Here is a 72,089-nt window from a genome sequence, read left to right on the forward strand (position 1 = left end):
GAGTTTGCTTCACTCTTAAATGTGTATGCGTACACACACAAGTTTTTTGCATTGACAACTAATTGGATGTTGGATGCAAAACTGCAAATACTTACAATTTTACAAAGTATTAAATAAGGTGTAACTAAGTGTTTTTATTGAATTATGATTGACATATAGTATTATGTTAGTTTTAGGTATTCAATGTTGTGATTTGATATTTTCATGCATTATGAAATGATCATCTCAATAGATCTAGTTACCTGTTGCCATTATACAAAGCTGGGGGTCTTGGGGGGTTTTTGGTTTCTCTGTTTTATCAGAGAGAGGGAGAGAGAGAAAGGAAGTTAGAGGGAGAAGCAGGCTCCCCACTGAGCAAGGAGCCCAATGCAGGACTTAATCTCAAGGTCCTGGGATCATGACCCGAGCCAAAGGCAGATACTTAACTGATTGAGCCACCCAGGCACCCCTATACAAAGTTATTATAATATTATTTACTATATTCCTTAGGCTATACCTTATATCCAAGTGACTTACTTATCTTACAAGTACAAGTTTGGACTTCTTGATGGCTTTCACCAATTTTGCTTTTTTTCTCTACCATCACGCCCCTCTGGCAACCACCCATTGGTTCTCTGTGTCTAGGAGTCTGTTTCTGTTTTGTTGTTTGTCTTGTCTTGTTTGTTCATTTGTTTTATTTTTCAGATTCCACATGTAAGTAAAGTTATATAGTGTTTGTTTTCTCTCTTCGACATATTTCACTTGGCATAATACCCTCGAGGTCCATTCTTGTTGTTGCAGATGGCAAGATCTCGTTCTTCTTCAGAGCTGAGTAGTATTCCATTGTCTATCTCTACCACATCTTCTTTATTCATTCATCTATCAATGGGCAGTTAGGTTGCTTCCATATCTTGGCTATTGTAAATAATGCTGCAATTGAATATTAGTATCAAAAATGTTCAATAGTACAATAGGGATGTAATCACCAAACTTAGACTGGACAAAACTCTGTAGAACAAACAAGGCAGTTCTCTCAATAATTAAAATGAAAAGGAGAGAGAGAGAGAGAGAGAGAGAGAGATAGCAATAGAGACAGAGAGAAGAGAAACAAAGAGACAGAAAGGAAAAGAAAACCAAAACATTGAGACTAAATAGATATTTCAGCAAATCACAATGTGTGAGGTTTATTTCTGTTTTGATCCCAACTATAAAATATGTATGTGACATTTGACACACTGAAATATTGAACAATTGCTAGTTATTTGTTGATAGTAAGGCATTATTGTTATCTTTAAGACATGATGATGATAATGTGATTGTGTTAAAAATCTCATCTTTTAGGCATGTTGCTGACTATTTACAGGTCAGATTACATGACATGTGGGATTTTCTTCAAAATAATGGGAGGACGGTGGGGATAGGAAGATGGAATAAGATTGGCCAGGACTGAGCAATTCATGGAAGCTAGGTAATAAGACTGTGGGAGTTTATTATATTATTCTGCCTATTTTAGTATGTTTGAATTTCTCCATAATAAAAAGTTTCCAAGAAAACAAAGAAAAGGATTTTCAAATAAAATTTTGTGATTCAGTATAACAATTTTGTTAAGAATGTTGATACTTTTTAATAACACATTTCCCTTTTAACTTTGTAGATAATTTCGAATAATTTAGAGAAAAATTTACAGCTTTGAAAAGTTTAAGTAATAATTTCCAATGTCAAAAATGTTACTTTTACTTGAATTTACATCACTGATGAAAATATTTTCAAGTTTTGTAAGCAGTAAGTATACACAGACATGTTCTTTTTCAGATATTTTAGGTATATACTTAACATACATGTTCTTTTTTAATCCTTTAGATTCTTCAGAATGAGTACAAACTGAGAACATGATAGAAATGAAAAATATAAAAGGAAGGCTCAGAAAGAAAGCTTAGAAAAGAACAAATGGTTAAGAAGAAAAACAGAAATGGCAATTTTCCAAAGAGGTGGTTGGCTTACATTTTTGAAAACTGGAAACAATGAAAAAGAGGAGGCTTGTGTTAAACATAATGCACATAAAATTCAGAAGAAGGATATTACACATTTGATGTAATTACTCATCCAAACAATGAAAACGTGCAAAACTGCTACTGGCATCAAGCCTCTGTTTGTACAGCTCAAATAAAATCCCTGTGCTTTTACATCTTTTCCTGCATGAAGACTGAACTACAATGCAAGATATTTAGAGTGTGTGAGGACCCGGGTTTGACTCCTGCCCCAGGCCTTGTGTTGGGAAGCGTTGGGGAAGAGGGCTGCCAAGAGATATGCAGTGCCCCTGAGTGGTAGGTAGTCCCTTTCAGAAAATAATTCCCAACAAAGGAATAATAATAAGTTTTAAACATTGTATTTTTTATTATAGGATTTCCAAGAAGAAAGAAGAGTTGTGAAGCTCTGATCATTTCCAACGCTGGGGAAGGCTCATGAGAGGCCGTGGGAATTGTCTGAGCTCTGATGGAAGAAAGAATAGCATTAAATGGATTGGAGAAAGATCATTCCAGACATAAGACTGTACAAAAGTACCGAGGCCAGAATACGGGGTCCCATCTTGAGGATGCTGATGAATGGAGACAGGCCTCAATCAATTTTACACCATGAGTGCAAATTTAAGCTGGATTAGTCTGGCCCTGCTAAGTAAATGCTCAGGAACTGAAATATTATAGCTGCAACATGGCTAGCAGAGGAAATGAAATGGAAGCCTATAAACCCTGAAGGCTAGAGCAGGAACGCAGATTCAGAGAACTCAACATAGTTTTATTTGGGGGCCGAACCATAAAGGTGACTTAGGGAGACCCAAGGGCCAGGGTTCTGTGTGCATGTGTGCGGGCCCTTAGTGATCATTAACTCTGGAGGAAAAAAAAAAAAGTTACATGGCCTTGCAAGTAAAAATGATTAAGGTATTTCTTGTAGCTATTTCTGTATGTCATAAAAACAGCAGGATTTTTTAGAATGGGCTGATATTCTTTATCCCAGCCCTCCCTAAAGGGAATTAAAGAGCTGAGACCTGTAGGAATTTATTGGTCTGACGGGAAGAAAACACAGCACCAAAAGGAGCTCACACATTCCCCGTGACTCACTTGAGTGTCTATCTAAATGCAAAGCCTGGTCTTATTTTTTTGAAACCAGCTTTCTGGGAGACTGTTTAAGAGTTAAGGGATTACAAGAATAAGTCATTGATCTCCCATTTCTAAGGCTAACAAAGAATTTCATATTACTGAAACCAGACTTCGCCTTTAAACTGAACGAATTTCACCAGAGGGGAGGTGGGAGGCTGTTTTTGTTTGCTTTGCGATGATTTGAAAGTTGCGTGACATTCTTGGGCAGAAAAGAAAGAGAAAATTCTCAACCTGATGAGAGCGTTTTTCCATGCTCGCCTTGAAAAAGGCAAATTAGAAATTATCTTGGACAGAGTGTGCAAAATGGAATGACCCCAAGCTCTTTGAAGGGTGGCCTATCTTTTGAAATCAAGCCGTTGACTTACTGCGTACTTAGAAGACACATTGTTTTCAGTCAGGACAATTCCAGGTGAAAGATGAGACACTTAATACAGAGATCGTTCCATTGCTCTATGGATGAAACCAAGCCAAATAAATGTTTTACAGCCCTTTTGACAAAATACTTTGATTAAAGGAATTACAGATAGAGGCGACCTGCCACTAATGAACATTTCTCAACAACATAAAGCAACTGAGTTTTAAAACAAATACACCAAACTCCCTACTTCTCAATAAATAGGGCGTATCCCACCCCCCCACCCCCCTACACCCTCGTGGAGGGAAAGGGGTTACCTTAGGAAGCTATAAGCTTTAAATAAGGCTGCAGCAATTTCTTGAAAGTGTTTCTGACTTTTCTGGTGAAGCCTTCAGGGAGCGCACTCTATCGTTTTGACTATCTTCCAAAATAAAGGAACTTCAACACATGAAAATGGATTTTCATTTCTGAAAAGTAATCAAAAGTCCATTGAAAGGAAGTCTGGAAATGGAGAGGTGGTTAGGCTGAGTAATACTGGTTTTATTTAAAAATAAGTTGTAAGTTGAACAGAAAGGGGTGGCTCTTAAACCCCTTCAAAATTAGATCTGGAGACGATTTCCAAGAACAGTTATGAAAATGATTTGTTCAAATCGGTGTAATGACTCCCAACTATGGGGAAAGGGAAAAAGATGGATCTTTGCATAGTTAGACATTTCATACTTAAATATTTGAATATATGTACAACCATTCCCAAGTGGCAACATGTATCAAAACGGGAAATGTGCATCCCCTCTGTCCTAGCAATTCCACTTCAAAGACATCACCAGATACTGGGACTCACCCAGAGTCCTTGTTGGGTATGCGGGGAGGGGGAGGGCGGGGGCGCTATTTCTCCTGTAGAGGGCAATTCCTGATGTTTTTCTCTTCTTCTGAAACCCCTGCTGGTGTTTGTTTAGGAAGACCAGGGCAGTAGGGACATGGGATGAGGGCCACATCTCAACCAGCCTTCCACCTCTCATGCCCTTTCCTTCTGTTACCTGCATTGCGTTTCAGTTCACCTTAATTTTGTTTGAATTCAGGAGACTTACAGACATCCTGACTTCCCATTAGCTGGTGCATACTCAGTAGGAAAAGAGAATAGGACTTCAATTTTTTTAAAACTGCCTAATTAGTACCATACAGAAGAGATGACTTACATATCATCAGTTGCTCTTTTTTTTTTTAAAAAAAGGAAAGCTACAAATGTCTTCCTGCTGAATAAATGACTATTTAAAAAGTTAACTTAGACATAAAGCTACTCCATTTAAGAGATAATTTCTCAAGATGCTGTGCTTGAAGTCGGTCACTCTCAGTCTTTAAAGTGATTGAATTTTTGTGCAAATAGTTGACATGCCACATTTTTATAATGCTTCAAAACCCACTTGAGGGACACTCTCCTTTTCTCTTTCTTTAAAAAAAAAAAAAAAAAAAAAAAGCCCTGAGAAATGTTGCCTTGATAGGAAGCGAATGTGGTTCTATGGTAAATATTGTTAAAGCAATCTTAAAAAATGAATGACTTGTTTTGACTGTTTTTCTTTCCTAGCAAAGAAGCTGAGGACCTAGGGAAGAAAACCCTTCAAAGTTCTCTGCGTATTAATCCACCCAGTGGAAACTTCTGCAATTCAGGGAGGAAGTTCTTCCGAATCACGATCAGACAGTGGAGTGCTGCTTCGGCTAATTTTCTATGGTGGTTTCCAGAAATGCAATCCTAATCTATGTTTACTCATTCTTCTCATACAGAATCATTAACCCTGCTCTCCCCCTGTTTGTTAATGCACATGTGAGTCCCACCGGGTATCACCCAGCTTTTTCCTTAATCACCATGAGCCACGTATAAACCTGCCTCCCTCTCTGAAGAGCTCTGTTTACCCACCCTTATCACCTCCCACAGTCTGCTCAGCTACCGGACTCTGTGACAAGGGGCCATAAACGTGACACTGTCCTTGAAAGATATCAGTAAAATTTTACATTATTATCCTGACTGTGGTGGGGGGCGGGCGGGGGGTGGGGGGAGGTTGGAAAGACGCTTCAAAGGGAGTCAGATTATTTTCTTTTGTCAGAGGTTAAATGGATAATTAATTTGCATCTGTGCCTTTCCACAGCCATTTTACACCTGTCTGATAGAATAAATTATAAACCATGAAAAAGAAACAGTTCCCTTATTTGAACAGTGCTGAATAAAATCTTTGAAAGTGTTCATCGTTTTAAATGATTTCTAAGTAATAAGCACCAGGTTCTTGTTTCCATCATTGTCAAGCTTCAGCTGCGTTTAGAGCCATGAAGAGGTGAGTGCCTCCTCCAGGTGCCAGGTCCTTGGAGAGGTCAAGATAAACATAGACTCTTGAGTTACTCCCCTGACAGCAATGCAAGGCAGAGAAAAGGGCTATGGAAGACTCCGCAGAAGAAGCTAGAAGGAATAAGCTTCTATTAATAGGATGTCCAGGGAAGGTTTGTCCGATGGTCTTTTGAGTCTTGGACTAATCATTGAAATACGGGTACAACATCAACAAATCAAAATGGCAGAGGAAGCAGACTGATCATAGGATGAGTAAAAGAAAAAAAAAGGGAGGGGGGAAGGTAGAAGGGAAAAGAGAATGGGTCCAGGGAGAAGACTTGAAATTATATAAAACGTGTTTTGAATTCAACTCTTTAGGCAGAAGAGTGTAGAACATTCTTAAACATGGAGACTCGGTGTGATAACAGGTGGGTTTGAGAAGGAAAGCTCTAAGAGCAGTGTGGGGGACAGAGTGCTGGAGAGATACGGGTAGTGAGGAGAACTCAGGTGGTATAGGTGAGAGAAGGGGAGGGTCTGGATGAAGGTGGCAGGAATAGGAAACAAAGAAGTGGGAATAGACTGGGGACAGGATGGAAGGAGTTTCTTCAGAGCATACTGATCAATTTAGGTAGCAAGAGAAAGGAGGAGAAAATGAAGAGAACTCCAAGATTTCAATGATGATTTTGTGATGGCATTATTAACAGAATTAGGAAAGATAAGAAAAGGGGTTTTGAAGAGGAGGTAACTGGGCAGAATTTTTTTTTTTTTTTAAATGAGGCAGAGTATTAAAGGACACATAAGTGGAAGTTACCTATGGAGTTCAGAGCAGGAAGTTGGAGCTCTGGAGAGAGGAAGGGCAGGGACTTAGGTTTGCAGATGACTGTCATAAGGAAACTTGGGAAAATAAAATGAGACAAAAATAAAAGGAGACAAACCATAAGAAACTCTTAACTATAGGAAGCAAATTGCAGGTTGCAGGGATTGGCGAATGAGATAACTGGGTGATGGGCATTAAGGAGGACACTTGATATAATGAGCACTGGGTGTTAAATGCAACTGACGAATCACTAAACTCTACTTCTGAAACTATCAATATACTATATGTTAATTAATGATTAAAAATAATGGTAATGTAAGTAATAAAATATTAATGACTATGATAGCAAGCAAAAAATTTGGAAATAAATTAAATATTAAATATGGAATGGGAAAATGGAAGAAAAATGAGGAGAATGAGAAGGATCCACCAGAAAGGAAAAAAAAAAAAAAAACAGGAAAATGCAGTAACCCAGAGACCAAAGTAACATCTTTTTTTCTTTCTTTTTTTGCCAGTGTTTAAGGGCTTGAGATGGGAGTAGGAGGAAAGAAAGCAGAAGCAATGGTGTAAAAATTCCTTTTTCAGAAATTTAGTAAAAGAAAGGAGAGAGATGGTCAGTAGCCAAAGGGCATATCAAGTTTAAAAGAAGGTGTTTTTGAAATAGGAGAATCCCATAAATAAGAGCCACCGACAGGACAAGAGAGGGAAACAAGGACCCAGAATATACTCTTGCATGAGGCTAGGTCAGGCACTACCGTGGGGGTCCTTAAAATCAGTGGTCCCACTTGCAAGAAGTCTAGGAAGCACAATAAACCAAGAACTTTGGCTGGGTTCAAAGCCTGTAAAGAGAAGCAAAGGGAGAGCAAGAACGTTGCAAAGCTCTGAAACAGTCTGGGCTGGAGGACTTGGACAGTGAGATTTTAGATCCCAGACACCAAAAGAATGGAAGGGGATAAAATCAAGGTTGCACATGAAGGGTCTTGCTTGGGAGAAGGGGAAAATACAGGGAGCCTCTGGAAAAGGAACCATGAGCTAGAGTGTGTTGGGGAGCAGAGCCGGTCAGTTACACAAGGCTTGTGCTGGCCCCGAAGGAGAATATGATAAGAAATCAGATGAATAACGGGGTTTCTAAGCATCATTGAGGGTGCAGCTGAGATTAGAGAACATTGATTTGTAGCGTATCCATTTATATATAAAAATGGTACCATGTGCATGAGTCTTGGCTAGCCAGCCAAGAGCTAATGCACACATACAATATTTTATCTCCAGTAATGGTACTTAAATTTTTTTAGTAAACTCCAACAGTCAAACACAATTTTAACCTGACCTCCTTCCTGATGTGGGTGCATTTACTGAACGCTGCCTCATTGCCTTTTACTCACTCAGCATTTCTTGTTAGTTTTTAAAAACCAAAAAGAATTGATTTGTTTTCCTCGGCAGTTCTCAAATCACCCCAATCATTAAGTTGTATTTAGGAGAAAAGGAAAAAAAAAAAAAAACACAGTTTCTATCTTGAACACGCTTATATTTTTGGCAAGCAAAATAGTCTTTTAGAGATACATTCTTGGGTGCCCCAGGTTAAAGGTGACCAGTGTTCCCTTTGCTAGTGATGCACAATGAATCAGGGGAATGCATTGGCTCTGGGCATTGGAGAACACTTTATTGTCCTGGTTCTGTGACACTTGTCAGACACCTACCTACCTCTGAGCCCTCTGTCTTCCTGTGGGGTTTGGCCAAAATCACACTGAACAGAGGCAAGCACAGAGATGCCCACGAGCAGATGGCAATTTCAAAAGCTTTTTTCTCTGGGGGCAGAAAAGTGACAAAGAATGGGTTCTTCTCTTACCTAAGTTAATTGAATGATCTACTGTGCTTAAAACAAATGAGTTGGGGGGGCAGGGACCATTATTTGAGAGCAAGAAGACGTTTTATGAATATTTTCCAATTCTAGAACTCTCCTATAGAGTACTAACAAACATTTTTCAGTGAACCTTCACTGAAGACCCCAAATGACAAGCATTTCTTTGTATTGATGGCCCATTAGAGAAGGACCATTGGTTCCAGGCATGTCTGTCTCTAGGCCACTGAAATGAAACATTGACGCTCTCTAGCTGAAGAGGTCATGGAAGTCAATGGTAAGACTACTGTCTTTGATTCCCATCCCCCAGAAGGATCTGATTTTTAGCCTTCATAATGCCAGCAACCACAATTTGTATTGCTAGACCCCGGCTGTGACCTCTCTGTACATATCTCATTCAAAAGATCCTCCTGGCATTTAGTGGGAGGAGATATTGTTCTGGTTTTCATGTGAGGCCATGAAACCACACAAGCATTAGCAGTGGCAGTCAAGGAGAGAACCCACACCTCAGACCTAATATGGGCCAGAATGCCAAGTAGACAATGCAAGCCTCCTTCTTCTCTATCTTCGATAGTGCATTTTCCTAGCTGTGCCCTATGGGTCTCAATATCTGAACAATAATTATTATTGCCATGCCTTAACTGTTATCATCATTGTAAAGAAGAAGCAGTTGTCCAGCACTGAATGCAATATGTAGTGCCTTAGAGGTAATGTCTCATTTAATTGTCACGCATCCTGTGGATGTATGTAGTGGTCTACTAATGCATTTTAAATGTATTTCAAGTGCATACATGTCCATCCACGCAAAAACTAGATCTGTGTCATTAATTTCTTGCCCTTCAGCTTTATAGGTTGGTGTTTAAAACTGGAAAGTATTTTGGATTTCATCCAAGGGATAAGGAATGCCTTAGAAAGTGACAAAGAAGAAGACGTATCATTCTTCTAAACCCAATTTGTCCTTGTGGACACATTCTAACTTCCCCCTTTCTTTTTCTCCCATGATGCCAATCAATATTGCACATGGAGTGGCCAATTCCAGACCTTCCCTTCTGTCTACACTTCTCTCTTGTGATTTGCTAGCAATAGGAGGAACAAGAGGATCATCTGCTTAGAATGACCAATCAATAATCCCCCTGTCATTTAGAATGGGAGAGTTTTAATTATGCAGTACACATAAAAATGACACAAGACATTGAAAATGTTTAGAGTCTTTCTAATCTGTAGATGTCAATTCAACCCATCATAGTCCCAGTCCTCGAGCGCCCTTGTAACTCATTCTGGAGATCAGATTCTGGACTATTCTTAACTGAGACACAAATAATCATGGCTGAAGAGGGGGCCAGGCCCCCACACTGACAATTTATCATTTCTGATATTAATGTATTCCAGATGTTAAGGAGATAAGGATGTTTGCTTATGACAAGTGGTGATAACTTTTGCTTTGAAAAACTTATGAAGGCAAAATCCATCTCGTTGGAAAGTGAGGGGGCATATCAAGTAATAGGACCAGAAGTTAATTCCCTTGCAATTGAGTAGGACACAAGAAAGGGAGCCCATTCTAGAGAGGCAGTTCCTTCTTAAAGAAGTAGTTGTGTATCAAAGGACACAGGTGGGTAATATTATCTATTATCCTAATATTAGTAGGTCAGCAAGATGTTGAATTTTATCTCACTCCAGAGCCCATATTTTTAATAACTATTTTACACTGCATGTTTCTTCTGCATCTCCCCTCCTCCATGAAAGAATGATTACTGGTGAAGACATAATTGTGTTGTTTCTTGAAAAGTTCCAATTATTAAGAACAGCCAACTGGGTTCCCCGGTGACTTCTAAACCTATGTGGTGTCGTTGGACATAAACTTCACAGACAGGCCTGGCCCTGCACTATGCCAGTCTTGTAAGGTATGCCCTCAGCCTCACATCACTGGATTCCACAATGGTAACCAAAGGATAATAGAGCTCATGTCAGATTATTGTTTCAAGATACCCTAAAATCAGTACTCAGTATACTGTGTATTTCTGTACAAATACTAGGTACTTTTTATTATCACAATTATCCCTCCAGTACTAAGACTATTCTCTCCCAATGGTTTGTTTCAAATGCCCACTTTATCATCAAGAATGTGTCATCCCAGTATCCCAAAATAATGTTGGAAGCACTTGATAAATCATGGTTTATATTGCCCTGCTGTGAGATTATGGAGGAAGCACGGTGTAATGCAAAGCAAACTGAATTAAGAAATGGAAGACAGGGACATTGATCTGGTTCTACCCCTCATAACCCAACGTCAATTTTCCCATCTATCAAACAGAAAAGATAACACTTTATTTTTGGAGGGTCAAACAAGAGGTTTTTTTAATGCAAGTGTCTTATAAACTTGGACACTACATAAATGCAAATTATTACTATCGATCATCTTAGGATACTAGGATCTGTACTTTCTGGTACAAAAAAGCACTAACAGTTTCCTTTTTATCAGTGTCATTAGCATCTAATTGAAAAAAGCCACCTATTTTCTACTATAGTGACAAGTGAAAGTTATAAATTGTCCATGATCCTTTTGTCCTGCCAAAGTGGATGAAAGTATTTGAAAACAATAGTTTGGAAGGTCAGTTTCCCACTCTTGGCTGGAAAAAAAATTTCCTCTATAAAGAATATGAGAAAGGGTATCAGTGAGACTTTCTCTTACATTTTTATCTGTGAATCCTGTCATAGCCTACCAGAACCAGAACACACCAAATCATGCTTAATCAAAAAGAAGCAGCAGCAGCAGCAGCAGCAGCAAAGAAACAAAATCCCAAAGCCAACTACAGCTATGAGAAATTAAATCCTATATTCAAGGTTATGGTCACAGCTTTGTCATAGCATGTTCAACACCAGAACTCTCCCATCTCCTAACTCTCTATCCAGTATGTTTCTCATCATACCTCATCACTCCTGAACCCACGAGCAAGCCAATTTAGGTGCTTATTATAGCAGGTTTTTTTTTTTTTCTTGAAAAATAGTGGAAACCATGTGATACAAAACCCTTGCTGGTAAAGAAAGTCATTTATTCTAGCCATGAAGCAGGCTATTTTTTTTTTTTTTTTTTTTACTGTAAAGCATGGAGAACGTAAGCAAATTTCATTTCAGATGATTTTATTTTTTAGTATCAAGACTCCCTCATCAAAAGCAAATGCTGGGAAGGGGTTGGAAACCAAATTTATTTATACAATAGACACTTATCCAGGGAAATGGGTTGCAGAAAAATTAGCATGCCTTGAATGATGTTATTCTTGAAATGTCAATCAGTCATTACAGTATTTGCTTTTCTCATGATATTCTTAAAATGGATTATTGTCCCTGAATTTTTAATAACAATTTAGTGGTTCAAAATACTGACAGTGATGTATGACGACAGCTTAGAAAAAGTGCTCTGGCTTTCTATATTGCATAAACAGAACACAATTGTATCTCTCTAGCCAGTGTCAGAATCATTCTCAACAAAGATAATGTTGAAGTCATCTGCCAAGAGAAGGTCAAAAACATATATAGAAAATAAATCATGACAAACATGGAATTGGCTAAAGGTTAAGGATCTAAAGACAAACATATATTTGAAAGCACACATCACCCCTCATAGAATAATAATTCAGACAACCCCACCTCCAGGCTTTTAAATAGCTGGCTTAGTAGCTACATATACTCCCAGAAATATTGCAATATTGAATAGAGCAACAACAGAAAATGTAACTGGTAGGGATGTTAGAAACTTTTAGCTCCATTAGAGCCTTCTTTATTTTGTACAGTGGCTCAAGACTAGCTATTAACCTGCTTCTTCACACAATAAGAAATCCAATAAATAAATGAGTTGATCCCGCTGACATTCTAAAAATTATTGGATAACTTGGTCATAGCCTTGTGGGTAAGTGGGCAGGACAAGAAAATTTAGCTAATAAGCAGTGGTTTCAGACCATGAGTTCTGCAGGCAGTGCAGGAACCTCAAAGCTCAGTGAGCTGTTGCATTGGTTTGTCGTCCTAGCATTCATCCAGAGGGTCTCCGAAGCCTACAGGCACTGGCTCATGCAAAACCAACCCTGTGATAAGTAAACTCCATTTGTATGTTCAAAGACAAAAGGAGATTTCAGGAATTCTATTCACAGGGAAGTATTATATGAGAACAACGGAGCTATATCTCCATCAACACCAAACCTAAAGCCAAAGTGTCCTTTCCATTGCTTTCTACAGCTCTTTTCTGATGGAATTAATATTTACAAAACCAATGTTTCCCAGAGGAAAGCTCTACAAAAATAAAATACAAAGAAGGGATTAAAAGAACGTTACACATTCTGGTCCTTGACCTATAACTTTAATAGAGCCCTAATCAAACACAGCTTGGACTGATGATTAATGTTAATATCCAACTTCACCATTAAACCGTGAATTCATTGAAGACAGTTGCTATGCATCTACACACCCAGGACATCTCATTGCTTTGCCTGTGAGATGTGCTCAATTCACATTTAGAAATATGTTGATTGTAAGCTACATGAGAGTAGGAACTCTGTCTTGTTCTCGGTTAGAAGCCATTGTCAACACAGGAACAAGCACAAATTAGATCTCCTATAAATGTTTACTGAATGAATAAATGAATGAATGCCAAATTGATTCCCAAGTCACTTTGCTTCAGTCCACCTCAAATAATTCCTCTTTACTACATTCAAGAGACTCACTAAATTTAACCTATTTTCATGAGGCCAGGCCTCAGAGATCCACTCTAATGATCTTCTCCTCCACATATAGAGCTTCTCTATCATGGGCAAAGAAAAGCTCTCATTTGGGCAGTGGGACTAATTTTTCTCCATTTCTTAATTCTAAAATCTTAGCCCAAGCTAATGCTTGATTAATTTAAATAAATGAAGACAGAGGTGTTTAACATAAAAGGGAGGGAGTTTTCTTCAACCACACCATATCCTATTCTTTGGAGCTACTTTTATATGCACAAAATGAAGAACCAAAATAAGATTCCATTTGAGCATAATTCAATGACTTGCCTGAAATAAAAGACATAGTTATTTGGGGAGCAGAGGGGAGGGGTGTATTAAATATTTGCTCCTTCATTTAAAGTTCCACCCAGAAAACAAGTAGTCTATGCCCTGTTGGACAGTCAAATATTCCTGCTGGTCAATTCTCTGACCAAAATATTCTACAAGAGTTTTAAACTAAGATAAAGCACAATCAACAACTGAATGGTACACGTTAATTACCCATAATGCCATGGTCTCTCAAAAGACCCACAAAGGTGCAAAATGGCATAAGAGCGACGGAAGGCTCTCTCTTTCCTGGATTCCTTGCACTTCTGACCATCAGCTTGGCTCACTGAGTCCTACAGGTGTGGAAGATCTGCAGATGGAGCTCTCTCCAGATAGCTGGCATGGTCTTCTCAGCAGTCCACTCCAAATGAGACACCAAATTAGGATTTCTTCCAAGCTTTTGGTATCAACTCCCAGAACCCAAGACTCTGCAATGCCCCCATGGGAACCGTAAGTATCTATAGGGAGAAGAAAGAGTAGTGTTCCCTTTCTCTGATGTGGCTGGCAACTTTTGCTCTTATCCCTGAGTCTCTCAATGATCATAATCATGTCTAGATAAAATCATCTGAGCAGAGAGCAAGGTTTCAATGTGTTCTCCATGCAGGGCTCACCACTTTTTCTTTCAGAGCTCTTTAATTCTGAAAGAATTAAAAGAAAGAATTAAAGTTACCTAACTTTAAGCCACCAGATCCCTATATAAACAGCATCTCTCTCCTCCCCAGTGGTTATGCTTATATGAGGCTATGCGTGTAGATTAAGAACAGGTGCTAAGAAACACTGACTCCCCTAAATCACCTTTGGTTTTCCTGAACTATGATTATGAATTTGGAACTTGGTCGTTGCTTTTTAAGGGGTATGTGTGAAAGACAATCACTTTCAGGGAACAGAAGCCATGACTCTTATATGTTTGCATAATGCTGATCACACTGACTATTAACTGGGTGCCCATAATCAATCAAATTCTAAAATACATGAATTCTCTTCTAGTCAGCAATACTATCTTCTTAAGATTTCAGGCTATGACAGACACAGCGTCTGGAGATGATAAACTCTATGTGAGTCTGTCTCTGGAATATAACTATTTCAGAGTCTGCTAACAATACTTGCCAAGTTAGATGGGGTAGGGTGGAGAATGGAAGCAAGTTGTACATTATCCTAATAGATTAAGAAAATATAATTCCATTTGGATCATTTCCTGGGCCTCCATCCAAACCATGAGATAGCTTTGCTAATCATTAAAATGTACAGGGAGAGGGTGGGCTTCCCCCCCCCATAACTATATTGCATTTCTAAAGGGCACTGCATTCATTTCCTTATGAGTATAATCTAATCAGAAAAAATAATTGATTCAAAAGATGATTGTTCTATAAACAAACTTGCCATTATTTTAGACTGTAATAGCACCCCTCGTGCCATTTTATATTTCTAGTTTATACATGTACAGTAATGAATAATTATTTTCAGGAAATATCTTTAAATATTTTCAATTGCTTCTTCAGTACTTTAGCAAATATTGTTCGCCCTATAGTTAAGGTCAGGTTCATAAAGACAAGGGCAACTAAAGTTTTGAAAAGAGTAACTAATGTTTGGAAAAACTAGAAATGTAACTAAAAGTCAAGTGAATGTGTTATACATGCCCTGACCCAGCAGAAGATAAACGGATCATCCATTAGCATAATATTAATTTATCGTGTGTGCTCATTAAACAATAATAAGAATAGAGGGTGGTTCACAGGGATGCCCTTTGGGTTATTACATTACTTTCATTTCTTATTCATGCGTCAACAAGTCCTGGGGTCAATGACAATTGGATGTATTGGTTACATTACCAATGTCATATAGAGATTGTTACAATTACAACTCAGAATCTGAAAACCCATGACTTTCAGGCAAAATAATTCTTAATAAGTACCTTTTGGTTGTTGTTTAATTTCTAGTAATCCTCTTCATTCTGTATGAGGGATAGTTATATTTGGGGAATATCAGTCTCTGCATGCTAACTTTCCTAAACTCTGCCAACACCTGGGTAAACCATTAAATTATGTTGTTTAAATGTGTTTGTGAATTCATTATCCCAAATAAACGCTTACTATTTTAAGAAGTATATGAATAACTATTTTATATGACTGCTTCAAAAAATAAGCTTTCTCTTATTTAAAGATATTTTTTAAAGAACAATTCTGACAGTTTGATTTTTCAAGACTGGAGAGCGTTCTGGACAGAGAAGGGGAGTAAAGTTATGAAGATGTATTAGGTATTGGGAACTGTGTTATCTGAATTGTTTTATTTCATCTTCAAGACAGCCCATGAGCTAAATAATATTATCCCTACTTTGTGAATGACAAAAAGAAAATGAGGCTGTGAGCATTAGAAAACTTGTCAAAAATAAATAAATAAATAAATGATTAAAAGCAACACAGCAAAGAAGGGTGGTGGAGAAAAAGAAAACATGTCCAAAGTTATGTAGCTAATATGTGGTAGAGCACTCAGGGCCATCAGATGCTAAAACTATGTGGGACTATGTGCCATTAAATGGTAATCACTGAAATGGCACATTAGTTAAAATACTGATCAGTAAAGTGGACAGCCGAAGCAACTTTCCTCAGATAGAAAAGGTTGATTGTTCAGCTGGCTTTCCTATTTCTGCCTCTGGGCCATTCAACTAGCCTGTAAACTCCCTGAGAATATGGACATATATTTCTTTGTTTACTCCAAAATATCCAGGATAGACAATAAATGTTTGCATAGCTATAAGTCAGACACTTTCTGATTTATAGAAGTGACTGAAATTCAACTTAAAATGAGTTACACTCACACATGAAAGAAAGAACAGAAAAACGTAGAGGTTGATCTGACTGCAGGCCCAGATGGATCAAGGACCTCAAACGGCACAATCTCTCCCATCATTTCTATTTTGCATGTGGAGGGCATGAAAGCCACCAGTAGCACAGGAGACATATTCCTTTAGCTAGCAGTCACAGCTGCAGACGGCATCCTCTTTGATAGCTTGAGCTCAGAGGTCCCAGGAAAGACTCCAATTTCCCTAGCTTGCACCATAGATCTATGCCTGAACTGATCACTTTTCCAGGAAGAAGTATTTAGTTAGGTCCACTCCCGGAATGAGGGTTATTGACACTCCCGGAATGAGGGTTATTGACTCTGAGATTCCCAAAAGAATCAGTTGCCAGAAATGAGGAATAATTCCCAAAAGGAAGGGATAAGAATTAGGGTGTAAAAATAAAGCAGACATCTATTACTGCCTTGTGTTGAATTTCAAAACTAAAAGCTCTGAGAGGGTTTAATCCAACATTCCAGTAAGACACTGAACACATCTTATTCAGTATACAGGTAAAATACCCGAGGTCCAGAGAGGAAAGTGACTTTTCCTTGGCCACACAACCTGATGGGCTCAGAGCTGCACTTTATATGATGCTGAACTACCTGTGATTTTATTAGATTTGGAAAGGAAGCTGCCAGGGAAAAAGTTCAATGCTGAAAAATAATCACAGCCTTCTTACAAGTCAACAAATTTGGCTACTTTGTGGAGTTTCTTTTCTGTGCTGCTGCAAAATGGGAGAAGTCTCACAGGAAAGTAAATAACCAGATAAAAAGGAATGCTAAGAAGTCCTCCAAAGACCACTCTTTCCAAATCAAATTTAACCTGGCACTGGGAAGGCTATAAGAAACATGAAAATTATAAGAAGTGGTGAGGATGTAAATGTCTTTGCACCTTCATGCTTTGCTGATGGAAATATAAAATGATACAGCTGCTTGTGCATGAATGTTCTTAGCAGCATTATTCATAATAACCAAAAAGTAGAAGCAACCCAAATGTCCATTAACTGACTAATGGATAAACAAACGTGGTATATATATGCAAGGGACTACTATTCAGCTATAAAAAGGAATGAAGTATTAATCTACACTACATCTTGAACAAATCCTGAAGCCAAACACAAAAGGCCACATATTTTATGATTCCATTTATAATAAATGGCCACAATAAGGAAATCCATTGAGACAGAAAGTAAATCAGTGGTTGCCAGAGTATTAGGGAAGGGAAGAATTTGGTGGTACAGGGTTTTGGGAGGGTGACGGAAATGTTCTATAATTAGGCAATGACTACACAACTTTATGAATATAATAAAACCTATTGAATTTTACAAAAAATAAATAAATCCATAACACCTATATACATAAGTTTCCACATGAAGCATACTTATTAAGGGCTCACCATGTGCTAAGTCTTTTGTTACTTGCTGGAAATACAAACACAAACAAAATAGCTATGGCTCCTGCCCCCAATAGCAGTCTTTTTTTTTTTTTTGTCCAAATTTTTATTTAAATTCTAGTTAATTAACATTAGTAATGGTGTAGTAATTACTACACCAATAGTGTAGTATTGGTTTCAGGAATAGACTTTAGTGATTCAGCACTTAACATACCACACACAGTGCTCATCATAACAAGTGTCCTCCTTAATGCCCATCACCCATCTAGCCCATCCTCCATCCTCCTCCTCACCATCAGCCCTCAGTTTTTTTCTCTTTTGTTAAGAATTTGCCTCTTAATAGGCAATGGTTTGCCTCTCCCTCTCTCTTTCTCTCTCTTTTTTCCCCTTCTCACATGTTCAGCTGATTTGTTTCCTAAATTCCACGTATGAGTAAAAAAACATGGTATTTGTCTTTCTCTGACTTAATTCTCTTAGTATAACATACTATAATTCCATCCACATCCCTGCAAATGGCAACATTTCATTCTTTTTGATGGCTGAGTAATATTCCATTGCATATATACATATATGCATATATTTATATGAATATATATATATATATATATGTATATCTCACACCTTCTTTATCCATCCAAGGGCAGTCTTAAAGGGAAGCTGTATTTAGTCTACCAAAGAAGAATACAAAGAGTAATGGCAGCAAAGAACAAAATCGTCACATTGGTTAAGACATTGACAAAATTCCCTTTAGAGACAGAACAAAGATCAAATCAGGCATGTGTTATCTCTATTTCTTTATCTAATCTTCAAGAGAGAAAATCTAATTAAGGGTATATTACTGAGTGTGTTACAACTGCAGGAAACTGAGGCTTAGTGCTCTAGGACCTGAGCTACCTTGAATTTCACATTGCAGAATTCTCCCACTGAAGAACATCGACCCCCCTACCCCACACCATAGGTGGCATTGCCTGCATGAGAAATGAGCATCTCCTGTCACACTGGAGAGCCTCCAACAGAAAACAGTGTGTACAGAAACTGCCCACCACGGCCACCAACGAACTTAGAAGTAGACCAAGAGGATATGGATAGACACTTAACAACTGTTAGAGAAAACATTCATCAGAAATCTATGTATATGCTAAGGAAATAAGTCAGACAAAGACAAATACCATATGATTTCACTTATATGTAGAATCTAGAAAACAAAACAAATGAACAAACAAAGGGAAAAAATATCAGCTCTTAAATACAGAGTCTAACCTGGTGACTGCCAGAGGGAAGGTCAGGCAATGGGAGAGATGAGTGAAATAGGTGATGGGGATTAAGAGGTACAAACTTTCAGGTATAAAATAAATAAGTCACAGAGATGAAATGAACAGCATAGGGAATATAGTCAATAAAAAAAATCTGTGTACAATCTCTTCTACTCTTTAGTTTAACCAATAAAATACCCACTGTTTGCACTGGGAACTTGAATCCACAACGGGAGTCTACTAAAATGACAGACCCAATATCTAAGAGATAAAGTTTGTTCAAATATTTGCCTCATAAACACTAAATCTATAAGGTGATAGCAAATAATCATTGTGACATTAATATTCTAGACTGCACTCCAATCTGTAATAGTGGATAATTTTCCTTTCCATCCGCATGATCAAGCTTCCATAAAAATGAATATGGACCATCTTTAAATTTTCTTGACATAGTAAACCTCCCATTTTTGAGATCGCTTTGCATACTTCTGGCATATCTTTCAAAGACTCACTTCTCTTACCAGAATCAAGTCATGGGCATATTTACTTAAAAGCCTAATGAATAAAAGAAATACATGCATTTGACCTTTAAAAATGAAAAATTTCAGCAAGGTAATGCCTTTGGGACACTTATTCTGGCTCAGAGTGAAGAAATAAAGAGTAAGGGTCATTTAGAAGGTACTGGCTGATAAAAGAGGGGTAAAAACATGATGTCAAAAGAAATCTTTGTGAATACATATTTTTCAAAATTGAAATTTATTTTATTATAATTGTCAATAAGTTTGTGAAATTTTGATGCTCCATAGAAATAGGACATACAAGACACTTTGTTTTCCAAGGGCCTCAGGGACAAAAATTGCTTGTTTCTTACTTGCAGAATGCCTACAGAAATCCAGGAAATCTTCAGAATAGAGTAGGAAGTGTTGGCATGACTGGGCTGAGCTACAGGCCAGAGAGTGGGACTTGAAGAGCAAGAAGCAGTAACCAAGGCAGTCTCTGGATCTCTCCAGTAGACCTGATGTTGTGAGCGGTCAGATTACTAGGATTCAATCAGCATCTATTGAGCACTTGCTTTTTCTCAACATTGCTTTCAGCTAAGGACAATCCTGAAGAAGTCCAAATCAAATCCTAGCTCTAGGTCTTAAAGAGCTCATTAGCTAGTTGAAGATACAAAACAAATGTGAGTAAAGTAGAATAGAGGGCAGACTGCTTTTGTTAATTATAAGCTTACGCTTGATTTTCGCAGTTTTGGAAACTCATTTGAGAAGACAGAGATCTCAGATGTTCCAAGATGAATTATGCCAGCTTTTAGTCTATAATTTTCATTTCCTGTGCTTTCCTGCTAACCAACTACTCTTCTGATAGCCACACTCTTTCCTTAACTATTAAAGGCATCCTTTGAGTGGCAGTGTGAACAAGATTAAGCCCTTGACGTTGGGGATTAGACAGCCCAGGCTTGAATCCCTTCCTCTCTGAGTGACTTTGAGTGTGACCTAATCACTCTAAGACTCTATGACTATATTTAAAAGGTGCAAATCAAAAAAGAGACTTATTAATAGAAGTTTGGAATGATTAAATGATTGAACACTTGTGAAGTGCCATGCTCGTGTCTGCCATCTAATAGGTGTTAAGTAAATAGAATAACTGTGTCACTGACATTATTGACACTGTTTCATCTGGTGTTGGTGGCCTTGAAGCCACAGGCACAGTCTTGTTTCTATCATCCCTAAGTTCTTGAGGACACCTCACTTTTGTTTGCAAGTATTGACAACAGCAGACTGTGGTAGTCAGCTTGGACCGCCTTCACAAAATTCCAAACTAGGGGGCTGAAACAACAGAAATGTATTTTCTTGCCATTCCGGAAGCTAGAAAGTCCAAGACCAGTTTCCAGCAGGGTTCAGGTTTTGGTGAGGCTCTCCTCCTGATTTTTAGATTGTCTCCTTCTCACTCTGTCTCCACACGGCCTTTCCTCTCTGCACAAAGGAGACGGACAGAAAGCTCTCTGGTGTCTCTCCTTACAGGGACACTCGTTCTCTTGGATCATGACTCTACTCTTATGGTCTCAATTAACCCTTAGAGGCCACATCCCCAAATACAGCTATAATGGGGATTAGGGCATCGACATATGAATTTTGAGGGGACACAAATATTCACTCTATAACTCAGATTCTCAACAAACCTGAGTTCCCTTACCCTCTCAGACTCTGAATTCATTTCCATTCAACTGCAAAAGTCAGCTGAAGGGAAACAGGAGGCATTGGTCGATTTTTTGATTGGTTTTATTGAGCCACCTAAACTAACCATTTCCTAAAATGGTGGTCCCTTCACAAGCAGGAGATATCTTGACTTTCCAAAAATGAAGACACAGTGTTTAGCAATTGTGAGGAAATATTATATTATACAGTTTTATAAGAAATAGTACTTTTCTTTTGTCTGTCAGTGTTATCTAAGGTTATTATTTTTTAAGCCACTTTCTTCCTTCTTCAGTATAATCATTAACACATCATCATCATCACTGTGTATCTCACAGCTCTGCCTTCAGAAGATCTAAAAGCATTTTAGAAACACTGTCTCCTTTATCTTTATAACTTCCCTGCCAGTTACGTGGAGGACAGAAGAACTGAATCATGTAAATCTGAAGGAGAATGCAGTTGGCTGACTCAGTGGGGTGGGCCTTCCATTATGTCGAATCCTTGGGATAAAAGGACATTTTTTTTAGGTTGGAAAATGGTCATGCTGAGCCCTAGGAGATAAACTGAAGGTTGCTGAAGGGGTGGTGGGTGGGGAGAAGGGATAATTGGGTGATGGGCATTAAGGAGGGCATGTGATATAATGAGCACTGCGTGTTATATGCAACTGATGAGTCATTAAATTCTACCTCTGAAACTAATAAGAATGGTCAAAATGACAATATGAAAGCAGCTAATGAACAAATTTATGAATAAGCAAAAATAAAACCAAAAAGATATATGATGTGCATATTGCAAATGTGATATGCCTATCATATCTGAGGAGTTGAAAGCTATAGGGCTGGAAGCATTTCCTGCGACCATTTTATTCTGTGCCACATAGAAAATTGTTTTAAATGAAGAGCTAGACTTCTGTATCCAGGATATAAAGATATTTCTATGGCATTACTGAGAATCCATCAGCAAATCTTTAAAACATATATCAGTCACATTTACTTCACTTTTCTTCTTGAGAACAAAAATTAAGGAAGACCTTGGAGAGTATTTCTATGTATTTGTTGCTTTGATATTAGGGGCAGAAAAGGAGGAAAAGATGGTAGAGTGACAGAATAAATAAATGTCATCAGGTTTAAAATGGTTTTTGTTTTGTTTTGTTTTCTCTCAGAAGAGATTCTCTCTCTCTCTCTCTTTAACAAATCTAATGGTTTTGGAAAAGTCTTTGCAAGGTCGGTCCGTCACAATGAGGGAATTCAGTGAGTACTAAAGAATAAAAATAAATGAATATCTGAATTCAAAGCACACAAGTGGCGTTAAGTAATTATAGGCAGTTGATCAGGTGTTTTAAAAATAAACACACCTTCGTAGATACAAGAAAACTGGATCATTTCTGTCACGATCTCTAACATCTTTACCCAGTGGGGTTGTTCTTGGAATGAAAGCACTATGGTGAAATACAAAAAACAGACGGAAATGAGAAAACAAGACGCCTGGGTCTAACTGTCGAGTCTATTTCATAGCTATGTGACTTGAGGTACATTGACCCTTTCTGGGCCTGTTTCATTAGCCACCAAATAGGGATAATGCCACAACACAGTGTTTGTGAACAAAAATGAAAGTAGTCGAAGGCAAGCCAGTCCAAAGTAAGCTTCCAGCCTCTTTTGGCTAATAATTCCATGACAATTTTTTCCTTATCTTTGGCAACATCTGATGGCACCATGGTTTTTTCTCTCACCTGTTGACCTGGGTTTATATCCCAAAGCTGTATCCATCACAAAGCCACAGTAGATCCATCCTGTAAATCACATATATAGCTACCGTCCTTTTTTGAGGAAACCAGGCAATCCTACCAAGAGGTCTTCCTTGACAGGACCAAGGAGAGGAGTCTAAGTCAGGGACAGCCCAATACAGCAGTGTCACATCGAGTGGTGGCTGAGTGAACTAGTCAGAGTCCTCCTCGTTTGAGGATACTGGAGACAGGGTGTAGAGACCATGCAGGACACCTGGAGGGGTGCAGAGAGAACCCAGACTCTCAAGTGACACTGCACACCTAGCTCATTCTGCCAAGCCACAGGACCTAGTAGCAGTTTCATCAGCCTAGACAGAGACACCTCCAAAAATTCACCCATTTAGTGACAGAGTTTTTCTAATTTGTACCAAGACTCCTTCTATGCCAGCTATGGCCTAGGAGAGATTACAGAATGACTGAGAACTAGAACAGAAGACCTGAGATTTTTCTCCATAAACTCCCCTACCTGAGACTTCTCTGACTACTTTATGTACATCTTAGGGGATATCAAGCAAAGCACACCTGGGGTATGGATGCCACATTACTCATATGTTCAATAAATGTGTATTAAACTTCTGATCTGTATTAAACTTCTGATAAACAAATTTTAAAAAGGCTCCTTGTTCTTCCAGACTTTGCATTCTACCTAAGGAGACAGTCAATAAATAACTAGGTAAAAAAAAAAAATAATAATAATAATAATAAATTTTAAAGCTGGAAAGGGGGCTAATCCTTTCCACCCAAGGATGGGAAATTTTCTTAGCGTTGGTTTTACCATAAATGCTGTGTGCGGGGGTGGGGGACTTTTCATATGAAAACTAAAGGAAGTATGATAGAGCATTATACAAATATCTAATGACTGTTCAGGATAAAACATGAGCCTTCAAAGGCTTGGGGGGGAGAAGGGACTGCAATTGTCTGCAGGAGGCTGAGTTCCAGATCCCTGAGAGAGGACATTTCCTCTCTGTTGTAATTAACAGCAATTAAATGAAGATTTTGGAAAACACTGACTTATGATTACTGGGGTACACCTCTGCTCCATTCAACCAAATGAAACACACAAAATGCACACCCCAGTCACTGCTTCACACCACCTATTTTGTCCTATTATGCTCATGAGATTTCGCATTTCTTTTAATGAGTGCTCCTGAATTATTCCTTCTAAGTGACAAAAACTCAGTCTTTGCTAACTGTAAACAAGGTATCGTGGGGTCACCCTGCCATTTAAAATCTTTAAGATGATTTTCAACCACTGTCTCACATGCTGTAGGAAATCCAAAGTTCTCACAGGGAATACTTAAATATTACAGGAGTTCCATTAGTTCTTAGTCACCTCTGATTCCAATGTTCAGCTTCTGCTCAATTTTCTCTCTGTGTTTTGTGCCTGGGACCGTGACTTTTTCCTTTTCATGGGGGCCTCTCTTTACTTCACTCCCATCCTCTCAATTCGAATACATACCCCATCCTACTCATACGAGATGGCTCCAGAGATAGACACTTGCTGAGGAAGAAGGAATTACGCTATGGAAATATTCAGCAGACAATTTACAATTGGGCATTTCTCTTTTCTATTCGTTAACCAATTCTTTAATACTTGTTGCCAACTTGAGGGGCTCCTAGGTGGCTCAGTTGGTTAGGCGTCTGACTCTTGACTTTGGCTCAGGTCATGGTCTCGGGGTTGTTAGATCAAACCCTGTGTCAGGTTCCATGATCAGCAGAAAGTCTGCTTCTCTCTCTGTCTCTAATGAATAAATACATCTTTAAAAAATAAAATAATTGTTGTCTACTTGGGATCCAAATTTTCACAAATTGATCCAGTAACCCCTTGTTTCCCTTCCTACACCACTATAGCTCATCAGCTCTCCATGAACTCTCTCCCCATCAATTCATTTCTTTGGAAGGAAGTTTAGTTGTGGGGTCATCTGGTGGGCTCAGTCAGTTAAGCATCTGCCTTTGGCTCAGGTCATGATCCCGGGATCCTGGGATCGAGCCTTGCTCAGCAGAAAGCCTGCTTCTCCCTGTGTCTCTGTTCCTTCCCCTGCTGTGCTCTCTCTCTTTCTTTCTCTCTCTCTCATTCTCAGATAAATAAATAAATAAATAAATAAATAAAATCTTTAAAAAAAAATTAAGAAGTGTAACTGTGTTTCTATTGCCTCCCTCCAATCTGTTACTAAAAGCCTAACTTTCCACTCCCAATCAGTTTATCAAGGCATTTCTCCAAATAAATACAATCTTTTCCTTGGGGGGAAGAAATTTCCAGTCAGTAAAATGTGTTTGTAACTTCCTTATATAAAGACACTCTGAAAAACTAAGCTCTTTCAGATAAAACTGAGAGCTTCTCAATGTAGTCCCTTGTTTTTCTGTGCAGGTAGAAAAACATGATGAGTCTCCCCCAATACCCATGCCATTATGGCATTTTAGTAAGAGACAGTCATATATTTTTCTATCATATTTCTTCCACTAACCAGAGGAAATGGAACGGCAATGCATTTTTTAAAAATTTGATTTGGCCTAGCTTAAAACCAGGGGTAATTTCAAAACTGGGCTTTTTGTGCTAAGAAGCATTCTCAATAGGCAAATGACTCGGTTATGGCCACAATCTTTTAGCCAGTCCCAAGGCTCAGGAAGCACAAGGGCAGGGGGTGAAATAGAAAATAAAGAGTAACTGTGTCTGTTCTGCAAAATATGGAAAAAAAAAGTTGGCATCATTTCTTAGCAAAGCTTTAGTATGAAATAGCTAGAAAAATGTCATTTCCATGTATATTTAGATTTCACTATCTGTGAGAATTAAGTTGGTCCTTGATACGAGTGCGAGTGAGTGTGTGCTCACATGCCTGCCAACAGTTACCCACTTGATGCCAGAAGAATTAGGAAACGTATTTGCAACTCACATGGGTGGAAACTTTAGAAGAGACGAAACTTAAACATCCACACGCACCTGTACCATGGCGCGAGACCCAGAGTATCAAAGATCCTCGATCCAGTCCTAGCGGAGCCTCCAGGACATTATTTTAGACTCATTAGCTCTAACTTGAGGAAAAGACTGATGAGGAAGGAAATCCTTGAGTGAGATCAATCGTTGGTGAAGAGAGGCATTTCCAAAAGATGGATGAAGCTCAAGAAAGCTCTCTTTCCTCTCTTCCAGAGGAAAACTAAGCACGGGGGGAGACAGGAATGCTGGGAACTCTGGTGGACCTACACGCTGGCTTTGTTTTGGTAGGGACTCAGTTTCCCTCACCATTTTCCCCACCCGTGTCTTCATTCCTTTTGACTTTCCCCTGCCAAACAGCATAAAAGAGAGCCATGTAACCGTCTGTGCATAGTGCAGCATGAGGAACGAAGAGGAAGGCAGTAAAGGGAAGTGGGTTCTACCCCCCTATTCCCCTCTCTGATAGACCCTAGAAGGAAGCAGCGCTCCCCAAGAGTCACTGGCAGGACCCAGATGGCCCTTCTGAGCCAAGAAGTAGCCAGAACCGGGCAGCATCCCCCCTGCAGAGCTGAGAGCCATGAGTTAGTGAATGAAGTGTGGATAAGCAGCTACCCAGGAGAGACGAGAATCCACTACTAGATTCTCCAACACATACGAGGGGGGGTGACCATTGTACAAAGTGGGCAGTCAACGCTTGACTAACTCCAGCAGAAGAACAGAACAGCATTTGGCACTTCTAGGCACACCAGCAAAGCAACTTGAGGGTAAGGATGTTTTATCCTAGTGATGTTAAATAAAAGAACTATTCTTTCTCTGCTTATCTTTAGACACATCCAATTCAGGGAAGGGGAAATGTGAGCTCTTTGGGAGATGCAATTTGGGAGGTGAACTCTTGAAGGTATTTTGGAGGCAAGTGTCAGTAACGACTTTAATAATATTAATTTCTCACAGAAGTCAAGTGCTTTCTGATTTAAAAAGGGCTAACATTGGATTACCTGGCTATCAGTAAAGCATGTGACTTGATCTTGGGGTCAAGAGTTCATGCCCCATGTTGAGTAGAGATTACTAAATAAATAAATACATAAATATTAAAAAAAATTTTAAGGGTGCCTGCGTGGCTCAGTCGGCTGCCTTCGGCTCACGTCATGATCCCAGGGTCCTGGGGTTGAGCCCCACATCAGGGTCCCTGCTTAGCAGAGAGACTGCTTCTCCCTCTCCCTCTGCCTGCTGCTCTGTCTACTTGTGCTCACTCTCTCTGTCAAATAAATAAATAAATAAAACATTTTTCAAAAATTTTAAAAAATAAAAAGGGCTAACATTTACAAAAATGTATTGTTTGGGAAATGTGTAGATCTAGTCAAAGTAGAAATGATAACTTTCTTCACAGGAACATTTTTAGGGGCAACTTCCACTGGATTGATGCCCTTTTCTTGGTACCACACCAGCATTTTAACCCATATCATGCTTTTTGACTCTTTGGACAGAACTTGATTAACAATTCAGTTTTAGGCAGTGAGTTCATGCCTTCAGTAACCAGAGCTTATTCCTGGCTTCTCCGCAAAGGAAATAGCTCCAGTGCTTTTGTTGAAAGTGACATCACGGAACTATAATTATTTCTAGCACACACAGTGCATGAGGAAGCATTTTGTAAAATATGTACAGTAGAGTAGTAATTCATCAAGTAGTCCAAGACCTTGTTAGCATATTGTAATGGTTCATTTTATGTGTCAACTTGGCTAGACTACTGTACCCAGATAGTTGGTCAAATATTATTCTAGATGTTTCTGTGAAGATATATATTTTTGGATGAGATTAATATTTAAATCAGTAGACTTTGAGTAAAGCAGATTACCCTCCAAAATGTGGGTGAGCTTCAACCACTAGGGCAAAAGCCTTAATATAAAAAAGACTGATATATCTATATATATACCAATATAAATATAGATATCTTCTATTGGTCCTGTTTTTTAGAGACCTAATAGACCTAAGAGACCTAATAGTCTAATACAACTATTAAGAATATCCTGAACCATGCTTATTTTATTGATAAAATTCTATTCTCACTTTTTATTTAATGGAGAAAAAAATCATTTTATAAATCAAAGGTTGTGCCAGTTTATAACTGCAATGGTTTTTCCATACCCCTACTCTTTCTTGTTTATGGGTACTTTTAAAATAAAATAGATATCTCAACCCTCCCTCCCATGAGCCACACATTCAGCAGATAATCCCTTGATCAAAACCAAATGTTGGGGCACCTGGGTGACTCAGTCAGTTGGGAGTCTGCCTTCGGCTCAGGTCATGATCCCAGAGCCCTGGGATCGAACCCTCCATCAGGCTCCCTGCTCAGTGGGGAGTCTGCTTCTCCCTCTCCTTCTCCCTGCTGTTCCTGCTGCTTGTGCTCTCTCTCTGTCAAATAAATAAATAAAATCTTTTAAAAAATGTCATATTGGTGCTCAAGAAATGTCACATAATTAGGTGGAAAATCAACAAGAGTAATCCACCTGCAGAACGAGGCAGGGCATCTGACAGAATAAGGAGACAAAGCTGGTGACACAGTGACCACAGTCTACATGGCGGGCGGGGGAGGGACCCAGAAGTCAGAGAGGACTCCACTGCGTTCCTACCAGTACAATGACAAGGAAGTGTCAATCACCTTAGCCTACCACAGTTACTTTACTGCCAGTAAATCACAGAAGCCCTGAAAGCTTTGCCTTCAAACCATAAGAACAAAAGACAAGCCTCTTACCTTGGGAACTCTTTACCCACATGAAAATCCCTAATGGCTGAGCTCAAAAGCCAGAGGAGTATCTGAGAGGAGTGAAAGCTATCTATTAATACTGATCTTTCTACCAACTTGCTCAAACTGAACATTTTCACTGGTACGTAAGAAATCCAGAAGAAACACTAGATTTGCTTTTCATAAGTTTCCTTGTAAAAGAAAACTATAATTTACAATACAAACTGAATTAGTTTTTCTGTTTTCTCAAAAGCATTGATTTCTAGATTTGGTGGACTAATATATTCCTATAAACATCATATGAACTATTCACCAAAATGTACAAAATGACTGAGTTAAAGTAGAATTTAACAAATAGGTACTTCAAGAAGTAAAATGTCTAACTAAGCAGCCCCAACCATGAATATTTATTTATAAATTACCTTCTTGGCAATACTTACCTGGTATGTTACACTATCACAAAATAAATACAAAGGTAGAGTATTTTAAAGAATAAAATTAAAAAGGAACTTATAAAGTATTTTCAGTTCTTTATTCCAACAGATGGTCCTGTGCCGACCCCACTTGAGGACTCCTGCCATGGAGAGCACCTCTTCAATTTCTATCTGTCTGAGTTCCTATCTAATACTAATCCACTGGAAATATAAAAGTGATAACCTTACTTTAGCTTGGTAAGTACAAATCCGTCCACTGTGGCCCAAGATATCTTTACAAAAAAATTGTCACAGAAATCCCTTTATAATAGTGATATAATAAAAAAATCTCTGACTTTTCTCTCTTATACGTTTCTAGGTAAAGTGCTATCAAGCTCTCAAGAGGCCACTTCAGGACTTCCTTGAAGTATAGTTCCTTATCTCTTTGTTCAGAACACTTATCTTTGGTGCTTTTTTTTTTTTTTTCTTAACAGCACATTGTGTTCTACTTTGTGGATTTATTTTGTTTTCCTTCTGTCTCCCTCAGTACAAATTTAAACTTCCAAGGGCAGGCACAATGGCTCCTGTGCCTCTCACTCCCCTGTACACAGCGGATGATCCTTGGAGTCATGTTTACTTGGGTCTTCGGAGAAGGAGAATAATTCATGATCTCACTGTGGTCAGAAAGAACAAAGTAACTTTAATGGTGTCAAACAAATTGTGGTGGCCTTTTTTCAGAATGCATTCTCTCCAAAGGCCGGCTCACTGCACATACATGCTGTGGACCGGATGAACAATAAAATCAACAAGGGTTCATGACACAATGTTCCACAAAAATCTGCCTACCACAGCCCTCTGTTGGGGAGAGAAAAGGCTGGAAGCCTGAAAGGCAAGCAACCCAAAAGATTTCCAGGGAGAGCAGTGTACCCTCGAAACCTGTCACTTCACACATGGGGTGCTCTTGGCCACCATTTTCTAAATGGAAGGTCAGCCCTCAACTATTCTTACGTGAAGACCATGAAGGTCTGAAGATCTTCCTGATCCCCGGATTGACACTCAGCTTATTCAGAGCAGAAAATCAGGACTAAAGAGAGTATTATGAAATCCTTGTTGGCCATTTCTCCAATAAGTAACAGGCTATTTGCAGTCAAAGATGAAGCTTCTGGAACAAAAGTATGATACCACAAAAGACCATGAAATTCATTTCAACAGAAACACCATATCTCAGACCTGCTCAACCCCTTCATTTATTTCAAATATTTTTTGTTTTATTGATGAGGAAGCTGAGGATGAACCAGCTTTTCTGAGATTCATAGAAATCTAATGGAAGAGTTAAGATTAGATTTGGGGCAGGAAAACACAGACCCAATGTCAGCAACTAATTCATTTCACATACGGACCTCGGGTTGTTTTTTGTTTTTTTGTTTTTTTTTAAGATTTCATTTATTTATTTGACAGACAAAGATCACAAGTAGGCAGAGAGGCAGGCAGAGAGAGAGAAGGGAGCAGGGTCCCAGCTGAGCAGAGAGCCTGATGTGGGGCTCGATCCCAGGATCCTGGGATCATGACCTGAGCTGAAGGCAGAGGCTTTAACCCACTGAGCCACCCAGGTGCCCCCGGACCTCGGGTTTTTAAAGCATATTGCTGTTAAGTTGCTGGGGAAGAAAAGGTCAGAAGGAATATGTTGATTTTTCAAGTTATTTTAATACTTAGACTCATATTTAAATTTAGTTTTTAATTGTGTAAGTATTACGTTTGTGGTGGCATGTTACACCACAACAGAATTATATTTAAAAAAAAAAAAATTTTAACCCAGGGGTAGACACTGTAAACAGTTACACACATACCGAGAATTTTTCTCTGTTAGCTTAATACAAACACATATACACATTTGTATAATACATATATGTATTTCTTGTTTCAAAATGGGTACATACTAAGCATATTGCCCAGTAATTTGCTCTTTTCACCCAACAATAAATTGTAGGTATCTTCTCATAGCTAAATGCATAGATCTGCTTCATCCTTTTTAAAACAATATCATATTTCATGGTATGTATGAACTATTATTTATTCCCCCATGGAGAGAAAAGTAGGGCATTTCCAATTAGTTACTCTTAGAGAAAATGCTGCCGTAACCGTGTAAACTCCACTCCTTGTATTATAATGGTATTTCTTCAGGCCAAATATCTAAAAGTAGGATTACTGGGTCTTATATTTGAGAATTAACAGGACTTAAAACAGGTTTGTTTGTTTTTTTTCAGGTCGAGATTTTTCCCATGAATTCAAGTAAAAGTTTGAAGAATCTGCTATTGCTAGTTCTGATTGCACTCCTGCTGGACGAAAGCTCTTGTCTTCTGAAGCCACTTTTAAGATCACTTGATTATAACGTTGCTTCTTTTTAACCATTAATTTTGAAAATCACTATAATGCAAGAAAAAAATGAGTACATGTCAATGCATATTTATTGCCCAAATACATATTTACTGTGTAAGTCTTTGGAGATACTTCCATTTTAAACTGACCCAGTTATGACCTTTGAAATTAAAATATTACATTTGATATACAACAGTTTTGTATCACAGGCCATAAGACGAAAGGTTTGGAAAGTATCAAAATTATTATATTTAGTGATTTCAACTGACCTTGTCCTTCTTCACCATCTACTCCTCTCTTGACATTTCCCAGGCATCCCAACCACTAAATTTTAAATCTCTCACATGTGCTATGGGTAGGATATACCAAGACACCAGCAGTGACAAACCGAACCCCAATTCTATTCAAATACACTGCAGAAAGGACTTTATCTTATTCAATTAATACTCTGCAGAATTTAAAATTGGAGAAGAACTTGAGCATGAGGAGAGAGAAAAAAGTGACAGAGCTCTCCCTGTCTCATATCATCGTTTTTCTCAAGCAACTATACAAGAGGGGAGCCATTCGTGTCTCCTAAATGGAAACCTAGATTATTCGGGAAGTCACCACAACTAGTGAGTGACGGATAGGGAATGTGATCCTCCGTCTTCTGATCCTAAAAGCTATGCTCATTCTGTTCCATTCTGGTCTCATCACCCCACACAGCTGAGAGAAGGGTCCAGCGCATAGAAGTGACTTTCTGAAGGCCCCATAGCTAACTATACTTCTGACCTCTGATTCAACATTTCTTCCCACAGCCCTGCTGGGTTTAGTGAGCTTTTGCAACTGGCACTAAATCTGACTAATTCTGAATATTAAAAATGGATCTCTATCCTCTCATGCTGCTCCAGAGGGACTGTGTTTCTGTTCACCTTGAGGGGTTGGGCTTCCCACGCGGGTGTGAGCAAATTCAATCTACTTCCTTCCTTCTCTCCACTGGGCAAGCACAGGTCAGAATGGCATTTTGCACGCCTCTTAACATGTTTATGGCAAAATTGAAAATCTGGCAATATCTAATACCAATGTTAAATCCACACAGGGCTAAAGAAAAAGGACACAGCAAAGAGCCATGGAATGTCTGCAATTGTCCGGATACACCAAGGAGCTGGAATTGTATTTTAATAATCGAGATGGAAATACGGCTCTCATTTCCATTGGTGAGGAGAGGGGTCCCAGCAGTGGCTTCTTGGACAAGCACTGCGAACCCCACTGTTGTTGAAAATATTCTCAAACTCTTTGGCAATGAAGGCAGTGACCAATAGAGTTTGGAACTTTCTAAAGGGGCTTTCTCACTGAAAATCCACATTTCACAAAGATTTTATAAGTAACCACTGAATGAATGGCATCTTCCTCGAGGTTCCCCTCAATTTCATTTTATTTCCAGGTAGCTACAAGATTTGAATTGCAGCACTTTCTATGTTAGATACACATCCTTCATAGTTTCTTTCTTTACATGGAATTCATGGACTATGAGAGGGCTCTATTTTACTTACACTGTTCATCAAAATGCACAAAACTAAGTGGATTTAAGTAGAATTGACGATACACACTTAGAGGAACTAAATAACTAGCTCTCTCCCTCCAGTTAAAGGCACTGCTTTGAAAATTGTGTACTACTTTCCCAGTACGCCACAGATGATAACTGAAGCACACATCTTTTGTCTACATATTCAAGGAGGTCAAATAAAAATAAATCCATTTTTCATTGTCTTTTGAAATTTTTCTTCTACAAATACTTTCTAGAACTCTTCCATGTGACAAAATCTGTTCTGAGTTTTCTCCTTCAACAAAAAGAGCTATTTATCTGATTTTTTTTAAAAAGGAAAGCAACAACTAATGTGGGAATAAGTAAGTCAGGCCGTGTACCTGGTAATGTTTTTTATTAGAGTTTTTGGAAGAATTACAGAGAACTTCGCCTTTCAGGACTCTGTTCTCATTGTCTTTCTTCCCACATAGAACAAGCTAAAAGATACTCATGGAAGACTGACTAGGGCCAATTTTCTATGAGTTAAAACAACAACAGCATCAATATTTCAGAGTCTGCAAAAACACGGCATTCTCTTGTCTTGAAAAGATTGTTAGAAATCATTGCATTTAATGAAGTTAAAATAACACAAGAGATTGAGGGATGCTTCACTTCTGAATGTGCAACAATAAATCAGATTCTTCATAACTTATATCTGAGTAAAATAGATCTGATACTGCCCCCTCTGTAGACCCGGGTCTGGGGATGAGGCTCAAGGTAACTGTCGATCTTTTCATCATGGTCCTGGTGGACTCGGTTTCCAAACAGTTTCAGCTGTCATAGTTGCTTAGAGTTTACTGAGCTGTTTTTAGTTACTCATTCAAATATTCATAAGAAGCGAGGACTGTAGTTTGCTGTCTGGTAACAACTTCATTTTCAGCTCACACTAAGGCTGTCCTTGTGGGTTGCCTCTTTCGACTCTCATTGGGCTTTGTGCAGTCACATGGCCTTTCAAGGATGATGGAATTTCCTTGGGAGTAGGCAAAAAGAGAGCGTTCCATCTTTTATCTTTGCCTGGCTGGATGATGAAAATAATTGCAGTAGACAGTTATGGATTATCAAAGAGACAAGTGAAATCATCAAACCTATATCAAGCACTGCTTTGTGCTACCCAAGAAGGCAGATCCTTTAATTATTTACCTTTTGAGACTCCGAACACCTCAGGAAACCCTAAAATGGCAACATATTAGTGCAAATATTTACTCTTCAATATTGTTCTTGAATACAGTAATGAAAATTTGTGTAATCTCATGATACACTCTTGGAAGAAACCAAAGGATTGTACCATTTCTTAGTACGGGAGAAAATACCTTCATTACGTATGATCTCTCCATTATTTAATGAAAACTCTGGTTAAATAAACCTTTCAGGTAGGCAAATTCTACTGCTTAGTTTAGAAGCTAATACTTAATACCTGAATTAGCTGCAGTAATGTATTAATTACTGCAAATAAGCAACACTGTAATATCCAAAGTGTAATTATTTAATTAAGCTATGACATCAGCTATACACTGTTATTTTATCATCTATATCCTCTATGTTACTGAAAAAAAAAAAGATTTGTCCCTCAATATACATTTCTAACATAATTTTATGCTTTGACATTTAAACTCTGAATTATGCTGGCTATAACATACACCATATTTAGAGAAAAGAATTAAAATTTTTTTACCAATTTATTCTTCACATTAAGTCATGCTCATTCTATAAGAAGAAATCTATGCCCTTTTTTTTCCCATTGAATTTGTTAGCTCTTTTTTTTTTTAAGACTACCTTACATTTGTACAGTTCTTCTCAACATGAATACATGCATACTATGGTACTCTTGAGACCATGTGTATTTTCTAAAGAACACCAAGCAGGTAGATTTTGTATTACCTCATTTATACTGGGGGGGAGGGGGCGTGCAAGGGGAGTAACCACGTCTGAGGTAAAGCAAAAGGAATTTCAATCTTGCAAGACACTGCCAGATAAAAACCTGGAAAAGATCATTAATCTCATTTGTTTTCATTATAGCAACACTTGTTATCACAACTTCAGTTAAGGAAGTGCCAACATTTATACCAGCAATTTTATGTCAGCAAAATTAGTTCTAAAAGTTGAAGGTCCTGGTACTATAAACTCTCTGTTCTTGCCAAGGTCTTTACATGTTGTGATGGAAAGGGGTCCATGTTATGCCTGCTTGACAGAATAAACCATTATTTGAATAATGCTTGGTGAGAACTGTAATATAACATTCATTCCTAAATGATGTACTAATATTGCCACGTATCTGATATAATGTTTTATCCTTTAAAGGCAGATTTTTGTCCCAGACACTTTTTTTTTTCATCTTTATAAGGGGGAAAGTGTGAGAAAATAGAAATATTCACCCATTTCTGTTAAGCTTTTTAACAGCTTCATGAATGAAAGTTCTCTCCATGATGGAGATCTCAAGCACAAGTGAATTATTTAGAAGTCCCTGTTACGTGGCATGAGACCAAAAAAATTAAGGCTCTATTGAGACACCCAGGCTAGTGATGTTACAGAATCTAATGCCCACAGCCTACAGTCCATGTGGTAAAATGCTGGTCTTCACGGAACATAGATAAGATATTTGAACCAATATTTCTAATATTCAGTATTCAATATTGGACTTTTTCAATTATCCAACAAGATAATGTTTTAGAAGTGTCTTCCTCGCTAAATACAAAAATTCATTTCAAGCCACAGAAGAAAACAAATTGTTAGATTTAGTGGGGTTTTACTTTTGAAAAAAAATAGATGTAGCATGGCTGCAACATTTACACTATTTAAGGCAATCCTTTGAGGAGTGAGATAGATAGCTGAAGGATGAATCCAGAAAGCCCATCAGTATAAGGGTAGTGAGATAACTTCCAACAGGGAGGTCTCCATGCCAAGTTGTTCATTGAATCCCAGATGATGGCATGCTTCATAATTATAACTATTTACTGAAGACTTTGCCTGTGTCAAGCACTTTATGACTACTATCTTATTTAATATTCACATTAACCTGGTGAGGTAAGATTATCTCCATATTATAAGTGAGGAGACTGGGTTTCAGAGATATTATGTCAAGTGTCCGAGGTCAGAAACCTAGGAAATGGCAAAGTAAAAATTTAAACCCAGTTTACCTACGTCCCATCACCATGCTCCTTCACTACGCATCACCCTCCTGATTAGAGGTAACTGATTAATAATTAATGGGCACTATCCTGTCCCCTGGGGTGTGTAGAGACAACTATTTCAGCAATGTGACACTTGTCAAAGGGAATCTCTATATAAATGTCATCCAAGTGTAAGTAAATTTTAAGAGAAAACCCAAGGAGACAAGCTGGATTTGACTCCAGCTGCTATAGCCAATGGGAACTTCAAAGAGTCTGAAGATGGAAGCAAACAGAAGAAAGGTTGTCTAAGCAAAAAGCACTGAAATAAGATAATCTCATAAAACACGCTACCACTTAGTAACAGAAGGCAGTTTTCAAGCATTCATTTTAATGGGGAGGTTGGTAGACCCTGTATGTGTTAGAAGAAACTATTCAATAATGGGTAGGGCCAAGAGCATTAGCACAAAATAAATATAGTTGATAGATCTTGACAGGTTCAAGACCCTTGCTTTGCACACCAGGGAATGAGAACTCTCAGCTATCAGTACATGACTAATAATAGAGGATAACAGCCAGTCCATCAGAGATTGATAAGGATCCATACAGAGTCACAACAGTGGAGCAAAAGATGCTGCAGAGTCAGATACGGAGTGAAGGGGATTCATGGCAGGAACAGATGCGAAATATAGCTATTGTCATTCTTGGCTAAGAGCTCAACCAATCCAGGCAATGAGAAGGAACTGGGAGTAAGTGCCAAAATTCCATCATAATTGATCCATAACAGCTTTTGAAGTTCATGCATATATGTATATTTGAGTACAAGTTATTTTCAAAACTTTATATGACTTACTTTATTCTGTTTAAGTTGTAGTCTTCATAAAATTACAAGTTAAATAACACTTTGAGTAAAAGTTAAACAAAGATACTGAAATAAATACACCCAAATTACATTTGAAGTCATTATCCTGACACCCAATAGGGATAGACTGCATATAATAACAGCTAACCCTTTGTTAAATGCCCACCGAGTTTCAACAATTCTTATCTTTAAAGTAATACTACAAATAAATGTTAACATACCTCTTCATGTAAAGAATGAAGAGAAATTAAGAGACTCTTTCAAGATCTTCCAGTTACTGTTTTCAGAGCCAAGATTTTGACCCAAGATAGTGAGGCTTCTTCTGCAATTGCCCTGTTACAAGTTGCATGCACCCCAAAGTTAAGAATCAGCTCCTGGGGAGTGAATCTGAGCATTGTCTATTATTGGATGCTTAAGCCTCCTCTTACTTAAGGAACAAACCTGAAATCTTACCACAAAATGTTTCAATGTCCCATAATTTCCATAAGACCTGGAATTAACAAAAACATAAAATGAATGAAGATACCATGCTCAATAAACTTTTGAATAAGGCCATGTTTAATGATATGTAATGATAAAATGAGTGATTAGTAACTCTTTTTTGTAGAATAATCAATCAACTATGACATCTGGCTTCTAACAAAATGTCCATCATTTCTCATCAATTCTAAAATGAACATTTTTCATATTTTAAATCTATAATGGAGGGCATCTTACAAATGCTGTCAGCTTGGTGGAAGACAAAGCAGTGATCATTACCTGTGCAGGTCTGAAGTCAGTTGTTATTCCTAGGGACCCAGCTGGACAATCATTATCCCTTAACGTTTCAATCAAGAAACCATATAAGGTCCATTGAAGAAGCAATGTAAGTCCTGACTATTACCTGAAAATATTCTATAGATACCCTACAGCACAATTAAGAACACACAGACATCAAAACTTGCAAATAAGGGGCAACTGCTTCAAAGAAAATCCCAGAGACAGTACTGGAGCACTATTTCAAGTAATGCTATATCATTGACATGCCGAATGGCACAGAAGACGGTGGTGAATGAAAAAAAATCAGTCTCCAAACCAAACAAGGGTACAAGAGCTTTTCCTCTGACAACCATATATATATTTTTTATATTAATACCTATACCCAATATGGGGTTTGAATTTGCAACCCTGAGATGAAGAGTCAGATGCTCTACCAACTGGGCAAGCCAGATACCCCTGCACTACAGAGACTAAGAGCAGAAATTGAAGTCTTAACAGATTCCTAGTTAGGAACTACATTAAAGTCCTTACTTCTCATCCAGTCCAGCAAGAATTCTGTGAATGTTCTGATCACTACAACCCAGCTCAGCTGGTTCCAACTCTGACAAGTTGGAATACAAGTTTCTCTTATATGGGTTAGGAGAAGTATTTCCTATTGAAAACATCTATAGTGCTACCAAAATTGGTAAGGAGAGCTGCTTTGAGAGATCTGTGTCTAGGTTTGGCAAGCAAGTCACATACGTTGTAATAGGAGACGGACGAGATAAATTGTGGGCAAACAACACAACATGCCTTTCTGGAGAATCACAAACCATGGAGACCTAATGTCCTTCCACCAGGCTCAGGAGCTTGATTTTCCCTAAGAACTGGAATGAAGAGTTTTCCCCATGAGTTCTTTTGCACTCTTGAAGGGAGATAGAGATCAGAACCACTTGGGAACTCTGTGTCTCTCCCTGATTCTCTCTCTTTCTCCACAGAATGCTGGCAAGAACATAATCAGATCCACCAGCTGCAAGGGACAAAGATTATTTTTGCCAAGAGTGAGCTGCTGCCCCATGTGCATCCTTGTACAGAGGCAAGAGACAGTTGGATTGAGAGAACAATAGATGCACCACAGCTACAATGCTTTTAATTATTCTGTTTTTTCTTTTGTTTTATTTTGTTTCAAAAAATGAAGAAAAGGAAAAAATATCACAGCCACCAGCAACATCTGAGTCAACAGAGCCAGGATGTCAACAAGTTTAGGGATGCCTTAACCACTTCTACTTTATTTTTCTTTTGATGTGTACAGAAGACTGAAATGTTAAAAAAAAAATACATTTCTAGTTGTCTCAAAGGAATCTTGCACATATATAAAATAAATTCATAACTAATAAGCATATCTTAGTTGTGTGTACATATGTGTCTGTTATATAAGATAATGATACAGTTTTCAACTGACAGTGTCTCAGGTCTTACAAAACTGTGAATTTTCCAATGTTTAAAAAATGTATTTAAGTTGTACTTTCATTTCTTTGTGTGTAGCAACATTTTCTCCAAGTATAGTTTCAGAAATGCCTAAATCCTAAAAGAGAATACTTCAATAAAAAATAGATTCAGGAGCATCAGGGTGGTTCAGTTGGTTAAGCATCTGCCTTCAGCACAGGTTATGATCTCAGGGTCCTGGGATCAAACCCCATGTTGGGTTCCCTGCTCAGCGGGGAGCCTGCTTCTCCCTTTCCATTTGCCTTTCCCCTTTGTACTCAATCTCTTGTTCTCTCTCCCTCTCTGTTAAATAAATAAAGAAAGAAAATCTTTTTAAAAGATAAATAATAGTTTTATAAGAATCCTATAAGGGGGGCACCTGGGTGGCTCAGTGGGTTAAGCCTCTGCCTTTGGCTCAGGTCATGATCTCAGGGTTCTGGGATCGAGCCCTGCATCGGGCTCTCTGCTTGGCAGGGAGCCTGCTTCCCCCTCTCTCTCTGCCTGCCTCTCTACCTACTTGTGATCTCTCTGTCAAATAAATAAATAAAATCTTTAAAAAAAAAAAAAAAGAATCCTATAAGGGAGACATTAGCCTCACTATGGTATTTTTATTTTAATTTTTTTAGAGAGAGGTTGCAAATGGGGGGTGGGGGGGGCAGAAAGAGAGAGAGAGAATCCCAAGATTCTCCCAGGAGAATCTCCAAGCTGGGTGAGGGGTTCAATCTCATGACCTGAGCTGAAATCAAAAGTCAGATGCTTAATCGACTGAGCCATCCAGGCACCCCTGGAAGATTTTTAACCCTATGTTTAAAAGAAAATATTTCATGTAGGCCTGAATAGGGTTACCAAAAACCATTGGTTCATCATATCTCACATTATATAATATTTATAGAATACCATCATATACTAAATGCTACATACAACATCAAGAAGATCTTTGCTTTCCAAAAATCTTACCCTCCAAGCTATGTCCACAGGATGGTTGTATCCACTTCCTGTTGTGGATTTGCCTTATTACATAACCCATAAGAACATGCAGAATTGGAACTCCTGTTTCTGCCCAAATGTTGTAGATGAAGTGCTTTTAGGAGATTGGAAACCATCGTTTTCAATTCTAGAATTTGAAATAAGCAAATTTGGGAGTGGGGGAATTTTCCTTGTCTGTAGGACAAAGGAAAATTCAGTGTCTCAAAGTAGGTATGATGGGGACAAAATTAATAAGTGAGTGTTCCCAACCTTTCCTTATGCTGCTTCTACTCCACACACAAACAAATTTTATCTTTGCCACTCAGTTTTGTCTCTCCATTCCCCATCCCACATAGGAATTTATTTTTTACCAACCTATTCTAGGCTTTTATGATGCATAGTAGGTTGAATAATTAGAGCAAGACAAAGAATCAGACTGATCCGGGAAAAGGGAGAAGGGGAGGAGGGGGCAAGGTCTCACTGAGGAGGCTAGGGAGGAAAGTCAAGTGTAGTTTTGAGGAAAAGTATCTTCAGAGCAGCCATGAAGTAAGAGTTTGGAAAATGAAAGAAAATATTTTTTTTTATACCTGGATTTTTAAAAATTGAAAACACAAGAAATTCAAACATTACATAGAGTGTATAATAAAAGGAAAACCCTACAATTGTCTTGGTTTGGGTCTGGCCCTCTCTTTTTCAATTGTTATTTGCATAACATTCCATTTAGCATAAAAAAGAAGGATGGCAAGAAAATAAGAGGAAAGGAGGCCAAAGGACAGGAGATAATGTCTGTTCCTATGCACCTGCAAAATGTCTGTGACATAGGTTAGCTTGGGTTACAAAAAGCAACAGACACTTCCCTTTTTTTTTCTTTGAGTTGCTACCTAAAATCCATCAAAATTATCAAGTAGAAACCTTCTTAAAAAGGTAAGTAAAAAAAAAAAAACTTAAATGAACAACTAAATCAAACAATCCTGTTTTGGATGGTGGCTAGGAGGGGCAGGGCTTGGGCAATTGGTGGAAAGGTAGTACTTATTTGTAATTGTGGGGAAATAGGGAAAAGAACGATAAATGTGACTTTCTAAACCATAACATAATTAAAAATAGGGGAGGAAGGAACAAATCTTGGATTTTACAAAAGAATCCTATTTATTATTTTGAAAAGAAATATACAGTTTCTGCAGGAACATATAGGACATATTACATGCAAAAGCATCAAAAAAGTTCCAGTTTCAAATTGTTGCAAATCTGCTAACTTAGCTACAAGCCAAATGGGTGCTGATACCTGGCTTTCCTCTAGGACATTTATTGTTAACTTTGAGAATCAGATGGATAGGAGGCAATCTCAGGTTGCATATCAAACGTAGAATGATCACCCCGTGAAGAGTTAAAAATCTAATTCCATTCTTCAAAGTGGACATGCCATAATCTAGGAAGAAGGAGAAAAAGATTTACAACACATGTTAAAAATATAAAAATGAATGGACAAAATAGTTTGGAGATTAATTTTCAACTTTCACCAAAGCTCTTGAGAATCTTAGAAAATGACCTGGAGATGTGCCCAATTACCAGGGTACATATTTGCTTCAATTCAGCTCTCTTCCCCACAAGTATTAAGATTACAGGATACACAGATCAAAAACCAAACTCAGCTTTTTACCCATTTTAAGAAGATTAAAAGAGAATTTGTTTTGGGGAACAAGTTTTCCTGTGTATGCATATGTGCATATATATATGTATTGTGTTTGTGTGTATACATACATTGTATGTACTTGTGTGTTTTCCCATGTAGATAAATTGTGCCTATCCTCTTTGTATCCTAACAATTAAAATGTAATGTATCAATCAATCTGCTGGGTACTAACAAATTTAAGGTTAATCCACTCCACACACTCTGGTTTCAGAACTTCTGGGGTTCCAACTATAATTTCAGATCAGCCCTAATTTTACAAAAATGCAGTTGATATTTTCCATTGGCTCCAGTCTCTGGTGATAAAATGCAAAGAATCAATGCATTGTCTCATATCACTCCCTTGCAAAATTATATTTCAGTTACAGTAATAGAAAAGCTTCCTTTTATACTGGCATCAACTCCAGTTTTCAAAAGCAAATACATAAAAAACATGTTTCAAGAATGAAAAGATGATATAAGCTAAAATAAATAAGTCCTTCCTAGGACATAAGTAATAATTGCACTGTAAGTTATATAAGCCTCGGTGACAGTGCTCTGGCAAAGACATCCATTTATCACTCGAAGCAAGTAATTCCATGTTCTGTGGATGGCAGAATGAGACCAGCTTTGACTGATTTATGAAGTGATTTTTTTTCGTTCTACTGAATGATTGAGACAAAAGACCTGCAGGAATGGTGGTTCATCTTTTCTACTCAAGTGCCAATTCTTTTTATTACTTTTGTTTTGTTTCCAGCGTAGACATTGTTGCCTCATTCACCATCTGCTAATGTTAAATAAGAAATGTTTAATTCTGGGCTAGTCACAATGAATTGCCCCGAGAAAGTAATTTAATAGTTACTATCTTTCTTACATGCTGCTTTGAATGTCAGGGAAGGGAAAAGTTTCTGGCCTGGGAGCCAGCAGGGAGCATGTCTTGATTCATCTTTGTATATTCTTGTAAGTCTAGCCTGGTCCCTGGGACATAGGAGGTACTCAAAAGAAATTGCAGCATCCAGTCGAAACAGCCTCTAAACCTGCTAGAGAGGCAGAAAAATGTGATGGGAATAGCACAGAGCCGGAGTCTCTTAATCCTGACTGCCACTTAACAGGCTGAAGAGACTGTGGGCGAACTTGGTAACCTCTTTGAGACTCAGTTTGCTTATCTTCCAAATGGTAATAACCCATCTCTACCTTGCAGGGTTGAAATGCGATTAAAAATTACAGCGAATGTAAATTGCCAGTTACCAAAATCAGGAGGACGGACCACCCTATCTTTAAATAGTTTTACGCTAGGTAGAAAATGGTCTGGAAAAATGACAGTCTGTCTTTTCATTGCCCAGCCCACCCCCAGCTTTTATATAGGCAAATTGATCCCAAGGATTGCTTTTTTCTTCCCCAAGGATTTTATTTTATTTTATTTTATTTTGAGAGAGAGAGAGCTCACACAAGCTGTGTTGAGGGACAGAGGGAGAAGCAGACTCCCCGCTGAGCAAGGAGCCCGACGTGGGGCTCGATTCCAGGACCCTGGGATCATGACCTGAGCCAAAGGCAGACGGTTAACCCACTGAGCCACCCAGGCTCCCACAAGAGTTACTTTAAAGCAATCTGTATCTACAAACATGAGCATGAATGCAGGCATACATACACACACTACACACACACACACACACACACACACACACAGTCTCAAAGGGCAGCCTGAACCCAGGAAATGAAGGGCAGCTAAAGACAAGGTTGATCGATCCTTTTGCCCTGGCAATAAACACAAGTGGTAAAATGATTTCCGTATTTGTATCCAGCTTTTTGTTCTCACTTCTCCTCACCCTCCACCTCCATATCAGCTGGAAGAACCACCTCATCCTCTCTCCCAGCTACTGCCCAGCTCACTGCTGAACTAATCGTCATCTCCTCCATCCAACGATTCCTCAGAACTCCAAGGCTCATGACATCAGTCCGGATCCCGTAAGCACTCAGGGCATAGTAGCAGAGCCCCTGGAGATATTGGTACATCGAGGTCACAAACAGCCTCCAGAGAAAGCATAGTGCACCTATTCTACTGGAGGATTTGGACTGAAGAGCACTATTTTTATATGGAAACAAATACAGACAAATTATGGAGTAGAATAAAATATTCTCGTGAATTTTTAAGACAAAATAGTGTATGTTAAAAAAATTCAAGCAAGCTGGGATTGGGCGGAACACGAGGCTAGGTCCTAAATGCTCCATTTCCCAACCATGAGTACACTTCCTTTCTGTCGGACATTTGGAATAATTTGTGGACGGTGACTGAGAAGCCCTACCTGATGGATTTCCTCACAGGTAGCTTTAGCTGTTAAACAAGAAAGTGGGTGTTCTTAGGAAAAACCCATGTCCCTGAAGGTAGAATTCCATTGTGCCAAATAACACAGGAAGGTCTAAAGTACTATTTCAGCATCTTGTTCTATTTTCAGTTGCTGATCTGTAACACATATTAAGAATGTTAATTTTATTTTTTAAGATTTATTTATTTGAGAGAGAGACCAGAGGGAGAGAGAAAAACAGAATCTCAAGCAGATGCCACACTGAGTACGGAGCCGATGTGGGGCTCGATCTCACGACCCTGAGATCATGACCCCCAAGCTAAAATCAAGAGTCAGGAGCCCAACTGACTGAGCCACCCAGATATCCCATTAAGAATGTTAATTTTAGGGACGCCTAGGTGACTCAGTCTGGTAAGTTGTCTCCTTCAGCTCAGGTCATGATCCCAGAGTCCTGGGGTGAAGCCTCATGGGCTCCCTGCTCAGCAGGGTGTCTGCTTCTCTGCCCTCAGAGAGCACATTCTAGTGAAGATGACAAAGAAAAAGTAAAAGGTGATTACCAGTGGTGAGTTTTCCTATGAAAGAATTAAACAAGAGACTGAAGCAGAAACTAGGAGGTAAGAATGGGAAGGAGAGTTGGGATAAGCGAGCAGTAAGGAATTCTACTGTAGGCAGTTGCTGGGGGAAGGCGTCCTTATAAAGATGGCATTTGAAGCAGAGACCTTGTGTCCGTTTCCTACTGCTGCTGTAAGAAATAACCACAAACTGGGGCCACCTGGGTGACTCAGTCAGTTAAGTGACTGACTCCTGATTTTGGTTCAGGTGGTGATCTTAGGGTCATGAGACTGAGCCCCACAGCTTGAGATTCTCTCGTTCTTTCCCTCTACCCCTCCCCTTTGTGCTCTCTCGCTCTCTCTTCCTCTCTCTCTCTCTCTCTCTAAAATAAATCTTTAAAAAGAAAGGAAGGAAAGGAGGGAGGAAAGAAGGGGGAGAGGGAGGGAGGGAGGAAGGGAGGAAGGACCACAAACTTAGAGGCTGAAAACAATACAGTTATTACGTTACAGTTGGGAGCTCAGAAGTCTGAAATGAGTCTTATGGGTGGGGCTAAAATAACATGACAGCAGGGCTGTGTTCCTTCTGGAGGCTCTGGGCAAAATCCACTCTTTGCCTCTGCCAACTTCCAGAGGCTGCCTACATTCCTGGGCTTGTGGCGTCTTGATCTTTAAGGCCACCATATCACCTTCTGCCCTCACATTTCCTTCCCTGACTCTGACCCTCCTCCCTCCCTCTTTCACTTATCACTACACTAATTACAGTGGACCCACCCAGATAATCTAGGTTAATTGTCCCATCTCAATCACCTTTGCTTCATCACATTTGCAAAGTTCCTTTTGCCATGTAAGGTAACGAAGTCACAGTTTATGGGGATTAGGATGTGGACATCTTTAGGAGGAGAATGGATCCAGGTAGAATAGAGTGGCAGTGGGAAGACCAGTAGAGGAATAACACCAGCCTGATTAACACAGTGACAGCAGGTATAGACACAAGTAGCTCAGGCAATTGTGTTGGTCATGAGGTTATAACCTCATTTATCAAAACTTAATGAAACGTGCACTTAAAATCACGTATTTTATTGCATGTGAGTTATTCAATATTATAACATTATGAAATTAATTTTTCCTTTTTACAAGAAGGGGAGACACTTTCTGGCTTTGTGGGTTTGAAGACCTACTTGTTTTTAGAGCCTGATTTCCCATGGCGAATTATACAAAACATGGTGATGGTGTACATCTCATGACATCCACCCATCTGACCTATACCTATGCAAGTTGTCATCCAATTTGATCACAGGGCCAAAACTCTTTTAGGCCCATCTCTATTCATTCATTCATTCATTTTAAAAAGAGCTACTGAACACCTTCCATGTGTTCCATACTGTAAAGGCACTAGGGAGCCAATGGTCTGCAAAAGCAGACAACATTCTTATGCTACTTAATGTGGTCTACAGTCTAGTGGGGAAGATAGGCTTTGATCAAATATTCACTCATATACATACAAAATTATGTTACAAGTGCTACAAATATGATTCTATCAGAAAAGTTCAATGAGAATAAATAGTAAAGTATTAGGGGGTCATGACATTTCCCCTGAAAAAGTAAATGGTAGTTCTAAGAAGGGCAAATAGAATCCAACCAGATGATGTAAGTGAAGAAAGAAAAACCTTAGAATCAAAGGGAATGATATATGCAAAGGCCCTGAGGCAAGTCAGAAAAAAGCTTGCTCTGTTACTAAAAGAAGGCTACTGTAGCTGGAACACAGAAAATCATGTTCAGAAACAACCCTGTCATTCCTTGGGCTGCTACCTTGGCCAAAAATAAATATGGTCCTGTTTCTATATGAAAACCTATAATAATAATATTGGCTAGTATTAATTAAGCACTTACTATGCATTAGTCACTATTCTAAATATTTTATATGTACTAACTCATTGACTCTTCATCACAATCCTATTAAGGAGATACTTCTATCATCCTCCTTTTATAGACAAACAAAGCGAAACATAGAGATAAGTAGCTTGCCCAAGTGGTAAAGCCAAAATTTGAAATAAGCATCCTGAGCCTCTGTTCCCCACCATTATACCCATACCTCATGCACTGAAGGTAGCCTGTCTCCATTTTGATCTCCACAGTAGGTCGTTTGCAGAGCCTCTAGAACACCTTTTCCAGGGAAAAGGTTGATGACTAAGAACTATCACTAACCATCACCAGTAGATTCAGCAGTTCTTAGTGCCCAGTGAGAGATGAGGAAGGAGGTAGAAAGGACAAATGGACTGGGGTAAGGTTTCAGTCAGCTTGGTAAAAGACAGTGAGTGCTCACAGTAGAATTATAGTCAAAGGCAGATCTCCAGCATGTGGGCCTGTCTCTATGAGAAATATGACTCTTATAGTCATTAAACTGCTGAGAAAAAGAAGGACCTACAATGCAAGAATGATATAGTAGAAAACTCACCCCACATGGGGCGGGCAGGAGACCGTGGTCCTTGTTTTAGCTCTGCCATTGACTCAGACAAACACATTCCAGACTTTGTTTTTCTCATCTACCAAAAGAGAGGGCTGGATCAAGGGTCTCTTCAGACTCTCACAGCTTCAGAAGTTAGTGAGATACCAGAAAGTCAAATGGGGCTCATCTCTGACTTTTCTGAAAAAAGTAGAATCATAGGCAATAAATAACCCCAAACAACTGATAAGCCAAGCTCTTCATCTATAGGAACCCAGGACATAAAGATTACATAAGTAAGCAAATTCAAACGAAGAAAAAAGAGATTCTGCAACCCTTATAAAACATGAACATTTTTATAAGATGATCTGAAATTGCACTAAAATATAATTATTAAAGAGATACAGACATCGACCCTTCCCAGTGCCCCAGATACACTCAAACTTTGCATTTGCCAAAATCCATTTTTCTTCTCCCACTACCTGAACTTACTAATTGTACAAATAAGAGGAAGATCAAACATTTGTTTCAATGATGCACATTTTAAAAATAATGAATAGTATTATAAGCTTCTTTTGTGTTCCACTGTAACAAAATCTGTTGTTTTATCAGTCTCATTAGAGCAGGTTTTGACCCATACTGGGAAAACTACTCAAATGTGCAAGCTCATCTGTGAAATGAGAGAACTCAAGGGGACAATTGCCCCTGTCTCTTCCCCCATGGAATATTATATGATTCTCCATGGAAATGATCATAAGAGGCCAGCAGCATTGTTGTGTTACACAAAGGGTAGGACCTCGTTGGCAGGCTGGATGCCTGGAAAAGGATGTGCCTAAATATCTCAGTGATACAGAAAAATCTTCTCATGGTTAATGATGTGTTTTTCTAATCATGATAAAATTTTAAGAACTTACAGGTCTCACAGTCTGTTTCCTTGTCAAAGGACAGAACCTAGAAAAATTCTATTAATGAGCTTTTCTGTTATTCACAGAAAAAAAATACAAATTACTAAAAGCAGAGATGTTGTAGAATTTATGCCCCAACCAGGTTTTCAACAAGTTATATTTCCGGCTTATGAAATGAAAGTACCAGAATTTTGATTATACTTAGATTATGATTATGTTTTTAATTGGGGACCATATGTGGCTCTTATTTTTAAAATACGTTCATCCAAAAATTAAGGGCTTTAAAAAATTCTTTTTTTTTTTTTTTTTACTATGTGACAGTGGATTTATTTTTTTTTTAATTCTTACTGAGTACTGGATTCCAAGATTAGACTCTATATATTCCATATTCCTCACAGTTGCCAAGGTGTAAGACCATTTTGCCAAAGGTTTCCCTCATTTTTATCTACTATTTCCACAATAAGGGCAATGAGTAATTGAATCAACAAATTAAGGGAATAAATTAAACACTCAATTCATGTATTTCTAGCAGAATGCAACAAGCAACATTTTGGGCCAAACAATGCTATTGATTTTTCTTTAGTCCTGTTTATTCCATATTATTACATAAAGTGAATAGCAAACCAAGCAATTATTATTTCTTGTTTTTGACAAAAAACAAAAAACACAACAACATGCATTAGAAAGAATGTGTTAAGAAAGAAATTAAAGGCAGAGTAATACTTTTATCATCCTGGCAAAATATTTACAAATGATGATATTTTAATAATCACTCAGGAGGGAGATTTGAGGGTTTTTTTCCTAATTTACTAAATTCCTTTTTTCTTAGTTCCCACTGGGAACTCTATGAGCTGAAGACAGCAGTGAGGTGGTATTAAGGCCCCAGATACGCATTCACATGATTCTGGGAAAGTGTCTGAAGGAAGGAAACTGGATTTCCTTCCCTTGACACTTGTACAGGTGAGGTAACCAGCTGCTGCTGAGTGGGGCTATCAGCCCTCCATTTGGTTATGATTCCATTCCTTCACCAATAACCCAGGCATGACCTCGTTATACATATTTAGAATCTGATCAATGCTTCCAAAGACCCCAAAACCACCTAAGAAATTCTGTCCTTCCAATAAGGGGTAACTTATACTTCTGTCTGCAATGTCTAAGACTTTATATGCCCGTATTTTTACAACGATTCGCCATAATTAATATAATTTTGTTACCGGCTAACTAAAATAGAAAGTCCTATAAATTAAGAATGTATAATATTCCATTTTAAGAAATACCATCTTCTAAGCATTAATGTCCTTAGATTATCATAGATAAAACATCAAGGAAGATGCTTATACATAAATCTTTGACCACATCTCTAATTTTTCTTCAGGATAGAACTTTCGAAAATAATTCTATCAAATTGAGGGGAAATAAAAATGTTCACACTTAGTTTGAATTTTCTTTCTTATTAGAGATTAGGTGTTGTGTATATGTTCAATGACCACATGTATTTCTCCTCCTGTGAAATATCTGTTAATGTCCTTTGTTTATTTTTTGGTTAGGTCTTAAGTTTTTAGTATCTCATTCAATTGCATGCTTATTTAGTAATTAAAAATATGGTTGGGGAAAGGTAATTTACAAATGTATTGTACACCATTTATTTATTTCGGTACAGCTTTCTCTTGAAATTATTCATTTAAAAATATCTCTTAAAATTTTCTGTTAAAATGCCATTTTAAGAACCAGTAATTCTAAATACCAAAGGTAGTATTAGACTGCCATCTAGTATTTCAATGTGGAGCTGCTCAAAACATTCACTGAAGGTTTCTCATATTCCTAACATGCAGAAGACAGTAAACATAAAATGTCACCTTATGTCCTGAATCCAGAAAGACTAGAAACTAATGTCAATGAATGCAAAATCTAAGCCTCCCATCGACTCAGAGACAAGGTATGCTATATATACCCTCTATATTTAACACTTGTCTCTATTTACTTTAATTGCAATAAAAAGATCACCACTCTGAAAGTGAAAAAAGCTTGAGTCCTCATTCTAAGCTTACTGCTAACAGATGTAATTTTCTCTCGGAACATACTGAGCTTCTTTGGGACTCAGCCTTTCAATAAAATATGGGTAAAGACAAACTTTCTCTCCCTTGGCCTCCTCTGGGGGGTACATTAGTGTACCCTGGGGAGAACCATGGGTTTCTGGGACTGTAGTTAGTTGTGTAAAGTCAGATTTGGCATTAATCTGGCTTGGCCTCTTCCTAGTCATAATCCTTTTCTTCCTGCTCCCCTTCCTCTCTGAGTTGGAAGGCACTTCTCAGATGGAAATGCTTGACTACATGTCTTGGGGGAAGCCGGTGGTGGTGGGGGTCGGGGGTGCACAAGCAGTATGAGAGTTAAAGACCTGCCCTCAAAATCAGCCTGTTTGCAATGACAGGGACAGTGGTCAAAGTCCCCGCATCACACAGTATACAGTGCCCACACTGGCCATGCACTACTCCTGACAGCTTTCTGACATTGCTGAATTTCTCACCAACCCCTTCCAACCCATAGGTGCCCTTCTTCTTCCTTCTGTAGGTTGTAAATCCTTCCTGAAGCACGGTCTTAATTAGTTTCTTTTCTGTCTTCATACCCGGTCTTAATTAGTTTCTCTTCTGTCTTCATACCCGTGCACTGAAAGGAATTCCTTATTTACACATCTTAAACCTTTAGGAATTAAAAACCTTTAACTCCTGGGGAGAACTTTCATTTGAATAGCCAGCCATGTGTGTTTGGGTGCCTGCTGGAATTTTGGATGTCCCACCATTCCTAAGACCATCCACCTTCTTCACCACATATAAACAAACTCTCACAAAGTCCTCTTTCTCCTACTCACTCCTTCCTTTCCATTGACAAGGGGCTCATCAGGGCAAGCTTGGATCATTATAATCCTATGTCTTTAGTCTTTTGTTCTTTCAACCTAGATTTTCCCAGAGCAGAAGCCCAATTTTTTTCCATCTAAAGCCTAGCTACTCAAAGTGTGATTTGTGTGTTGCATTGGCAACACCTGGGATATTTTTGAAAATATAGACTCCTGGACCCTCCCTAGACTTTCTGACTCAGAATCTAAATTTTAATAAGACCTCCAGGAGATTCATATCAACATTAAATTTTGAGAAACACTGAATATACCCCCACACCCACCTCCCTGACTTTATTACCTTGCCTGTTTATTTCCTCAATTGCATATTCACAATCTAGAAATATATTGTTTACTTTTTTTCTTTTTATTGTCTTCCTCATCACATTTGGAATGGAAGTTTCATGAGAGTCAAGACCTCATTATATTTACCACCATTTTTCTAGTAGGCACTCAATAAATAATTACTGAATAAATACATTCTAAGCTTATACCCTTTTTCTCACTTTTATGTATGCCATATACACAATCCATCTATGTTTTCTCCTCTTTTTCGGATCTTATCCATCCAATAAATCCTAATTTCCCCAAACACTCCAATCACACTGCCCCTGTAGTCTCCTAGTCCCTATAAGACTGATTCAGACATCCAATCACATGTCACTTCAAATGCTTCTTCTGCAGGGGTCTTATAACTCCAACTAGAATATAAACTGCAGGAGGGCAGTGTCTGTGTCTTACACTTTTTTGGTATTTTTCGAGTTTGGCTGTCAGCTAGCAAATGCATTCATTCTATGTGAAAAGAAAGATCTACCAAGAGAGTTACAGAGAAAGCTTGGAAAAATGATTTGGGCAATTCTCTTCACAAGAAGACTCTCCAGTGATTGGACTTTGGATGAGTCCTATAGCAAGCTAGCATATGATTTCCCGTTATAATTGCAAAAATGTGTGCTATTTAATTCTTGTAATTTAATCATATCACTTTCCAGTTGTGTTTTACATTTTAATATTATTATATAGTCTCTCTGAGATTACCTTAAAATAATCTCTTACCATAGAATGAAATTTGCATGTGGAGTTATGTTTGGAGATTCTATATTACATTCTTGTTACAGTAAGATTCAGTTAGAATTAACTTAATTTAGGACACATGAGCTCCTAATTTCCACTTTGGTTTGCTAATAAGACCCTTTTATGTTTTTAACTTGAAAATAGGGCTAATCTTAATGATAGTGGGGTAAGAAGTCTTTATTTTAAGAGCTCTGATTTTATGATCCTGTTAGTGAGACTTGGAAGTCTCAGTCCTGTGTCACAGCACCTTCCTGCCTATTCTTACAGACTGTGTGCTGCCCACATCCCAAATATGCTAAGAGGGCTGACTAATCAATTCACCAACCTTGATAAAATGCCTGGAAATGCCCTAAAGAATTCCACAAAGTAATCATTCATATCATAGACACAATACAAGCTGGAAGAAGTTTCAAGCCTTAGATTAAATACTGTCCCTACACCAATTATCTAACTTTATTATGGTTTTCCATCTTCTTTTCTGTCTTCAAGGTGTTACTTAGCATAAAATATAAACCTGCCTTCATGATACTAAATAGAAAATACCTTTATATTAAAAAAAAGAAATAGAAAAATTGTCATGAGTATTCAATAAAAGGAGTCACTAAAAATGAGGTGTAGGGTAAGTCTGAATTCTCCACCGAGTCACCAATCACAAAGGCCCAAAACAGAGCAAATGTCAGGGAACTAAACTGAACCACATGACCTTCATTGCCAATGGGTTTGATTTCTAGCAAAGTCAAATGTAGCATTTCCCTTGCTAATCATTTGCTTGGAAAGGAAAGAATAAGAACATTATTTTCTCCATCTGGACCCAGAACTTAAATGAAATTCAGCAAGGAAAATGAAGTCAGTCATCCAAAGACTAGCAAAATTTCCCTTCTAAGCCTCTGAACCGAAACTCAGATTAAGTAATGTTCTGATAAATCACTCGTCTAATTACAACACACATTATAATTAGAAACTGGCCAGACTGGTTCAAGTTTCTTCAAGTCTGAAATGAGAGGAGTGCTTTCTTATTTGGTTATAATTCATTTGTGAAGTTGCATTGCTTATTAAAAACCTCAGAAGCATGTTAAATTACAGGGTTTGGTTTGTTTTTGTTTTTTTTTTTCCCCCTGTACAGTAAGAGTGACTGTCTTCTATTAGGCTTGGGGCAATATTCTCCAGGTCCTCCTATAGGACTGAGAGAGGAACCTAACTCGCCACTAAATCCAAGGTGCTTGAGCCTATGGTTGCAGGGACCTGGAGTCTCTGTTCTATGTTGGCTCATTTGTCTTTGTAGTATACATGCCTGATGTGTCTTTCTCCCTTGGACATGCCAGTTTTTAAATTTAAGCTACTGGTATACCAGGGATGGAGGTGAAAGTTACATTTCACTTGCACATTTCATATTCTAAAGAAGACTATTGCACAACTGCCTATAATATGATGGATGATTGCAGGAAAAGTGTTTCCCCTAAAGAGAGATCAAGGTTGAATTGGTGTTTCTAAAGAGCAGAAAAACTGCAGCTTTGCTTCTGTCACCCAGTGCCCATTCTGTAAATGTTTATTTGTTTTGATGAGTAGGCTAAACTACTACTTTATCAAATAGTAGGCCCTAAAAGGACTAATATAACTTGAAAACATTCGCTAAGTCTACAACTTAATCTGCAGTTGGAAAATCTGATTCCTTCTATCGTGCTCTTTTCCCAAAGTGTACAATCAAAATGACAAGCATCATTGCCATTTACAAAATTTAAAGACTTCAAATTTTAACTGATAATAAGGTACAGGTCTCTCTTTTTTTTAAAGATTTTATTTAAAGATATTTTAAAGATATTATTTATTTTAAAGATTTTTTTTGTTTATTTGACAGAGAGAGAGATCACAAGTAGACAGAGAGGCGGGCAGAGGAAGAGGGGAAGCAGGCTCCCTGCTGAGAAGAGAGCCTGATGCGGTTCTCAGTCCCAGGACCCTGAGACCATGACCTGAGCCGAAGGCAGAGGCTTAACCCACTGAGCCACCCAGGCACCCCTAGTTATAGGTCTCTTAACTTCTCAGAGCACTCCTGGGTCAAGTAGGGCAAATTTATAACTAATGACCCCCCTCCCCAAAAATGACAAACTTCAGAGCAAGAGACCTAAGAGATGTTTTATAAATCACAGTACAAGGGGAACAGGTATAACATCCTCCACCTTCAAATTCTGGACTCAGTGAGTTCCTCAATGAGCAAGAACCACCTTGAATGGTTTTCCCAGTGCCCCCAAGAGAATATGATATGCTGTACTCACTTGATTTTAAGTTACTGGAGACCGATCCACTTCACAACTGAATTTCTCCTATGGATGAGATCAGCATGAGCATAGGTGAAAATCCTCTCAGTTTTCTGCCTTAGACTTGGAATTATCAACTAAGAATGTTTTCTGGAGAGGAAAGAAATGGGAAGACAGAGGGGGAACAAAATTAGACATCTGAGTTAATTTGTTCTGAAATTCTTGCTTACAGGACTCAATTTCCAAGAACAGAGGGGGTTAAAAACTCAGGAGGGGTTATCCAGACAAATAAGGATTAGCTTGATCAAGCCAAAGATTATTTCATATAAATACATCTTTTCTCCTTTTCAGAAATTAAAGACTTACACATCATATGAAAAGGACTCAGGGTCCCTGCTGAATCAAACAAGAGATAAAACTGTTTGCCTCAAAATACAAACATTTTAACTAACATTTTTAATTGATCTGATTTGCTAAATTTACAAAGGCCAACAAGTAACTTTCAGCTTTAAGGGCTCTGATAGAGCCAAGACTTAATAAACCAGCCAGATGCCAAGAAGTAAGCTATACTCCCCACCTGCATCCAGCCACATTTTCTAATTTAATATGTTGTCCCTTTCCTGTTTCTCTCTCCCTCGTTTTCTCTCTCTCTCTCTCTCTCTCTCTCACTGCCCCACAGCAAAACCTGAAATATTGGACATAAAACACGGAATAATAGGTGAAACACTCATTTTCCTATAGCCAAAGAGCACAATAGGCATATACAATGCAAGTACCGGCTGGTGCTAAGAAGCTCTAGGCAGCAATGATGGAAAGACAGAGACAGAAACAGATGCCCCAGGGCTGTCACTGGTGGATGCAGGTCATTGTTAGCGTGTGAGTGTCACAGGTGGGCAGCACCAATGCCATGAACAGAGAACAGTGGCAAGGGCCTGGATGTAGAGGGACAAGATGAGCTGTTAGCTGAAAAAGAAAAAGATGGACTCAAATGTGCCTTATACGTGAAACTTGACAATTTCCTTGCAACCATGCCTTGGGGTCCACAAGAGAACATAAGGAAAGAAAAAGCCTGAAGTTTTATGGCCATGTCTCCCTCTTCCATTTCTTTGTTCTCTAGCATGGAATGGTCCTTATTCACGGCTTCCATGTCCTCTCCTCCCACTCTCAATTCCCTTCTGCAGTCAGGCTTTCCTCACCCACTGACATTGATCTTGTGTAAGCCAGCATGGGTCAAATCCAACTTCTCACCACTCACTACAAGGCACATTTTCCCTGTGAGTACGCAATTTCATAAATAATCTCATTCAGTCCTATGGGCTTGGAAATATGCTGGTGCCTCCTCAATATAATTCATCATCCCCCAAATCTCCCCTGAATATCAGATTTGCATTATCAAAATGCCTCTCTGACATAACTACTTGGAAGTTGAATGAGCATCTCAAAGTCAATATGTCCAAAACCAAATTCTTGATTTCTACCACTACTCACACACACAAAGCTGCCCCTCCTGCAGTCTTCCCCACCTGAGAATTAGCCAAAAACATCTTGATCCTTCTCTTCATGTCACACTTCACCTCCCCTCTACCACCATCTTGAATCTGCCCACTTCTCACCATTTGCATTGCTACCATCCGACCCTAAGCCATGGTATTGGAATAGCTTTCTCATCATCTCCCTGTGTCCACTTTCACCCTACTACAGCACCCTACTACACCCCCACAGCAGTTGATTAATCCTTTTGAAAAATAATTTAAATCATGTCTCTTCCCTGAGCAAACCAATCATTCAGAATACAATTCAAAATCCCTATTCTTGCCTGCAAGTACTACATGCTTTGACCCCCAGTCACTTTTCCAATCTGGTCTCCTATTAACTTGTCACTAAGATACACCCATGCTGGCTTCCTTATAAATTTTTTAAAAAAATTTAAAAAAACAAGCATACCCCCAATTCAGAATTTACTGTTCCTGTAACTGAGACACTTTTCTCTCAAATCTCTGAATACCTTTGTCCTAGGACCCTTCAAGGCTCTGGTATTATCACCCCTTCAGAAAGGCCTTTCCTCATTCTCTATGAAACAACACACCTCCCAGGTTCCCCTTACCTTGCCTGGTTTTCTTCCTAGTACCTTAGCCACTTGATACCTTAAATATCCATGCGTCTGTGATGGTACTTCTTGAACTAGAAGTTTACCGAGGACAAAGAATTCTGTGGCATTTATTGCTGTACCCTCAACACCTAAAACCATGCCTGGGCAACAGAAGATTTTCAGTACACAGCTGTCATTTGTCGCATCCAGCTGTTAGTCAATCAACAAAACTGATCCTATCTTAACAAATCATGAAGGTGAACTCAACTAGGATTCACAAATTGATGGGGCCTTGAAGATACTCATTACATTTTGTAGAAAGGAAAAAAGTTGATTCCAGCTACAAATATAAGAGACAGAAAACTACATTTGATAGCAGGATTATAGGAATAGAAAATAGTCTTCACAGAAGCACCTGGGTGGTTCAGTGGGTTAAGCATCCGGCTCTAGATTTTGGGTCAGGTTGTGAGATCGAACCCCACATATGGGCTCCAGGTGTAGAGATTGCTTAAGCCGCTCTCTTTCCAGCTTCCTCTACCCCTTCCCCTCTTAAAAAAAAAAAAAAAGAAAGAAAATAGTCTTCACTAAGATACAAAGGCTACTGTAGTTAAGATACCCTAATTGAGATTATCTAGCCATTGCCTAAGAATTAAGGGAGAACACAAGCTCTCGGACTTCAAGGCCAAGCACCAAGTGGCTTTGGGAGCCTGTAGAAACTAAGTGTTCCTTTTATGCTCCAAAAGTGACATTTCACACTCAAATGCCTACAGACCATTCAAGTAAAGCAAGAGAGTGAAAGAGGCCAGAGCGGTAAGCTGCAAGGCTCAGCTCCATCCAGGGGTGCAACTGCGCTCCTTAGATCTAGCGAGGTTCCGTGTAGGAATGTTGGAGTGCGAGGATTTGCAGTGCAGTTAACAAAATTCCCTGGGTCTTCCCTGTCCTTTTGACTCCTGATGTTATAGAGTGAACTTGTTGTCATTGCCTTGGTGTTAAAGGGAGCCCTTCCATCCCTTTGAGGCCAACACTCTGAGATAGTCACAAAAGGTCTGCCTGTGGCTTCTGCCTGCAGATCACCCATTTGCAACCTTGACTTTAAAGCACTAGTTGTCAGCCATTGCATTGGAAACACAGTTATATCACAACCGGCCTTGAAATATATCACAAATAACCTTCTTATTCTATAAGCATTAAAGGACCAACATTTGCTAATTATTTTCTTTCTAATGAATTAGATTGTTTCAGTCTTGCCAGTGGCCTTCTTGTTGTGTACTTGCATTCTGATAGACATCTCTGAACTGGAGATAAAAGGATGGAGTTAACATTTAGGAAATTAGAAATATCCTATCTCTAACGTATGGGCTGTATGCTAACATAATTTTTTCAGTCTCCCATGATAGGAAAAAAAAAAAAAGGTTGAGAACTGTTGTTTTAAAATTGCCCCTGTAAGAATGTATAATATTTTCCATTAAATTGGGACTAAAAATTTTAATTATATATAAATTTAGTCCCATTAAAATAGAAAAGAATATCTTGGCAGGAAGTCAAACCAGAACACTTAGTCCTAACTATAAGGTCCCTGAAAAAACATTCCTTAATACTTTTCCAACTTTACCTCCCACTCTAGACCTTTGATTTCAGCCACCAACTCCCACGTTGTACCTTTCACATTTTTACATACAAGCCTAGCTCATAATAGGCTTCACTCCCGGTATCCATTTCCCTTTCTTCCTTCCTCTTGTTTAAATCCTAACCAGCTTTAAGCTAAAGTGGTTTTCATATTACACATAAGCCCCTCCTCCAGCACTATGGCCCAAAGTGATATGTTTTTCCTTAGAGATTCTAAGATTATACTATCAAGCATTTATTACATAGGCTTATATGGGCAGCTCTCTCCTCATAATAGAATGCAGTAGACTAATGTGTTTCCCAAGCAATGCAACAGATGGACTGCTTCAGATGCTGTTGGTGTCTTCCTCATCCTTGGATGACCCCAGAAGTCACTTTTAGCTTCATGCACAGTTCCCATATACGCTAATGTTTTCTTACCCCTGGTATCTGCATGACTGCCTGTCCCCAGCTGTGTTCTCAGCCCATGGGCAGAAGGGCCCAGAAATGCCAATGAGTTAAATCCTTTAGGGGCAACCCTCAATCAATGAAGGATTAGAGTTGCTGGATCAATATCCCAACTTCTTCACCTTTGATGGGAAGGTCCTAAAGCATGCTCTACATAGTTACTCAGAAGATTCTTTTTTTTTTTTTTTAAGATTTTATTTATTTGAGAGAGAGAAAGAGAGCGAGCACAGAGGGAGAGTGAGAGGGAGAAACAGAGCAGAGAGCCCAATACAGGGCTCAATCTTTGGACCCTGAGATCATGACCTGAGCCAAAGGCACTTAACCAACTGAGCCACCCAGGCCCCCCTCCTCAGAAAACTCTTAACATGATTGTGTCCTGGTTATCCAGAACATCAACCTGTTTGGTTACTTGTCTTCTCTTCCTCCCCATGCTTCCTGGGAACATCATACAAATAAACTACTAGTACATAAATCCTTATCTCAGGGCCTGCTTTTTAGAGAATCTTTGGGACAGCTGGCTACCTGTGCCAAAACTGATATGTCACCTAAAGGTAAGACATCCCCTGACTAGATTTCACTTCTTGGAAACAGGTATAGAACCTTGCACAAACTCTTGAATAACAGAGATACTCAACAACTATCTGGAATCTGTTGGTCAATACTCTTGTTTGATTTGACCAAAATTGAAAAAAGATTTCAATGTTTTTGCTCTTGTCTTATTTTTCCTCCCCTTCATATAAAGGGATCAATATTGTGCTCATAAAACAGAGCCAGAACTAGACAAGTTTATGATCCATTTTCCTTCCAGGCTCAGGCTTCAGAAAGAAGGTTTCAATATGGGAAGCCCTATATTGACCAAGGTCTCTGAAATAGATCTTGTGCTAGTAAATCACCCTTTAGTGAATATTTAAAGCAATGTTTATAATGCCTCATTGTCTCACGTTCATTAATTCTTTTAACAAAATGTGAGATGATGGGCTTTAGGCCTTTTTGAAAGAATTCCAAACATTAAGAAGCAGAGTCATAAAGGAATTTTTGAGAATTGAGGAACACTAATGAATTACTTAGTATTCATTTCAACTGGCAATAACAGAAAATCCAAAATAAACCAGATGGTATTTATCCTTCTCTCAAAAAAAGTTGACACTGGGTGGTCCAAGTCTGATGTGGCATCCAGCAGGGCCAGGGATCCAGGTTCTTTCTCTCTTGCTGCTCCTTAGTCCATGGTTCCATTCCCTAGATCACCTGTCTAAAATGGTTGCTCTAGCTCCAGCCATCATACCCACATTCCAGCTGGCAGAATGGAGAAAATGAGAGAAGAAAGAAATATTGCCTCCCCATAAGGGCACTTTCCAGAAGTTCAACAGCCTGCTTTGACATATATCATATATATTTTTTAAGATTTTACTTATTATTTGACGGAGGCATGGTGAGAGAGGGAACATGAGCAGGGGGTGGGGCGTCAGGTGAGGGAGAAGCAGGCTACCTGGTGAGCAGGGAGCCTGATGCAGGGCTCTATCCGAGTACCCTGGGATCATGACCTGAGCTGAAGGCAGACACTTAACAACTGAGCCACCCAGGGACCCCAACATATACCATTTTAACCAACATTTAATCCCATGGCAATCCTTAGTTATAAGGGAAGCTTTACTCCAAGCAGCCTAGGCTAAGCTACAAGTTAGAGGTTATATCACAAATATTTCTATAGAATGGGAGAATGGACACTGGGGGACAATTGGTTACATCTGTCACAACTGATATGTCACCCAAGGCTGCTCAGATCAGAATCTGATGCTAGAAAATAAAATGTGTACATAGTAAGTGAGAAGTAGATATGGATTATCATGCAAATGCATAATTGCCCATTATTGATGCACCAACAATTTCACAATCACAGAATGGGGAGGTGGGGGGAGGGAGTGAAGTAGGATTTCAAAATATCAATGACTGAAATTTAATTTAAGCTTATATTGGAATACCATGTGCATGCTTCTTTTGATGAAACCAGTTATTAAAAAAGAGACCAAAGCTAGAAATTATCAGAACAGAGTCCAGTGTGATTTATGGGAGGAAGATAATCTGGGTATAGTGTTAGCAGAATAATCTAGAACCTTCAAAAAAAAAAAAAAAAGCCCTTCAGAACTGTAAGTCATATACTGGGTTATACTGGGCCAGAAGATAATATTCGGAGGGATTTGAAGACCAATAGGCATTCAAATCAACTCACAAGCCAGGCAGAGGCACCAGAATGCTACCATCTACAAATAGATAGATAGTACTACAGTTGGCATCTGTCCCCTCTGCTATCCTACCTCCAGACGCCATATTGAAATGAGCATACATTACAAAGATTCTACCCCTCTTTATTTTATGAACACCTGCACCTTTGCACAGGGGAACCAGGATTATCACTTTGTACAAAGCTGCAGGCTTTGAAAAAGGATACTCAGAAAGTGCAAGAAGGCAGGCTTGTACTAGAGAAGCTTGAAGGGCCTTTGAAAAATCAGACAGAAGCCATATTCCAGTTCACCATGTTGGTTCTAGAATCCTTTTATTGAGAAGTGCTGTGAGCACTGCAGCTGGATCATGAAAACCAGGTTAGATCAGGTTCCCTCTGGCCTATGTAGTGATAAGGAACATGCCCCCAGATTCTCAGGGACTATCAATTTTACAAAGTGATGGGCTACCCATGTGTCACCTCTTTGACACTGTCTTATGAAATTCTGTAAAAGGAAACAAGATAATAGGCATTGAATAATTCTGTTAAATGGTTATCAATTGTTTTAAGAAAGATGCCAAAAGTTACCATTTTTTATTAAAAAAAAAAAAAAAGGACCATCATTGATAGATGACTAGTGAACAAATTTTATCCTTTTTCTTTCTTTGCAGTTTTGCTTGGTCAGCCTATTACACTCCAACCAGTTTGAGCTACATCAGACTTTATGGGTTTTTCCCTCTTTTAATTAACTTTAAGATCTTATTAGCCCAATTATTAGCAATATGTTACAAGGCACCAAGACTGCAGCTGTGAATGCGTCTTTATTAAAAAGGCACTGCCATGAGTTAAGAAACTTTCAGCATTATTATAAACTCTATCAAGGCTAGAGAGATAATTCAGTTTGCAAATTGGTCCCAATTCAAATTTGGCAAGGGAATGCAAATTAGGTTTGAATTAATTTGCTCCCCCCCTCCCACTCTTCCCTCAAAACATCTAATTTCTATTAGCAATTAGCATCAGTAGACTTTACACTGGCACTTGGAAAGGTATACCAAGTCATAAAATAAGAACCAAAGGTGTGATGTTGCTTTAACTTAAGAATTGATGTGTGAAGAAGGAAAAGAAATGGGCTTTTAGATATATCATCCTTCCCAAGGGACACATAAATAACCCTAAGTTTTACCCGGCTTGAAGGGCTAGAATATAGTAAACTGTTCTCTGCTTTACAAACCAGGCAATTCTAAGAGGAACAAGAATGAATTTGTCAAAGACTCAGCCCCACAGAACATTCTAAATATAGAACCAGCTTGCCTTTGTCCACAGCTATTCCCTTCTAACAGCTTCACCAAGGGCTCAAACAGCAGGTTCCTTTATTAAAAATGGAGCTACTGTCTTCAGGTGCAGAATATATTGAGGGCCTTTTCTAGGGAAAAATAAAAGAAAATGCTAACCTAGTGCACTCCAGGGATCTATACATTCTAATCCAGGTTCACAGAGTGTCTGATACAAAAACAAAGACCACAGGACCATGGCTCTGCCTGCCCCCTTTCATACCTCTTGTATTGTACTCCAGTGGTTCTCAAACATTAGAATGCTTTCGATCACTTGGAATCTTTTGGAAAATACAGATTCCTGGGTCTTACCCCCCCACACACACACGCCCCCTGCAAAGATGCTGATTCAGTACATGCTGGTAAAACACGGGAATTCTCATGGTACTGGAATGTTTGGTGATTCTGAGCAGGGAGTCTTTGGATCACACTGGTTTTGGTTTTCTGTTGTTTTTGTTTTGTTTTGTTTTGTTTTTGTGATTTGGCCCCGGTCAAGGAAGATAAATAGGCAAATAAAACAACTTACCTCTTCTTTGGTTCCATTGGAAGTGGGCAATTTGGTATTTATCAAAAACCCATAACAGACATAAATAACAAAGTTAGATAAGCCTGCCATGCCCAATAATTTAATTTTAAAATGTTACTGCATGTAGATGAGTTCACCAGATTAGCTCAGAAGCCCATTTCATATCTAAAAAGCAATTGGACAAAATAGTTCTGAGCCATTGGAACAAAAGCTCCTATAGCACCTAATAGCAAGAAAGAGCTACAAAAAGGAAGTAAAAAATCTGTTAAATTTTCATATTTATCAAGAAAAATGAAACATGTATTTGTGTATTTCAAATTTCTACAGTATCTCCTATAAGTGATCTCACACCTTTGCTACAGAGTTTCTCAACCTTGGCACCATTGACATTTGGGGAAGGATAATACTTTGCAGTCGCAGTCATCTTGTACTATTGTAGGATGCTTAGCAGTATCCTGGGGCTCTGTGCAAAAAAATGCAAGAGTAGCTCCTCCCCAGTTATGACAACCAAAACTTCTCCACATTGCCAAATGTCCCCTGGCCAGTGAAGAATTGTGATTGCATTAGTATTCCACAACATCACATAGCACTTATCAAGTGTGAATGTGCATATTATTATAATAATTCATTTAATTTGATAAATTATATATATATTTCATATATTTATATATATAATAAGTAAAATATAGTTAATGTTACTGTTGCAAATATAGCTAACATTTATGCATGCCAAGTGCTATGATTTTTAAAAAAGAAAAATAGCATCTTCTATATCTGATCTTGCTTAACCGTCCTTATCAACTCTTTTCCATGGATAAAAACACTCAGGTTTAGAGAGGTGAAAGGACTTGCCCAGAGTGGTAAGTCGTAGAGCAGAACTTCACACCCAGTGACTTTATTCCAGAGCCCACATATTTAACCTCCACTCTTGATGAAGCGAAATTGGTGATGTCTGTGACCCCTCATAGTTATTATCCCCAAACAGGCAACGCTAACACAGGCATTCACATGAAAATAAACACCAAGCCCAGAGAAGCTGCTCAGCAAAGGACACAAAATTCTGCAAATGAGTGACATTCCAATAAACCTCATTAATTTTGATTCATTCATTTAGAACTTGCCATAGTTCAAGAGGGAGCTGAGCTAGCACAGACCTTTCCACTACGTGCAAAAGAAATAACTGGGATGTGATAGTAGATAGAAGAGTCCGGGGGTGGGGGGTTTTGTGCTGGAGAAAACACACAAACACCCACTCCTATACATTCCAGTTACCATCGAGGCAAAAACCGACTCTGTTTAAAAGCTAAATGCAAACAGGTCTTCTAGTTACTGAAGTAGTTCCTCTACTGGGCCACATTTTGCCTATCTACAGGGATGGTATTCACTCAAAATTAATAAAATGGCATATTTTTAAAAATCGTTTTCAGATATTCTCCGATACTATTTGGGACCTCCCTCTCTGGGCCTAGGGACTGCTGATCACTTCCAACAGCTGTCAACACAACCGTCACAAGAAAGCCATCACAAATGGATCAGGACGGGCCCTCAAGATGATGTCATTCATCCTTCCTGCCCTGGTACATCGGAATGAACGATGTTTTGAATTTGTTTTATACATAGGCATATCCTTGACATCTTGAAATTTTAAGCATTTATTGTGTGTCAGATATTGTGTAAAATGCTGAAGATACAGAGAGGAGGTAAACACTGTTGCTCCCCTAAGTGACTTTACAAACTGGTGGGGGATATGGATGGGGGGCCGGATGAGTTCAGTATGTGTGCAGGTGACCTGTGTGCTGGGCTAGCTGAAGCACGGAAGGAATGATTAAAGAGAAAGACTTCCTGAAGAGGGTGATTCCTGGAAGACAGCCACAAAAGGACAAAAAGGAAATATCTCAAGCCAGTAGATGGGATTCCCTGTGGTGACGGGATGCTGGGAAATTTTCACTTTCTTTTTACTGCTTTTCTGTACATACCAAAAATTTATCAACAAAAATAGATTTCTGATATAACTAGAAAAATACCTTAAAGAGTAAGTGACAAACAGGAATAAAGTGTAGTCTACCATTTCTGGGAACTTTGCCATGCAAGAAAACAATGAAATAATGAAGCAGGTAGAGGGCAATGTGGGTCAAGAAGGGGACTTTTTCCTTGTTTTGTTTTTTTGTTGTTGATTTTGTTTTGCTTTTATTTTTTAATTATTCTTATTAACACATAATGTATTATTTGCCCCAGGGATATAGGTCTGTGAATCATCAGGCTTACACATTTCACAGTACTCACCATAGCACATACCCTCCCCAATGTCCATAACCCAACCACCCTATCCCTACCCCTCCACCCCACTGCAACCCTCAGTTTGTTTCATGAGATTAAGAGTCTCTTATGGTTTGTCTCCCACCTGAACCCATCTTGTTTCATTTTTTTCCTTCCCTACCCCCCACAACCCCCCGCCCTGCCTCTCAAATTCCTCATATCAGATAGATCATATGATAATTGTCTTTGACAGAGAGAATCTAAAGCAGGCTCCCCACCCAACCTGAAGCCCTATCTCACGACCCTGAGATCATGACCTGAACCAAAATTAAAAGTCCAACACTTAACTGACTGAGCCACAAAGACGCCCCTCCTTTTTTCTTCTTTTTAAGCTGAAAGTGACTTGAACATACTTACAAGCTGTAGGAAAGGTGGCAGTTGAAAGTACAAGAGAAAGGACAAACAGATGGAACAGATGGAATAAGACCTCTGCCTTAGTCCTGGAAGATGTAGGAATCTATGGGCTCAAAAGAGTCATTTGGGGGCACCTGGGTGGCTCAGTGGTTAAGCCTCTGCCTTCGGCTCAGGTCATGATCTCAGGGTCCTGGGATCGAGTCCCGCATCGGGTTCTCTGCTCTGCAGAGAGCCTGCTTCCTCCCCTCTCTCTCTCTGCTTGCCTCTCTGACCACTTGTGATCTCTCTGTCAAATAAATAAAATCTTTAAAAAAAAAAAAAGTCATTTGGAAAGGTTAACATCAGTTAAGAGAAATGACATCTCTAAAGAAAGAGGTGGGAGTGGGGAGACATACATATGGTGTGAGACACTGATTGGGACCTTTGTCTGTTCCCTTGAGGTCACCAAAAATAGGTCTACAGTGAAAAGGCTCCCCTCTATAAGTAAAGTTACTAAAGTCTGCTGAATCTAGTTCAAAAGAGCCCCCCTTCTCTGCTTGAGAGTCCCACATGCATGAAGTGAGGGACGCTGACCCAGCTGACAATTTACCATCAAAGCTATCAGACAATTACCACAAATATGGCAAAATACAACAATTCATGAAGCAAGACTTCCTTTCCTTCTCAGAGTGGATGAGGGTGCTTCCCTCCCTTCCCCAGTGCCAGGGAAGAGAGTCCCCACAAACATCATTTCTAATACTCACCTGTCTGTGCAAGAAGAGGACTTAGCATTTTGCTACTTGATTGGAAGTTTACTCAACACCAGGCTTAGAGCTCCTATCCTGGTGCTATGGAAGAAAAGTGAAGAGCTCACTTGTCAAATCCCAGTTCACAGATAATAGCTCTAGTTTCCAGAATTCAACAAATGGGAAAAACTTGATGAGTATCACCACAAACTGGGTCATAGAATTGAGTGAAGCAAAGAGCTGTGATTGGGAGCCAATTTGGGCATCGAAGGAAAGATATGACTGAGCTTGACAAGCAAACACAAAAACCTAGAGAAGCTTCTATAAGTTGAGTCTCTCTTCCATGCACCTCTCAGGACCTGCACCAATCCACCATGAGCCTATAAATTCATGAGCATGCATCATATTAGTGGTGATCACATCCCTTTCCCTTCTCTCCTCCCCAATACCAGAGAAGAAAGAGAAAGGGCAGGGGAGGGTGAGAAGCAAGAAAGAGACCATTCACCAGCTCCACTCCCTTGCGGGCCTCTGTAACCACAAATCTGGCCTGCACTGGGAAAATGGGGAGAAGGGTTGGAGGTTGGATAGAAGTAAGTTTTAATATCTGAGAATAGACTGTTTTAATATCTGAATATAACCAGATGTATGGAATCATACTAATTTGAATTTAAAGGCACCTTCCATCAGTGAGAAAGGTTGGATCTTACAAAGCCAAGGCAATTGTTAGGGGCAGAGAAAATATTTCATGCTTTATCTTATGGCTTAGACTCTTTAAAAGTAATTATATACATATATGAATCTGTATGTATACATATGTGTGTTTTTAAGGCATTATTATAATGACCAACGAGGCTGCTGTGGAAGAACATTTGTGTAGTTTGAATACTGATTAATTCTGTCCCTTTGTTTATAGTGTTCTTGGAAAGAGATAAGACGACAAAGGGAATCAAGTAATATAATTCAACACTTGTCTGCAAATAGAACCCTCTTTAGAAGGAAGACAGACATTTCTCAAAACCTAACAAGAAAAGGAGACATTTTCCTTTCTTTTATTCATAGGATAACCAAAAGGCACTTGATATCTGCGCAGAAGTCTGGCTGCTCTCTGAAGCTGAAATCACTTTGATCTTAGATAGCAGAGCCCTGACTGTTCAGCCTCCCACTGCTGGCCTACCCGTGAGCCCTTCACTGGGACCTCAGAACATGTCCTCCTGATTCTGGACTATTCTGCCATTGGACCAGCCCCTGTTTGGGGGCTCTTTCCTTTGTTTTATCATCTATCTTTCCCCCAAGGTCATCCTCCCAGCACAAAAGCCTACTAAAACCACTTTCCTGTTAGAAATCCTCAGAGACTTTCCATTGCCCACAAGGCTGTTTGCAACATGGGGCCAGCCTGACCTTCCAAACACAGTCCTACCTTGTTTCCCGCCTTACCCAGCCCTCACCACTTAATCCAACATCCAGCTGGCAGCCACATTGAACATTTGCTTTTCCCTAAACACACTATTTTTATGTCTTAGTGTCGTCTTACATGCTCTCCCAACTCCAGTCTCTGCCTGGCAACACTTACCCTCCGGAACCCTGTCAGAATACCTTCCCTGAGGAGGGACCTTCCCTTTCTCTCTGACACCAAGCCAGTCACGGCCTTCCCTGTAGTTTTCTACGGTGTTGGACATAATGTGGTATACTTGGCAGATGGTGTGCTGTCTTGGCTGGAGGGCAATCTCTGACTCATAGCACCTGTTTTCCGTTCAGTCATAAATGTGTAGTTACAAATTAAGATAAGGCTACAGCAGAAAGGAAAATGGTACCAGGGAATCAAACCTAGACAGGGGAGATCTGATACTTGGGTGGGAGGTAACCAGCAGCCTGGAGGTGTAGGAGTAGAAGCCACATGTGTCGTGGCTCTGTGGCAGAAGCATATGTTTCCTGGGAACAGAGAGGCTCCGGGTTAGAGGGGTGAGTAAGGGGGAAGACAGTGGGTAATGGTGTTGCAGAAAGGGCTCAACCCTGCAGAGCCTTGTGGACCACTGAAAATGCTTTCATCTTTATCTTAAGAACAGTGAAAATGAATGAAAGAGTTTTATGATGGGGGAATGATGAGATTCGATTTTTAAAAATTTTTAAAAATGTCTAGCATCAGTGTGAAGAGTAGACAGGATTGAGGCCAGGATATGGGGAGGCCTATTAGGGGGCTATTCTGGATAGGAAACAAATAATAGAAACTTGAATAGGGGAGTGAATTGGGGAGTGACACACCAGATGGGGAGAATTTGGGTAGATTCGAATTTAAATTATTCCCAGAACTCCTAAGAACCAGATTAAGTACTCACATTAAATACTCAGGTAACATTTTTAAAAAATTTTTAAATTTAAAGGCACCTCCTTAAAGTTATGATTGCTCTATGGAGCTTATCATAAAATAAAGTCATTAAAATGATTTGGTTAAATTTTACTATTGAGAAAAAAGAAAAGGATGAAATTATACATGTATAATATAGTAGAAATAGTAAAACTATCTCTTTTAAGCTAGCTAGTTAAAAGAGCATTTGTTACTGTAGAACACACACACAAAACAAATTACAAAATTTTAAGAGCAGATAATTGTCTTATTTTATAGCAGCTTCTTGAGCTATACTTCACATACCACACAGTTCATCCATTTAATTTACAAAAAATCCATGCATTTCAATACTTTATAGTATTTTCACTGAGTTGCATATCTCATCACCAGTATCTAATTCTAGAACATTTTCATACTCCAGAAGGAAACCCCATACCCATGAGTAGTCACTATCCATTTCTTCCTGAAGAGATACTGATCTTTACTACCTAATGTGGACATTTCATATAAGTAGAATTACACACGATGTGGTCACTTGTGAATAGCTTCTTTCTCTTAGCATAATGTTTCTCTTAGCACATGTTTCTCTTGTAACATGTATTCTACTTAATTCCTTCATAATACCAGCTAATATTCCATTGCATGGATAAACTACCTTTTGTTTAACCATCTATCTATCCATGGACAGATATTTGGGTTATTTGCACTTTGGGGCCATAATAAATGATGCTTCTATGAACATCCATGTACAAATTGAGTGAATATATATTTTCATTTCTCTTGAGTATATACCTGGAGTGGAAGTGCTGGGTCATATGTAATCTTGTATTTAATCATTTGAGGAACTGCCCAATTGTTCTCCTAAGCAGCTGCTCCATTTTACATTTTCTTCAGCAATGTATAATTATAAAGTGACCTCTCCACATCCCCATCAACTCCTGTTACTATCGGTCCTTTTGATTCCAGCCATGCTTGTGGGTGTGAAGTGAAATCTCATTGTGGTTCTGCTTTGTGTTTCCCCAGTGACTAAATGTGTTGCGTATCTTTGCATATACCAACAAACCATTTGTACATCTTCTCTGGAAACATATTTATTCTTCCATTTGGAAGAATGCCTACTTCCTTTGCCTATTTTGAAATTTGATTATTTGTCTTTCTATTGTTGAGTTAAAGACTTATTTTTGTATTCTAAACACATGTGCCTTACCTATTATATGTTTTACCAACATTTTCTCCCATTCTCTGGGTTGTCTTTTCACTTTCTTGATGGTGTGCTCTGAAAAAGACATTTTTAAAAATTTGCATCATATCTGATTTATCTCTTTTTCTTTGGTTGCTGTGTTTTATTATCTTTTGGAAAAGAATGATTTTTATGAAACTATGGGATCATTCAACTGAGCTGTATATAAGATTCTTTTATATCTTTCCCCTGCCTACAAAAACAGAATCTAAGTACCATTTTCCTCAAGAGTTCAGTCATTTTCCCTAACACTTGGATTGCCTCTTCAAAGCTAAAAGACTATAAGTAAAGCCAGCCAACTCTATCTTTAGCAAAGGCAATTAAGCAGCATGTTTCGGGCTTATCACTTCTATGTCATTTTATTAGCTAAAGCAATTAGAAGAACTTATCATTTTTAAAAATCACATAATTATTGACTATCGCAGACCCTGTTACTGAGAAAGGTGATGACTTGTACACTGCTCAGAGGTAAAATGGAAATAAAGAGTGAAAAAGAAAGCCTGAAAGATAAAGGTGAAAGGAGGAAAGAAATATAAATTATAATTAGAGTGAAATGCTGTGGAAACTTAATGCAGTTTTTAAGACTCTTTAACTCAAATTAATGAAAATGAAAGAGGCTCAATATTTGCATGGGTAGAATTTTGATTTAGAAAGTTAAATTATGTCTTTTAATGAAACCTCCCACCTATTCGTTTTTACTTAAAAGCTTTTAGGGAGCCAAGTAAAATGTTTTCAAGATCTAACTTATAAAATAATTAATAAATAGCATGGCATGTAGGCATGAATTTAAAGAGCATGCAACAAATCTTAATTTAAATCTTCTGAAAATCCACATGCTCCTTGAGGGCTGGGCTCTTCAATTGTTCACCTTTGGGGCTCCAGGGCTCAACCCGGATCTGCACTGAGAAGGTGCTCAAAGACCGAAACTCTTCCATCGAATTAACCTTTGTTACAAAGTGTTCTGAATAAACTCAGAAGTAGCACGGACCTCCGAAAGTTCACTGTGGATATTTCTTCCTAGTTTTACTTTTAATAGCATAGGTCATTCTGTACGTGTGCTTTTCCCCCTCAAGTTTTCACTGAATGTCATTGAGAGAACTCTTTTTAATTATCCCTCTTGTTTTACTGAGATCTAAAGGTTCACCCGCAGGACTAACCTATTTGGTTTGATCTGGATAACGTTAATGAAATTATGCTCTGGGACCAACCTATCACCTTTCAGCTTGAAAGCTGCCATCCTGCTTCTGTCTGTTTACAAAGCACGGTCTTCTGTCTCTAATTGTCTTCCAGCAGGAGACAAGGATCCCAGTACATGGGGAGGCTGGCACAGCGCAACGTGAGCCACACGTCTGTTCTGGATAACCACTTTTTCTTCATGCCCTTCCATTCTCTGTGCTTGCTCATATTCGGATCAGTTAACCCCCATCCTCACATAGATTTCTGCCTGAGAATCAAGGCCATGAAATCCAGATGGTCTCATTCTGCCCCTCCTCCAGCTGCGCCCCATCTGCCTAGGGTAGGGGGTCCACGGAGTGAAGGGACTGTGCCCACCCAGAGTCTGGGACCACCACCCCCAAGCCATGGTTTAGTATCCTGGAGTTTGTTACTCAAATGCTGCCCCAAGTACACTTTCAAGACCTGGACAAGGCTTCTTTCCTGGGTCCATCCTTCTGTGGGCAGATCTTTAGGCCAAAGGGCCATCCAGGGGATGACTGTGTACAAGAGGGGCACAGACAGCTTGAGTATACGGGGACAAGGGTCCAAACGTGCAATTATTTAATATCTTCAATGGGTGGAATGAGAAGGGTGTGAGCCTTTAGCGTGGATGGCCAGCCAACGCCAGCCCTGCTCATGCCACTGCATTTCAGTAATTTCAGAATTCTAGGTAGTCTTAGAATCCAAATTGTGTTTCCCTAGGTTAGTACAAAAGATTATCTATCTAAGTAAGAGAACAGAACAGATTTTATTTAAAATATTAACTTGATTTCTAAATATGGTATATAGGTATCCGTTTCTACTTCCTCGCTAAACCCTGGTAATGTGAGCAGTGGGCCTGGTAGATTTAAAACCCAATTTCAGTTGATTCATTAGAACTCTTTAGTATGTCCCTATGTTGTGTTAGGCACTTTTTTAGGTCCTAGGCATCAGCAGCAAACCAGACTGATGAAGTCCTGCTTTCAAGGAGCTTATGTTTCAACAAAAGAAGACAAGTGATGTTTAGGTAAACCAATGTATGCATTTATTTACTCATTCAACAATTATCAATTACCAAATTCTGTTCACAGCACTAGGGACTGTGAGCAAAACAGACAAGCATTCCTGGTCTCATGGAGTCTATATTACAATTTTAAATATTAATAAAATAAACAAAGAAATAAAAATGGGTAAATTCTAGAGAATAACACTTGAGAGACATTGGCCCCATAGATGAGGCTGTCAGGAAGGCATCTCCGGTGGGATCTGTAGGATGAGAAGAAGCAAGGAGTGCAAAAAGCCAAGAAAAGAGCATCATATGGAAGGCAGAGCAGGTGCAAAGGCTAGGAAGTGAGAATCTGGGGTGTTCAAGGAGCAGAGGAAAACACACATGGCTGGAGCATCATAAAGCA

Source organism: Enhydra lutris, unplaced genomic scaffold (assembly GCF_002288905.1).
Source record: "Enhydra lutris kenyoni isolate GAN:26980312 unplaced genomic scaffold, ASM228890v2 scaffoldscaffold1, whole genome shotgun sequence".
In the NCBI taxonomy this organism is placed as follows: domain Eukaryota; kingdom Metazoa; phylum Chordata; class Mammalia; order Carnivora; family Mustelidae; genus Enhydra; species Enhydra lutris.